Genomic DNA, 65,512 nt, shown 5'->3' on the forward strand with positions numbered 1-65,512 from the left:
CATTTTTCAAATATACACACTTACAATATAATCGTATTAACAACACATAATGGTTAACCACAAAATTAAAATACACAAAGCACACTGTATGCTTTTCAACATTCATTCCTACCAGAAAACTGATAACCCCATGCAAATGCAGGACCAAAATCTAAAAGTACTAATATTCACAAACAAACCCTAAGACGCAAGACTCTGCAAGAAGTACAACCTCAGAGGAAAAGAAATAAATGCATTTCTTCCTGAACAGATAGGACAGACAATTAAATCAGATGTAAAATCACTAAATAAAAAAATAAAAATATTTCCCCTACCGTTGTTGTCTCTCCCTCCATGTGCTTTGCCTTCTGGCCTGCCTCCCCCCCCCCCCTGGTGTTAGCTTCAGGCCTGTCCACGATGCGATCAACACAGGGCCTTCGGGCCGGCTCCCTGAGTGCTGCATTGCACAAAGCTGTGGGAAACAGCTCCTCGCGCACCCCGTGCTTCATCTGGAAGCCTTCCCTCTGATGTTGCGATGTCAGAGAGAAGGCTTCTGGGTCAGGCGCAGGAGCCTTTTCCCATGGCTTTGTGCACTGCATTACTCAGGGAGCCAGCCCGAAGACGCTGCATTGATCATACCAAGGACCAGCAGCTACAGAACAATTTCTTGGGCCCGATGGAAGTACCGGCCCTGCAGATCGACAGAAAATTTCTACAGACCGACACCGGTCCATGGACCGGGGGTTGAAGAACACTGGCCTAGAACAGGGGTGTCAAAGACATAGAAACATAGAAGATGAAGATGATGACGGCAGAAAAGGGCTACAGCCCATCAAGTCTGCCCACGCTGCTTACCTACCCCCTGTCTATGCCCTAATGACCCAATTTTCTTATCTTGACCCTCGTATGGATCCCACATGGGTATCCCATTTATTCTTAAAGTCTGGCACGCTGTCTGCCACCTGCACTGGAAGCTTGTTCCAATGATCAACCACTCTTTCTGTGAAGAAATACTTTCTGGTGTCGCCATGAAATTTTCCACCCCTGAGTTTGAGCGGGTGCCCTCTTGTGGCCGAGGGTCCCTTGAGAAAGAAAATATCATCTTCCACTTCGACACGTCCCGTGAGGTACTTAAATGTTTCGATCATGTCTCCCCTCTCCCTACATTCCTCAAGAGTGTAGAGCTGCAATTTGTTCAGTCTCTCTTCATACGAGAGACCCTTGAGCCCCGAGATCATCCTGGTGGCCGTCCACTGAACCGATTCAATTCTGCGCACATCTTTACTGTAATGTGGCCTCCAGAATTGCACACAGTACTCCAGATGAGGTCTCACCATGGCCCTGTACAACGGCATTATGACTTCAGGCTTTCGGCTGACGAAACTTCTATTGATACAACCCAATATCTGCCTTGCCTTAGATGAAGCCTTCTCCACTTGGTTGGCAGTTTTCATGTCTGCACTGATGATAAGTCCTAGTTAAAATTTCTCCATTCAAGAAGTACGTCCTGCATGGATTTCCGCTTCCGAGGTGCATGACCTTACATTTCTTAGCATTGAAGCCTAGCTGCCAGGTTGAGGACCAACTTTCCAATGTAAGCAGGTCCTGCACCATATAATTCTGTAAACTACATTCACTTACTATATTACATAGTTTGGCGTCATCGGCAAATAGTGTTATTTTACCTTGAAGCCCTTGAGTCAGATCCTCTATGAATATGTTGAAAAGGAGTGGACCCAGGACCGAGCCCTGCGGCACTCCACTATTCACCTCCAATGTTTTAGAGAGGGTACCATTAACCACCACCCTCTGAAGTCTGCCATTCAGCCAATCATTGACCCATGCAGTTAGTGTCTCTCCTAACCCCATCCCTCCTCGAGGGCTGCAATCCAGTCAGGTTTTCAGGATTTCCCCAAGGAATATGCATGAGATCTATTAGCATACAATGAAAGCAGTGCCTGCAAATAGATCTCATGCATATTCATTGGTGAAATCCTGATAACCCGACAGGATTGTGGCCCTCGAGGAGCGACTTTGACACCCCTGGCCTAGAATGAAGAATCTGTGAATGTTTTGGAAGGTGTAACTTGTGAAAAATAACATAACAGCTAAAGGGAATCAAAAATAGAACCAGACTGTAGTTGTTTAGAAGGTATTTTTAAGATGGCTCCTACCTTAAACTCGAAACTAATTACCTACTTTCCTGCTATTTATAAAGTAAAGTAGGTGCCAACTTTTCTTTATAAAATACTAGTGTACGTTTCATATGTCATACCTACCCTGCAGGTATGGATATTTGTACCAACCTTAGAGCTGGGCCTACATTTAAAAAAAAAACAAAAAAAACAGTAAATTATAGGCTTTTATACTGTAAGTATGTAGCTGTGCACTCTGCTCAAAATCCACTCGTGCACCTCCAGGACCCAAACAGATAAAAGTGGGGACAGGGGGCACCCCTGTCTAGTACCTCTCTGAATAGGAAATGGGGCATTCTGAATATCATTAGCACTAATACTATACTATATAAGCTGTAGGGTTGTGAAATAGCATGCTGATAGTCATGAAAAAAAGCATGTGCCATAACTATCCTCTATCATTAGTTAAAATGAGATAGTATCCTCAGGCAGCAGATTTATTTTTTTTTGGTGGGGGGGGGGGCAGCAGCAACTTCAGACTGCTTTCATGCTGGAAAGTTCTGTATTCTAATGAAATGCAGGGCTGAAGAGAGCGATATCCCTCCCTCCCTTTTCTGTTTCTTCTGCTTTTCTTTCTTGTCTCCATCCCACAAATACCTCTTCTTTTCCTTTTCTCTCATTTGCTCGTGCCTTCTCTTGTCCATCATACCCAAATACCATTTTTCTTTTTCTGTCCTATCCCCTTCTCTTCTCATCGTCCTTGTATGCTCGTCTCAATCCTCCTAAGCTCCCTTAGCTGCCTTCTGTGTTCCGGAAGCACCTACAGCAAAACTGGGTGCGATGAAAAGTCCTTCTGATGTTTGCAGCCCAGTGATATAGGGGGGTCACTAAAGGCTGCACCTGCTCCTAGTCCTTCTCCTTGTGACTGACTTCTCCTTAGGGTCTACCCGTAAGCATGGCAGAGACCTAGCAATGGAAGGCGTGAACAGGACTCAAGTCCCGGGTTTGCCCAGCTGAAGCAGAAAAGGTGAAAAAGTGTGGAAATCCTCTGGGTTCTAGGCCTGATGTACTTGAACTGGCACAGATGGCGCCATTATAACTCTGTGTAACTTGAAAGGGGAAGAGCTTTGAAGAATATACCACACAAAACAGATTGGGGTTCAGGTGCGAAAAAGACAAATATCTTAACACCGTATTGTGACCAGAATTTCTCAAGGCTGGTGAGAATGTTTGGAGCAAGAGAGGACACTGTCTTTTAAGTATCTCACTTCTTTACATCGCACCGAGTCTCACGCCAGCCGAAAGGTAGCTCTGGTTCAATGTTAGGTGTTAAATTTTTCTTTTTGGTGGGAAAAACTTTGTTTATACTATCGATATGAAAGGATGATAGCGGAACAATCTGGGAATAATAAGATTTGTAAAGAGATTTGGAGTCCATTCGAATCATTTGTTAAACAACAGATTGATTAATACTTTAATTTCTGAATTACTTTGGTTTTCACACATATCCAGGGAGGGAGGGAGGGAGGGAAAGGTGGGGGGAGGGAATAGGGTAAGTTGTTTCAGTTATTTGCAAGTATGTAAATGCTGTTCTACGATATTTTTGAATGTATAATTGTTGCACTTTTTATATACTTTGAAAATCAATAAAGATTTTTAAAAAAAAAAAAAAAGGATGTTTTTCCATGATGTGCTGTCCAGGTGAGCCCAGGGCCTGGCTGCCCTGAGTAGGCCCATTCTTGCTATCAGAAGCTTAGCAGTGTCAGGCCTGGCTAGTACCTAAATGGGTGACCCTTGGGGAACACCAGGTGCTGTAGGCTGCAGAACCCCATGTTGGGCAGCAGCAACATAATGGAGCCACACACTGCACAGGAGAAGGCAATGGCAAATCACGCCTGTACTCTACCTTGAAACATCACAGGGAGGATTCCTCACAGTGCATGTAGCCTTGGTCAACTCAAAAACATAGACACATACTGTCCAAATAACATGGCTATGCAAACCTACATGACAGTCTACTTGTATGCTGTAAGTATGAGAACAAGCATGTATACTTAGGGCTCCTTTTACGAAGCCGCGCTAGCGGCTTTAGCGTGCGTGACTTTTAATCACGCGCTAACCCCCGCACTAGCCGGAAAGCTACTGCCTGCTCAAGAGGAAGCGGTAGCGGCTAGCGCAGCCGGCGGTTTAGCGCGTGCTATTATGCGTGTTAAACCACTAAAGTGCCTTCGTAAAAGGAGCCCTTAGTCACTAACCCCCCACCCCTTTTTTTTTTTTTTTTTACAAAAGCACAGAAGAGGTTTTTAGTGCCGGCTGGCACCCTGAATACTCTGCGCTGCTCCAACAGTCAAAGAGTTCCTATGAGCGTCAGAGCAGCACAGAGTGTTCAGGGCGCCAGCCGGCACTATAAACCTCTTATGCGCTTTTGTAAAAGGGGGGGGGGGGGTTAAATTGTGCTCAAATGTTTTTGGTGTTTATGAGCTCAGTAATTAGACTTGCCTACAGATTGCTTTTTTTTGTTTGGTTTTTTTTTTAAGGTTGTGAGACCTTTTAACTAAACATGATAATGCACATGGATGGGAGCTATACATTCTCAAAAGTTCCTATATACAATCATCATCCTTGGATTAAAAAATTCCTATTGGTTGGATAATCTTCAAATGCTTCCTATTATGGAGGCACTCCCACCGCTGGCAATCTGAGTTATAGATAGATGCCTTACCAAATCCATTCATCATCTGAGGCAGTTTGTTGTGAGATCTGCTGAGTAAATGGATCTGTAGGCTTAACAGAGAAGTAGTCATTAATAATGTTGTGGGCTTTTTCCTTTCACAGAATACAGTCTCTTCGTGCCCACAGGCAGAAAGCTCCAGTACATTTTGGGGACAACTGGCAGTCCCCTCCATGCAGCTGTGCAGACCAGTGGTGCACTGAAGAACTCATAACATATACAGTAATCATCGTGGTCCTCTTAGTTGCCCTGTGGGGGGCCTGGTCAAGGAAAGACTTTTACACGTAGCTGAGGAAAATTGCGATTTGTTGAGGAACTCAGAGCTGAAGACATCAAGAGTTACAATGGCCCACAGAAGCTGATATTAAACTGTTGAAACTATTCTGTGGGACTGAAGGATTGAGACCTTCATTCCTCTCATCTGTTGAAGAACATGTTGATGTTACATCTTGTATATTGGGAATACTTCATTTGCTTATGAAATAATTTATTAGGAAAACATCAGTATCTGTTTTCCACGCCAAACAACTTTATTAGTGATTTTAAAAAATTTAACATTTTCATTATTGGGAGAGATCAGTGGAAAAATGACCTAGACTCTAGAGGCTTAAATGACACTTATAGCCTATGAGATCCATGCTGTTTCATTTTAACATGGTACATATTCTATTGATTTATTCCCTTGTACTAGTCCAGGCTATTACACATGTATTACACAAGTTAATCTTTGTTTTCGCTTTCTTTTTTTGTGCTTCCAGTTCACTGGCAACCTGCCCCTGCCTAACTTATTGCCATTTTTAACAGGTGAATGTCAAAGGCTCTGACATCAAGCCTACGCTCTGCAACTACTTGTGGGGTTCCCTCATTTTAAAACCCTCTTATCTAGTCCAGTCATGACAGAAGCAATTCTTTCAGAAGCACAGTTTAAAAAAAAAAAAAAAAAAAATTATAAGTGCATCTTTAAACCAACCAATAGAAACTGCTCTTGAGCAATGAGTAGTACTATTCTTAAAGACAATGAACAATTTTACTGTGCCCCCCCCCCTCCCCACACCTCCCATTTTATGAAGCAGCGTTAGGTTTTTTAATCTCCGGCCATGGCGGTGAATGTTCTGATGCTCCTAAGAGCATCGGAGCTAATACCGCTGCAGCCGGAGATAGAAAAGCCTAATGCGGCTTTATAAAAGGAGGGGGGCCTGTATTTTTAAATTAAATACATATGTATCCAGCCTGGTTATCCTAGACAATCTCCTGCTGATCTTTCATTATTCAGAAATCCAGAGGTTACAGTGGATTTTATTTTTTTATATTAACAGGATCATTGGCCACCCTATTCATGAATCCATTTAAGCACTAGAGTGTTCACAACCCAGCCCAAAGCTCTGCAAGACCTTCTGAAACCTCACTTGCTGAATCACAGCAACTAATTCATCTACTCCTATGGCTCTAAGACTAGACAAAAGCATTCAGATTCTGATTATGGCGCAGTGGTTAAAAGCTGCAGCCTCTGTAACCTCTGAGGTTGTGGGTTCAAACCCTTGTGATCCTGAGTAGAGAATGACACGGGGACAAATTTTTCCCCATTCCCGTGGAAACTCAATTTCCCCGTCCCGTCCCCGTGAGTTTTGTCGCTGTCCCTGCCCCATTTCTGTAAGCTCTGTCTTAACCACACAAGCCTCAAACACTTATGATTGTAAAGTGTTTGAGGCTTGTGCAGATGAGGACAGAGCTTGCAGGAATAGGGCAGGGGCAGGAAAAGGACTCGCGGGGATCGGACAGGAAAATGAGTTCCCGCGGGGATGGGGGGAAAATTTGTCTCCGTGTCATTTTCTAATCCTGAGCAAGCCACTTACCCCCTCCCCCTTTTACAAAACAGTAGCACAGTTTTTAGTGCCGGCCACAGCGGTAACAGCTCCAATGCTAATAGGTTAATATGAGTCTAAATGAATCCAGTCAGTGTTCTGCAGATTCTCACTGGACAATATTTTCATATTTGCAGAATGACTATAAGCTGACTGATTGAAGAATGCAAACAGGAAAGAAATTCCTCCAATGCACATAAAGTACTCCCCCGATATTCGGGGGGGTTCCGTTCCAGGAACCCCTGTGAATCTTGGAAAAACCGCGAATATGGTTTATCATGGGGGAGACTGCTTTAACATGCTCCCCGTACTTTTTTTTTAGTCCGTTGGGTCCAGCGCTGTTGGTCGTTTGGCGATCCGCTCTCTGTGCCTGCTCTCCAGCCCCTTTTTCTGCCGCTGTGGCTCTGCTTGCTCTGCTCTCCGGGACAAGCTATGCCCGCTCTGCTCTCCGGGACCGAAGGCCGCAGCCAAAGTGAAGCAGGTACAGAGGCCACTTATTTAAAGCTTCCACCGCTCTCCCCTCCACCTATCCCCGACTAGCCCCTTTCTCTCCAGTCCTGCTCTGGTCCCCCAGAGTTGGTTTTAAAAGTTTTAAAAGTACTGCTCTCTCCTGCTGCCCTCTCCTTGTCGGCGGTTTGCGGTCAGAAAATACCACGAATGACCGGGACCGCGAACCGCCAACCGCAAATGACCAGGGGAACACTGTATTTATTTTCCTCCTTTTATTTGCCACCCCTTGCTTTCCTTCAGCAACACACATGACTCCATGTTGATCAAGAGAGTGTGGTGTAGTAGTTAGATCAGTGTATCGTAAATTGTGTGCTGTGGCACAGTAGTATGCCCCGGAAAAGTCCAGGTGTGCTGTGAGATGCCGGAGAGGCACCGGTGCTGGATGACTGCTTACAGGACTTGCCTCTCACGTCCTGTAGTCAGCTGGCTCCTGCGCCTCTCCTCCTCGCTGGCGTCTCTGCTCCTTTTCCTCACCTCTCCTTCTGCAGCACCCTCCACCGGCAGTAATAGGAGGCTCAGGGCCACAGCTGGAGGACATCCACGCATTGTGTCGACATCCGCGCGTTTCCAGGTGCCCCTGAGCTGCAGATCCAAGATTAGTATGCTACAGTTTAAAAAGTTTGCGAAACACTGGGCTAGAACTACAGCCTCAATACCCTAAGGTTGTGGGCTCAAACTCCACACTGCTCCCTGTGACCCTAGGCAAGTCACTTAATCTTCCACTGCCCAGGTATATTAATTTTAGATTGTAAGCTCTACTGAGCAGAGATTATTTCTAAAATATGTTGTTGTGCAGCGTGCTTGTAGTATTATTACTATTAATTCAATGCAAAAACAGAAAAGTAATTCCTGTGCTGGAACAAAATGTTTAAAAGTATATTGTCAGATATAAATGTAGGCCAAGAGAGAGGATATCATTGGCCCGTTTCAAGCTATTCTAGTATTAATACACACAGCACGAATAAGCGGCTGTTGATGTAATTCATATTGTCATGGAATATTTATCTCTCAAAGCAGGACGCTTTAAGCCAAACTGTGGAAAAAGCTACAGCTTATTAAAAATAGCCATGATTTAGGTTTTGGGTGCCAGGTGCTTTTTTTTATTGGCTATGTATAAATGTATCTGGCCTTCCTGCTATCAAAACAAGATGAATGAATGAACTGCAGTAAGCTCTTCTTGCCAAAACTTGCAAAAATGAACTAACACAGGACTGGCTCTCCTTTTATGCTACTTTTGGTAGGCTCAGATACTGTATGTGCACCCTTCTCCCTCACAAAATACTGCATAAGGCAGGTTTTTAGCATTTACTGTCCTTTCCTACAAAACAAACCTTTAAAAAATGCCTTCCCCAGCAATCTTGAAGGAAAACCATACATTTAGGAATCCCAGCATTCCATCTAAGATTTGCTTATGTAACATTGTGGTATCCTGTCTTCTACCCCTGTCTCTCATATGTTTTACTGTCTCTGTCCTTTTGCTCAATCTTCATCTCTTAGACTCATAAAATAAATAAATAAATAAAATGGCTGTTAATTGAAAAGTGCCATTAAAAAACAATTAAAAACAATTAATTAGCTAGTAGGTGCCTAACTCGGTAGACGCCTACCACTTTGAGGTAGGTATCTACTCCAAGGCGCCTACCAGAAAGTAGGCATAGTTAGAAGTGGATTTGGGGCATGGTTTGACTCAGGCACACTCATTTAGGCCAAGAAAACATAAGAACAGCCTTACTGGATGGTTCATCAAGCCCAGTAGCCCATCCTCATGGTGGCCAATCCAGGTCAACAGTACCTGATCAAAACCCAAGGAGTAGCAACATTCTATGCTACCGATCCAGGACAAAAAGTGGCTTCCCCCATGTCTTTCTCAATAACATACTATGGACTTTTTCTCCAGGAAATTGTCCAAATCTTTCTTAAAAACAAGCTACGCTATCTGCTCTTACCACAACTTCTGGCAATGCGTTCCAGAGCTTAACTATTCTCTGAGTGAAAAAATATTTCCTCCTATTGATTTTAAAAGTATTTCCCTGTAACTTCATCAAGTGTCCTCTAGTCCTTGAAATTTTTGATGGAGTGAAAAATCGATCCAATTGTACCCGTTCTACTCCACTCAGGATTTTGTAGACTTCAGTCATATCTCCCCTCAGCCGTCTCTTTTCCAAGCTGAAGAGCTCTAACCTTTTTAGTCTTTCTTCATACGAGAGGAGTTCCATCCCCTTTATCATTTTGTTCGCTCTTTCTTGAACCTTTTCTAGTGCCACTAGTTCTTTCTTGAGATAAGGAGACCAGAATTGAACGCAATACTCCAGGTGAGGCTGCACCATGGAGTGATACAGAGGCATTATAACATTCTTAGTCTTGTTAACCATCCTTTGTAAAATAATTCCTAACATCTTGTTTGTTTGTTTTTTTGCCGCCACTACACATTGGGCAGAAGGTTTCATCGTATTGTCTACAATGACACCCAGATCTTTTACTTCGGCACTGACCCCCAAGGTGGACCCTAGCATCTGGTAACTGTGATTTGGGTTATTCTTCCCAATATGTATCACTTTGCATTTGTCCACATTAAATTTCATCTGCCATTTGGACGCCCAATCTTCCAATTTCCTAAGGTCTGCCTGCAATTTTTCATAATCTGCATGAATTTTAACTACTTTGAACAGTTTATTGTCATCTTCAAATTTAATCACCTCATTCGTCATTCCAGTTTCCAGATCATTTATAAATAAGTTAAATAGCATCGGTCCCAGTACACACCTCTGTGGCACTCCACTGTTTACTCTCCTCCATTGAGAAAAATGACCATGTAACCCTACCCTCTGTTTTCTATCTGATAACCAATTCCTAATCCACAACTGAACTTTGCCATCTATCCCATGACTCTTTAATTTTCTCAGGAGCCTGCTTAGGTGCCACTAAGTGCGATTCCATACACGGCGCCTAGCAGATGATTGACAATTGTGTACCTAGGCGCCAAGAAGTTAGGTGCTGTTTATAGTGAAGGAGTCTGGGACTGGTTTTCCAAGTACTGAAGGAGTCTGGGACTGGTTTTCCAAGTGTTGAACTGAGTTTTCTCTTTAATAAAATGCTGAATTATGTTTTGCTGCAGACCTAACTTATCTCATGTTCTAGCCTGCCTGTACTGGGTGTTAGCTTGGACATTCTAACTTCTTATGGCTATCTCAGCATAAACGACATGCAACAGAAAGACTGCAGGGCCTAGATAAGTGACTTGCTAGTGACCTGCTAGAGTGTGCTGAGGACCAATGATTGTTAAGAAAAGTAACACGTGAAAAGTTTTTTCTAGAATTCAGTTGTATAGCCAGAAGAATGTATAAATATCTCTGTAATGTCCTGTTTTCGGCACTTCTGAAGCCAGCTTGGAGCTTGGGAGTCGCATACGTATGCTAATAAACTATCTGTGCCTTCTTCAAGTCTCTAGGTTTTTTGGCTGCCCAAAGTGACCTTTCAATAGAACCAGGGTCAAAAAATCTCTTGATTCAACTGCATTACTGTCCAAGCTGTGCTGGGCATAAACGTCTGTATCTGGCTTCTACTGTATAAGTTAGATTATTTCCTCCTGCCGGCAGGCCCTTCTCTTCAAAATGGCGGGCCTTCTCCTTCTTAGTGCATCCTGGGTTGCACTGGGAGGGGTCCTAAGGCTCCGATTGTCCCTTCTATAGGAGTAACACATGCACATATCCGTGTCCATTAAAAAAAAGAAAAAGCTGGCTTTTTAAAAATGCTACATCTCCAGAGATTTTGGAGCATTAAAAACTGCGCTTCTTTTTGTGCATCACATGGGAATCAATCGGAGTGCTCATTTAATATTACTGAGCTCATTGTAATGTATTTTACATGCGATATGCCATTTTGTGGATCAATAGCTGAAATATTTTGTCACTAAATCTGTTAAAATTTGTTTAGTGATGATTGTTAAATGCACAGTGAGTTTTGTGAGCTTTTTTGAACTCAGACACAGGCTTACACATGTAAGTGTAACATACACATGTGTATGTGTAACTTACATGTGTAACTTACATGTGTATGTGTATGTGTAATTTACATATGTAACTTACATGTGTAACTTACATATGTAACTTACATGTGTAAGCCTTACATATGTGTAACTTACATGTGTAACTTACAAGTTACTCAGACACAGGCTTACACATGTAAGTTACACACGTAACTTACACATGTAACTTACACGTGTAAGTTACACATGTAACTTGTAAGTTACACATGTAAGTTACACATATGTAAGTTACACATGTAAGTTACATGTGTAAGTTACGTGTGTAACTTACATATGTAACTTACATGGGTAAGCCTGTGTCTGAGTTCAAAAAAGCATGGGACAGGCACATGGGATCTCTTAGGGAAAGGAGATAGTGGATACTGTGGATGGGCCATTTGGCTTTTTTCTAAGGTAACCAGACATCCAGGGAAACCCGGATATGTCCTCTTTTTTAGAGGACTGTCTGGGTGCCCGCACAGACTTTCCAAACCCCAGTAGTTTGTCCAGGTTTTGGAAAGTCCCAACCTCTCAGCCACATCTGGAGGGCCTCTGAATATGAGCGTATGATATCACACATCCGCGCATGCTTGGAGACCCTCCAAACACGTCCGGAGGTCAGAAAACAAAGGAGGCTTTGCAGAGGCGGGGCTGGAGGCGGAACAGGTCGTGGCTAGGGGCGGAATGGGGCAGTGCCATGTGTCCCAGTTTCTCTGGACAAACATCTGGTAACCCTACTTTTATCTAGGGTTACCAGACGTTTTTCGAGAACATGTCTGGGGATCTAGATGGCTTTTCAAAACCCTGCATTTTGTGAAAGATGCAGAATCCAGGTGTATAGAGCCCTTTTGGGAGATCCTGCTGGATACTGGCAGATCCAGTGCTTTTGATGGGGAAGGAGTGCAGAATATGGATGTTTCCTGCCACTGTCCCCCCTCACCCCTTCACTTCACTTTGTCTACTATTTATTTTGCTTCTTTCTGGAACATATTGATTGTATTTTATGCCTCTTTCAGTCCCTGCAGCAGTTTCCACTATTTTGCCTACCATTTAGGTCTGTTACTTGCGCCAACTGTTTTGACTCATTTTCTGTCATTCTGCAGGAAGTCCCATCATCATTGGTCCTTCTCTGCCAATCCTACCCACACAAGAAAAGTACTGCATCATAGGGGACGAGTGAAAGAACATGGGGATTCCCTATTGAAAGACAGCCTGCTGCTGAGCATTCCATTCTTAAGATGGCCTGCCCTAGATCCTGGAGATCCTGAGAATCCTGGTTTTTACCCAAACGCGGAATGCTTTTCTTCCCCCCCCCCCCCCATTTCCTCCCCTGCCTAAGAGCCCGAACTGTTAGGCTAGCGTCCCTCCAGAAACTACAACTCCCAAGGGGGCAATGCAACGGGGCCGCAGGTCATGCTGCGCGACCCGGTTCAAACGGCCCAATGGGGAGGAGCGCTGACGTGAGTGACGCGATAACAGCGTGCCAAATTTTTAAAAAAGTGAGGAAGTCGCGTGTGAAGAAGGGCGGAGAATGGGTATTTTTTCCTAATTGCTTTCAACCAGGGCCCGGGTAACGGCAAAAAATATTATTATTAATCCCATTCATTCTACTCGGTGCTGATATTGCCGTCTGAACTCTTTTCCGTGGCAGTTTTTCTGGAGTTCGCTGCCTCTGCTTTGTGGGCGTTGGAGAGGTAATAACGAACTCTTCGTGCCCCTTTCCAAGGTGTAACGGGGTTGCTGCCTGCGTGTAGCCCTATTTGTTAATGTGACGAGTGGCTTGCCTGTCGGGTGCTAGCGTGCCAGAGTTTTATCTGGCTTTATGGAAAATCAGATGTTTTGCTTTAGGATGGTTGCCATGCTAGTCCCATTTTCTTCTAGTGGTCTTCTATTTATTTCGTTTAGGTAGTGAGTCACTCTTGAGGAACAACTGGAACATCTTTATTGACGCTTCAATAGGGTATGATGGCCAGGGCTTATTTCTTACACAAAGGAAGTGGAGCTGGAGGTTAGCTGCAACAGGAGACGGGCTGTCTTAAGGAATAGAGTGACTGTCTTGTCTGATCTGCTTCGGGTTCCAGTCCAGCTCTTCTCTTCAAGCTGTCTGGAAGGGAAGAGCTGGAACAGAATACCCCTGCTGCTCTGGAATCCCAAAAGAAGTAGTGAAACTGTGTTTCAGGCTGTTCAAACACCATCCCCACAGAGTGTTTTTTTTTTCTCATCCCTGTACCCTACCTGCATTTAAAAGATCTTGTAAATTCAAACAAAATATAAAATGTCATATAACTTATTTAAAATTTAACAATACAATAGGCACTGCTTTGTTAAATATGCAAGGTTTAAAAAAAAATAAATAAAATAAGCTGAGGTGTTAGTGTTAAAATTTCCAAGTCAGGGTGGGAATGGGGACATAATTTAGATCCCATCCCCTCTTTTTCCATTAACCTTGGATCTATCACCTTCAATTCCTGTGGTATCATGGATTTTTGAGGTTGTCCCCTTCCCCATGCACACCTCTGCTCTGAATTATAGGGGGGTCTTTTACTAAGGCGTGCTAGCTGATTTGGCGCATGCTAAATGCTAACGCGTCCACTAAATCGGCTACTGCGCCTTAGTAAAAGGACCCCATAGTGAGAAGTGCCGAGAACTTGTGACTGGTTGTTCTACAGATAAGCCTGTAGTCAAGAGGCTGATCAGATCAGGTTCAGGAGAACTTCTTGAATCTCATGGTAATAATATTTCTGTTACATCTTCTCAGGATCCCATACATTAGGTGTTCAATCCAAACCCGCAAACCAGGTCGTTCAGCACCTCCCACATTTCCAGTGGCGTATAGTGCCCCCTTCAGTTTATCCTTCTGCAAGTGCACTGTGCAGAGGTGTTTCTGATCTGCTCTGCCTAATTTTTCTTTTCTTTTCATCAAAGGTTCATTTTTTCGGTGGCTGTGGTGCCCTGACATCCTTTACCTAGTGGTTCTCTGCCTGGGAAAGGATGCAGAATAGAGGTCTGCATGGGAATGGGGATCGCAGGACTCCCGCGGGAATCCCCCCTAACCCACGGGACTCCCACGGGAACCCCCCTCTGGCCCACGGGGACCCCCCTCTAGCCAACAGGACTCCCACGGGGATGGAAGGCTTTGGAAGCAGAGTTCGTCCATATAATATAATGGACACGTCAGCCTTAGTAAAAGAGGGGGTTTATAAGTTAATTACCTGAACAGAAAACAAAAAAAGGGTTCCACCAAAGAGATTCCACAAGGAAAACAGCAGCGCAATGATGATGATCCTGTCAGGAGTAATTGCTGCTTTTTATGGGAATGGGCGGGGATGGAGGTAATTCCTTGCGGGGACAGGTGGGGACGGAGAGGATCCTGACGGGGATGGGTGGGGACGGAGAGGATCCTGGTGGGGACGGGCGGGGATGGGTGGTATTTGTCCCCGCGCAACTCTCTAATGCAGAAGCTTAAATGCAGGCTGAAGGCATCCTGAGTAAGAACCCTCAGGGTATCAGAATACTGTTTGCATATTTCCTGCCCCATCGCACTTCAAGGTTCTGCGGGGGTGGAGGTTGAGGTCAATCCGACTGGCAGCCTGAAGATTTCAAGGTTTGGATTTATTTGGAGAAATTTCTGAGGCAGAAAGTCCTTTCCAGTCACTTCAGCTGCAGGGAATTTCTGACGAGCAGGCCTAGATGAACTCATGACCAGTATAGCTGATCACCACCTAAATCACTACTGGACAGCAGGCCTCACCGCTCCCCCCCCCTTGTGGGAGTCAAAGTAATTTGTCATTCTCACCAGTCTCACCAAAATAATTCAAGCTCCTCTGCTCAAAGATCTTTCTAAGGGTACAGACGGCACTATAACAATCCCAGATACAAGCAGACTTCTGGGTCTCACATCAATCCTTCCTCTAAAAAATCCCAAGTATGCCAAACTTGGAGCCGCATCGCCACACATTGGGGGACTGTTGTCGGCGTTCAGAGGAAGTGGGAACAGATTTCCTAAGACCAATAGGTGTTGGATGTCATAAGAGAGAGGCACAAGATAAGAGTTCTTTCATCCCCCTGTGGATTTCTTTCTATATTCTCCAGCTGGGATGCCAGTAAGAGGCCAAGGTCTGAGCCACACTTCAGCAGCTCTTAGACATTCATGCCATAGAACCAGTCCCTGATGATGAATTGGGCTCAGACAGATACTCCTATATTTCATCATGCCCAAGAAAGGCACAGAGGACTGGAGGCTATCCTGCATCATCCGTTTTCATCAGGACAAGGGCCTCAAGTTCCATCATGGTCTTCTCAGTCGGAGACCAGTTTCCAATGGAGAATCCCCAGCGTTTTGGTCTTATGGCATGGTTCTTGAGCGCAAGGTCCTAGTTCAAAGAGGCTATTCAGATGTAGTCATTGCTTCTTTGTGCAGGCTAAAAAACCCTCTACTGTGGCAGTCTTTTCCAAGGCTTGGAAGGCTTTTCAACAGAGGTGTGATAAGCTGCTACGAGCTCCCATTCTGGTGGTACTTGGCCTTTCTGCAAGCCACCTGGTAGTGGCTTCCCATAAGGTACAAGTGGCAGGCTTCTCATGCTTCAGGACACAAAGTGGTTCAGTTTCGCTTACAGCTCATTCAGACATGACTAGATTTTAAAGAGGTGTGCTCTGTTTAAGACCACCCCTGCGTCATTCTTTTCTGATGTGGAACCTTAACACCGTTTTGAAGGGCCTTACTAAAGCCTTTTTAGAGCCACTCGGACACATCCTTTATGGACCTCATGATCAAGGCAGTGTTCCTACTTAGCAATCATCTCAGCAAGACGTATTTCAGAACTGCATACCTCTCTCATGGAGGTAGGACTAACTCCATGCTGTTTCCGATTTCCACGTCAACCAAGAGGTTCATCTGCCTGCTTTTCAACCCACGGGGTCAGAGAAGCAGGATAGGATATCGTAGAAACTAGATGTGTGAAGATTCTTAGTTCATTACTTAGAAAGGACCAATGATTTTCATCTTCCTGAATATCTGTTTGTACTCGCTAGTCGGTCCAAGTGTGGTAAACAGGCATCTGAGGCCTCTGTTGCTAGATGGATTCTCATGGCCATCACGGCGACATACATCGCCTGTGGAAAGCAGCTGCTGGTTTCTTTCAGGATGCATTCAACCAGGAGTGTCACAGCTTCATGGGCTGAATCTCAGTCAGTCCCTTCAGCTTAAATTTGTAGGGCGGCTACTCTGTCTTCTTTTCATACCTTTACGAGGTTTTACAGAGTGGCTCAAGAAGACATTGCTTTTGGGGCTTCGGTGTTGCGGGCAGGTTCTTCTATCCCACCCTAGACGTTGCCACTGCTTTGGTATGTCACCTAACATACAGACTCCTGAGGAGATGTAACAATGGAAGATTAGGTTTTTACCTTTGTTAATCTTCTTTCTGTTAATCTTCTTGGGAGTCCATATAACCCACCCTCTGTTTCCTCAGCTTGGTCTTTTCTGCCTCGGATGTTTCTTACTTCAAGGCCTGGAATTCTTCTCCTGTCAGCCAGTTGGCCACATATAAGATTGTCCTTTATATGTACCATAAGTGCTTTATTCAGCCTCTGGCTCCTTTGATGTTGGTGCTTGTTGCACACTGCAGGTTGGTTGTTATTACTGGTATGTTTTACTGTTTGTTACTAATTGTTCTTTTATAAGCTGCAAAACAGAACCATATAAGATTAGCGGAGTAGTTCCCTGTATCCCTTCTTTGTGATTTATTCCCATGGTGATCAATTGCTTGGGGACAGAACTGAAGGGGAAACTATACTCTTGGCAAAGTGAGAGGTGCTGAAAGCTGTATCGCTCTTCTGCAAGACCTGGTTTGTGGGTTTAGATTGAATATCTAATGTATGGATTCCTGAGAAGATTAACAGAAATAAGATAAACAAAGGTAAGAACCTAATCTTCTATTAGTGGTATGATGGGAATGTTTGTTGCATGTTCTAGCAGTGTTTGCTATTAAGGTCTTTTAGACTTATGGTTCTAACATTTTGATTGGCACTATAACTTTGTTCTCAGTCTTACAGATTAAGAAAATAAACGGAAAATATTGATGTATATAAAAAAAATATTGTGAAGATGGATGTGCAAAGTGCTAGTGGTAAGTGACGTTTTCTTCATACAAGAAAGTTTATTCATGAAATAATTTAAAGCTGTAACTTTTTTGTCTATTGGTTCCCTTGGTACCCTCCTAGAATCAGACTGAAATTTATCAGGCAGGATTTCCTCTGCAGAAAAGGTATTTTTTTACTAGACACATGAATTTGGCCCTAACTAGCAAGTCATCAAGAGAATGTCAAAGATGCCAGTTGAGAATAGTAAGAGATCATTATTTATGTTAAATATAAAAAAAAACCAAAAATAAAAAAACTGTAAGAACGTAAATGGATGAGGTGAGATTTTAAGAGCTCCATAAATGTTAGTGCTGGTTGCACTCGGAGAGGTGGTTTGTTGTTCCACCTGGGTTTATGAGCTGTTTGATATTAACATTGTTCACTATAGCAGAACAGATTTGCCTTGTCTGGGAAGTTCGCTATACCCCTCATTGTTATGTTCCCTATTAGAGTAATTATTGCATGCTTTGGTATAAACTGAGGAGATTGAGGCAGAGTCCACTGAGGAAGGAGGCGGAGCTGAAAGATGTGTGTGACACCCTTCTGCAAGAAACTTGCAGTTTTGGGAATAGAGCCCAATTGTCAAGATTACTGTGCCCTTTTATTGGAAAGAAGATTATCAAGGTAAGAACCTAATCTTCCCTTGTATCCTGCAATCATGAGACCCTATATTTGTCCACTAGGGATCACTGTTGCAGCTTTTCCAACCATTAAGCTCTTAGGAGTGATTTGCTTGCTTCCTTGACTTGATCAGGAGCTTGAGCGCAAGCTGTTGGACATCAGTAGCGTCCTTCGGGGTGCCATTTGTAGTTTCACTTCCCCCCCCACCTTTCATAGTAACATAGTAACATAGTAGATGACGGCAGATAAAGACCCGAATGGTCCATCCAGTCTGCCCAACCTGATTCAATTTAAAAATTTTTTTTTTTTTTTTTTTTTTCTTCTTAGCTATTTCTGGGCGAGAATCCAAAGCTTTACCCGGTACTGTGCTTGGGTTCCAACTGCCGAAATCTCTGTTAAGACTTACTCCAGCCCATCTACACCCTCCCAGCCATTGAAGCCCTCCCCTGCCCATCCTCCTCCAAACGGCCATACACAGACACAGACCGTACAAGTCTGCCCAGTAACTGGCCTAGTTCAATCTTTAATATTATTTTCTGATTCTAAATCTTCTGTGTTCATCCCACGCTTCTTTGAACTCAGTCACAGTTTTACTCTCCACCACCTCTCCCGGGAGCGCATTCCAGGCATCCACCACCCTCTCCGTAAAGTAGAATTTCCTAACATTGCCCCTGAATCTACCACCCCTCAACCTCAAATTATGTCCTCTGGTTTTACCATTTTCCTTTCTCTGGAAAAGATTTTGTTCTACGTTAATACCCTTTAAGTATTTGAACGTCTGAATCATATCTCCCCTGTCTCTCCTTTCCTCTAGGGTATACATATTCAGGGCTTCCAGTCTCTCCTCATATGTCTTCTGGTGCAAGCCTCCTATCATTTTCGTCGCCCTCCTCTGGACCGCCTCAAGTCTTCTTACGTCTTTCGCCAGATACGGTCTCCAAAACTGAACACAATACTCCAAGTGGGGCCTCACCAATGACCTGTACAGGGGCATCAACACCTTCTTTCTTCTACTGACTACGCCTCTCTTTATACAGCCCAGAATCCTTCTGGCAGCAGCCACTGCCTTGTCACACTGTTTTTTCGCCTTTAGATCTTCGGACACTATCACCCCGAGGTCCCTCTCCCCGTCCGTGCATATCAGCTTCTCTCCTCCCAGCATATACGGTTCCTTCCTATTATTAATCCCCAAATGCATTACTCTGCATTTCTTTGCATTGAATTTTAGTTGCCAGGCATTAGACCATTCCTCTAACTTTTGCAGATCCTTTTTCATATTTTCCACTCCCTCTTCGGTGTCTACTCTGTTACAAATCTTGGTATCATCTGCAAAAAGGCACACTTTTCCTTCTAACCCTTCAGCAATGTCACTTACATACATATTGAACAGGATTGGCCCCAGCACCGAACCCTGAGGGACTCCACTAGTCACCTTTCCTTCCTTCGAGCGACTTCCATTAACCACCACCCTCTGGCGTCTGTCCGACAGCCAGTTTCTGACCCAGTTCACCACTTTGGGTCCTAACTTTAGCCCTTCATCACAGCCTGGGGGATGGAGGATGTCCAACTAAGCTCTGGGAGCCCGAAGATTTTCAAGTGGCAGTTGTTTGGTGGCTTGAGGCAGAGAATCCCTCCGGTTCCAGCTACTATTTCAAGGAGCTGAAGCAGGCTGCAGCACCATTTCCCTAGCATATGGTCTGCATGTACAGGTTGTGACAGCATATTGGGGGGGGGGTTGAAAATCTGTGTTCATTGTTTCTGCAGCTAGGGCTTTGTTTCCCATCCTAAAATCCTATTTTTTATTTTTTGCTGCTTTTTGGTAATCACTGAAACATTTCTAAGCTGTTTTTGGTGCCAAAATGCTGCTGTGGTGACCATCTTGAAATTCCCGTTATATATTTTTCTGAGTTCTCAAACATTTAAAACACTTGTTTTGCCTCAACTGATAGAGTCCTTAGGCTCTAATACCCTTATATCAGTGGTCTCAAACTCAAACCCTTTGCGGGGCCACATTTTGGATTTGTAGGTACTTGGAGGGCCGCAGAAAAAATAGTTAATGTCTTATTAAAGAAATGACAATTTTGCATGAGGTAAAACTCTTTATAGTTTATAAAACTTTCCTTTAACAGTTAAAAGGAAAGATATATAAACTATATACCTCATGCAAAATTGTCATTTCTTTAATAAGACATTAACTATTTTTTCTGTGGCCCTCCAAGTACTCTATTTTTTCTGCAACCCTCACATTTAAAGTTTAATATATTTTTCTTTCTCAAAACTGGCACATTTCAATCACTATATTGAAAATAAAATCATTTTCCCTACCTTTGTTGTCTGGTGACTTTATTTTTCTGTGCTTTCAACTATGTTTCCAGGGCCTTCTTGTCCTTTGACTGTTTTTCTCTCCGTCTTCACTTTCTGCCTTGCATCCATCTTTGGCATTAACTTAATGTTCAATTTTTCTGCTTTCTTTTCAAAATCTACGTTTCCATGTCTTATCTTCCCTTCCTATCTCTCTCTTCTTCCGTCCTATTTTCATGGTCTGGCATCTCTTTCCTTCCTTTCTCTCCCTCCCTCCTTCCTTCCTTTCCCCTGGTCTGGCATCTGTCTCCTTCCCTTCCCCCATGCCCTGGCATCTCTCCCTCCCTCTCCATGGTCTGATATCTCCTTTCCTTCCCTCCCTCCCTCCCATGAACTTGGCTTCTTCTTTTGTTCCTCTCCTCTCCCTTCTCCTTCCTTCCCTCTCTTTCCCCAATTGGGTGCAGCAGCAACAGAAGCAGCATTTCCCTTCCCCCTTTCCTGTGCAGGAGAGGCATTTCTCTTCCCCTTTCCCTCCCTCTCCCTTTCCCTGTACAGCAGCAGCAGCATTTCCCTAGGGCCCCCTTTCCTATGTAGCAAAAGCATTTCTCTTTCCCCTCCATTATTCCCCTTCCGTTCTCTTCCTTGTGGAGCAGCAGCGTGTCTGGCCAGCTCATTCCGTTCAAAGCCGCGGGAGGCGGCTCCTTGCGAGATCCGCACCTGCGTCTTAAGCCTCTCTGATGTGACGTCAGAGAGGCTTCCGATGCCGGAGTGGATAGCGCGAGGAGCCGCCAACCCGCGGCTTTGAACGGAACGAGCCAGCCAGACACGCTGCTGCTCCAAAAGGAAGGGAAAGGGGAAGAGAAATGCTGTTGATCGCGTCCAGATTGCGGGCTGCAAATAAAACCTGGAGAGCCACATGCGGGCCACGTGTTTGAGACCGCTGCCTTATATCATGCCTTATATGTGGTAAAAGGCAGCTGCAGTACGCACTTGACGCTACGTTCCATGCCGCACTGGATGGAGGGGTGGCCTCTAGGGCTGGAGAAAGATGGTTCCATCAAAGAAAATGAAACACCTGGAATATTGGGACAGGTGGTGGCGGCAGCTCATCTCTGCAGAGCAGGTTGGCAGGTGCACTCATACTTGGACGACTGACTCATCAGTGCATCCCCGACCAGAAGGAAAAAAAAGGTGGTAGTGGCAGTTGTTCAGGTGCTGTAGAATCTGGGATGAATTGGGAATTTCTGAAAGAGCCACCTGATTCCAACACAGTCCCTGGAATATGTAGGAGTCTTATTCAGCACAGCAGAAAGCCAAGTCTTCCATCCAGAATAATGTAAACAGAAGCTTTGTGTCAGATTACAGATTTGTTGACCAAGCATATGCCTATTGCATGGCATTACCTTCAAGTCCTTGGGTCAATGGTGGATAGAGGTGGTACCCTAGGCAAAGGCTCATATGCACCCTCTCCAGGATGTATTGCTGTCTCACTGGTCAGTTATACATCTAAGATTTTCCTGTTAGTCACACTGTGGGATTATGAAGAGTCTGTTATGTAACAGAAAGGGAGGTATGGTTGAGCTCCATAAATGTTCAGGCTGTCATGTTCTTGTTAGTTTGTATTTTCTTCAGGCGGGGTTCCCTGAATGGAAAACTCTTAATAATCAATATAGTTTGGAATTCTTATGCTTTCAGATAGATTTCATGGGGCACCAGGCTGCACAGTGGTATAAATTAATATCTGGATTTGTGAATAAAAAACCAAAAACTGGTCTTCGGGACATTTGGAGCATTGAGATTAAGCATCAAATTAATGTGTCTCAATGGCCACGAATTTGGTCTTGGAGGATGAGATGTACAGTGTCTGCATCTATGAGACAAACTTGGTTCTTTCTTTTGCATAGAGCTTTTTGGACCCCTGTTCGTTTACAAAAACTAGATAGCTCTAAGTCTAATAGATGTTGGCACTGTCATCTTGAGGCTGGGACATTAGATCACCTTTTATTCTATTGTCCATTTATATTAGTATTTTGGAAATCAATTTGGCCTCAAATCAATAGGATGTTAGAGAATCCGGTAGCCTTGACATATGATACTATTTTATTTGGCATGTCAATGAGAGCGAAGAGTCAGATTTTGTCAAATAATAACAAAACTTATTTATATTGACTGGAGTTGCCATTCAACAGATTACATTCAATTGGAAAAATCATAGCAGATTAAATTACAGTTTCTGGTGGAATTCTGTGTATCATATATAAAATGGAGCACACAATAGCAACACAAAAAGGATATTTTGGTAAATTTCAGAAGATTTGGGGACCATTAACAGATTTTTGTAATGAGTAATAACGTTTTCCCAAAGTAAGATATTTGACATGGAGGGGTGTGGGTGGGTAATAAATATTAAATCCTATAATGTATAAGAGTATTTAATTGTTTTTGATGTATTGGGGATGGAACTTTTGTAAGGGGAGGGAGGGGTTGGGAGGGTTTTCTAACTTGATATTAATTGTTTAGAAACTAGGAATAGTTCATAATATTCAAAATATTATAGAATATAAGTATTGGCTGAAAAGTCATATTTTTAATGATATGTGAAAGTTAATCAAGTGTATATTTATAAGTTCGAATGATTTTTCTTATACACTTGTTGTAATATGTAAAAATGAATAAAGAATTTCAATTAGTTTGTATTTTCTTAGAGGCTTAGTTTGTTTCTCTTAGAGGCTTGTTAATGTTTTTCATATTACTGTTCATTCAATGATTGCTTTAAAATTCATCTGAGCAGATTAGACCCTTGGTGTCGGTGAACTCCCCTTAGCACTACAGAAGTCAGGAGAAGGAGGGATGTCACCAGCTTTGGTACGAACTAAAGGGGGGACAGCAGAGACCGGAGAAGGAGGAGCTGAAAATCTGTGATTGACATCTTCTGCAGAATGTTCACAAGCAGGCGTGGACAACCCTGCAGTTCAGCATAGCATCCCAATCTACTGCTCTATATTAAACATGGAGGTGGTAGAAATGAAGACTGTATCTGAATTCAAGATAGTATTGGATAGGCATGTGGGATCTCTTAGGGAGAAGAGATAGCGGATATTGTGAATGGGTAGACTGGATGGGCCAATTCGATCTTTATCTGCCGTTATGTTTCTATGTAAAAGATAATCTCTTCCCTATAGAGCTTACAATCTTATCAAAACAGACAAAAGGGACAAATAGGGGTTAGGGAATTTCTCACAGAGGGACTGATAAAACAAATATTGGTAAGAGTTAGGAGTTAAAATCTGCCTCTGGAAAAGTGAGCTTGACGTACTGACTTAGGCAGTCTGTTCCAGGCATATGGTGCAGCAAGATAGATGGGATTAGCAATAGAGGAGAAGGGTACAGATAAGAGCCGCCTAATAAATGGGAGAAATACTGAGGAGCTGCAGAGTGAATGCATTTAAAAGTCAATGAGGCATTTGAACTGTATGCAGAAATGGATGAGGAGCTGATGAGGTGGTGTGATGTGAATAAAGCAACACTGGCAGAATATACGTCATGCAACAGAATTTTGAATGGATTGAAGGGGAGAAAGATGGTTTAGTGGAAGACCTGTGAGAAGCAAGTTGCAGTAATCTAGGCAAGAGGTGATAAGAGTGTGAGTAAGGGTTTTGGTAGTGTGCTCAGAAAAGAAAGGTCTGATTTGGTGATATAGAGGAAGAAACAACAGACTTCAATGGTTTGTTTTTGTGCAGAGAAAGAGAGAGGAGGTGCGTGCTGATGATCAGGGGTGTTTACGGCATCTAGATTGCACCTGCAGGCTGCCTTAAAAATTAGTGTTATATTCCTTCTTAAAAACAGAAAAGTAGTCAGTGGTTAACTTGAATAATAAGTTACAAATACAGTGGTACCTCGGTTTACGAATGCATCGGTTTGCGAGTGTTTTGCAAGACGAGCAAAACATTTGCAAAATTGGTGCCTCGGAAACCGAGCATGGCTCGATTTACGAGCACACCCCCCCCCCCCCCCCCGCGATCCGGCACCTCCTCTGCCTCGAACCGGCACCCCCCCGCCACGATCTGACCCCCCCCAACAAGATTGGACACCCCCCCTCCGCCACGATCCGACCCCCCCCCCGCCACGATTGGGCAACCCCCCCTGACATGATCCGACCCCCCCCCCCTCTGACACAATTGGGCACCCCCTGCCGCTTCTTACCCTCATCTGGGCACTCTTGAAAATCGGCCTTCTCCTCTGCTGGGCCTTGAGCATGCTCAGATGCTCAAGGCCCAGCAGAGGAGGAAGCCGATTTTCAAGAGTGCCCAGATGAGGGTAAGAAGCGGCGGGGGGGGGGGGGTGCCCAATTGTGTCGGGGGGAATGTCGGATCGTGTCGGGGGGGGGTGCCCAATCGTGGCGGGGGGGTCGGATCATGGCGGGGTGGTGCCCAATTGTGTTGGAGGGGGCCGGTTCGAGGCAGGGGGGGTGCCGGATCGCAGGGGGGGTGCCTGATCGCGGGGGGGGGGCTTCAAGGGGAGCAATGCTGGTTCTCGGGGGGGGGAAACACATCAAAGCGAGTTTCCATTATTTCATATGGGGAAACTCGCTTTGATAAACGAGCATTTTGGATTACGAGCATGCTCCTGGAACGGATTATGCTCGTAATACAAGGTACCACTGTAGTTCTAACAGCTTAATGAATGTGTGCTACTCAAATATACAGATCTTTTTCTTTTAAAACTGATGTTTCTCTACTAATCCTTTAGTTGCATTTATTGAAGAATGCCTATCTTCTATAATTCTGATTAGAAAAATCATTCCTTCTGAGAACTTGAATTGGTGCAGCCCGTTGGAACTAATGACTGTAATTAAATAAAACATTTTGGCATTTGTGCAGTGTTTTACATCTCTGGTTAAAACATATGAAAGGTGGTTACATGTGTTTCCTCATTAACTTATAATAGATACTGTTTGCAAGGGAGATGTTCAGTTCAGCAAGATATCGATAAAAGGTTAAAGACCTGGAAGCTTAACTTTTTTGTTGTTGTTTAAACTAGGCTTTTCCCTACTGATGGATGAGAAATTTGACTTTGATCTATCGCTGTCACCTAAAAGGTAAAGCAACTGAAGCTTTTTTAGATCTGATGATGCAGATTATAGTGTAAATGTAAAATACATTGCTGTAGGTTTTTTAAAAATTCTCTTCCTTTTGAAAACTAGTGAAAAAGAGGAAGATGATGAAGTGTTCATTGGACCTGTTGGGCATAAAGAGAGATGTGTCGCTGTTGGTATTGACATCCAGATTCCTGATGCTGAAGAAACACACTCTTTAAAGCCAAGTGCCCAAGGAGCATGGAGCCCTCTGAGTGGGGACAAGTTTGTAGAAATCTTCAAAGAAGCTCATTTACTGGCATTACAGTTAAGTAGCAACAGGAGCAATGAACAAAGCAAAACTGACAAGTCTTGCATGCAAAACTCATCTGTGGAAGAATTTGTGCAAGAATCCAAAGCAAAGCTAAAACTTTTTCAGCTTTATAAAGAGAACATGGACTGGTGCACTCCTAGTAAAAGAGAAACCTATTGCGTGCCTAATGAACCCACCCCCAATAAAAGGGAAACCTACTGTGTGGCTGATAGCCCATTTAGCCTGCTACCACCATCTGTTCAACAGAGCTTGAAAATAGATGCACCTCGCAGCACACGGAGCCCAGCTCAAGTCCAGAGGACTCCTAAAAATGCTTCACCTTTGGTACAGAAACAAAAGACCAGTAACTCTCAATCCAAGAGCATCTCTGAAAAGAGGAGAGTTAGCAAGTTGCAGCATACAAAAGCTGCTCCCATACAAGGAAATAGTCAACGGCTAGTAAAGGTAAAAAAAAAAAAATCACATAATTCTCTTCCTCCCCCCAGGCTTGTCTGAAGCAGGGATTTGGTGATTTTTAGTCAGCTTTCAAAGCAGTAGAATAAATATTTCAGGATGGGCATTGGTATAGTGTAGTGGTCCTCGAGGACCACAAATATGGCAGATTTTCTGGATGTTCCTAATGAATATGCATGAGACTTGCATACAGTGATGGTGCTATTCATGTAAATATTCATAATAAGGACATCCTGAAAACCTGCCACTTAAGTGGCCTTCAGATTGGGAGTGATTACCACTGGAATAGGTTTATCAGGTGCATAACTAGGTAGCAAGATTGATAACAGGGAGCAAGCTTTCTGAGGCACAGCACCTCAATTAGTCTGCTTGCAAAATGTATACTAGCCATTAGTCACTGTCCTCCCTTGAAAGAGCAATATTTTTTTTTTGCTTTAAAAAGCAGTATAGATGAGCACTTCTCAGATATGACCTGTGAGTCTGAAAGCCCATACTGAAAATTTGTAATGAGGTTAAACATTTACAGTGCAATTAACAGCTGATCTGTAATCTAAGAAAGCTAATCTGGATTCTTTGATCTCTTTAGAACAGGCTTTGACTAATTACAAATTCTACATGTATTATAGACTGTATTAAACCTTCTTTGTGAAATGAGTGCTGCTAACTTTCTGAAAAGCATTTGGTTGAGGAACTTTAATGCTAGGTAGTGTCTTATTGTTAAACGGGCTGTGCAGTTTGGATGGTGAAAACATTTTTAAATATCTAAATATAGACTGTTTAGCCTTGTTCATACTTGCATATATAATGGAAACCATTCCTGGGGAAACCGCTGCTCTTAATATTAAAAAAAAAATGAACGTGGATGGGATTTGATATACCACCTTTCTGTGGTTACAATTAAAACAATTTACATATTTATATACAGTCACCTATCATGTACTTGATGCACTGTGTAATTTTGGTCATTGCAATAGGTGCAGGGTTCAGTAATTGTTTGAAACAACTGGTTTCATGTCAAAATTTACTATCTTTAGCTGTTAAGAATTGAACTGCTTTCACGTGTTCAATTAACAATTTTAGCCAAATCCAGAAATAAAGATCTCTGCACAAAGGCAGCGACACCTGAGTGGTATGGGATCATATGAAGATCTGTGTTCTGAGAAATCGGGCATCGTATCTGATATGAGTGATTCATCCTTTAATAGTAAGAGAGCTCTTCCAGCTCCTCACAAGGTAATTGAATTTTCTCTCCAGATATTTCACATTACACAGATGATGTGTAAAACATGGGTGGCTCTTTATTAATGGTTACACACTGCCTATTAAAGCATGCTTGCCACAGGGTCCATTTTTATTCAAATGCACATTAATGATGTTAAAATTTTATTTATTTAGTTTTATATCCTGTCTTCCCGGAGCCAAGAATGTTTTATAAGAATACAAATACAGTAGATTACACACACAGTGGTATAAGACAGTGGTTCCCAACCCTTCCCTGAAGGACCACCAAGCCGGTCAGGTTTTCAGGATAGCTCTAATGAATATGCATGAGAGAGATCTGCATATAATGGAGGTGCCAGGCATGCAAATCTGCTCCATGCATATTCATTAGTGCTATCCTGAAAACCCAACTGGCCTGGTGGTCTTCCAGAACAGGGTTGGGAACCACTGGTATAAGGAACATCTTACACTAGGCAAGCACTAAACTGAGTCAGTAGGCGACTAGTGCCCTAATGTCACCAGTGGCCTTGATGAGTTCTCACAAGACGGCCCCAGGAAATTGTTCAGTCATTTCTGATTGTGGCTCTGCACGGGGCAGGAACGAAGCAAAATCATTCCTGATCCGCTTCACTGCTAGACCACCAGGGTTCAAAAGGTATGTTGTAGAAGGGTCTGGGAGGTGGGAGGGAAGTTGGCCAGGACAGGACGCGGGAAGGATCGCATCTGTCCTGGCTCACCACTGGACCACCAGGGCTTAAGGGAGGCCTGCAGTGGGCGTCAGAGGCTGGGTACAGAGCTAGGCAGGAAGGGAAGGAGGGCTGAGTGCAAGGCAGGGCAATTGAATATAACCTTCCTGGTTTATATTTGAGTGAACCTTTCTCCCCCTTTTTTTTTGGGGGGGGTTATATTCAAGTATATACAGTATCTGATCCTTTAGCTTCACTTATCTCTTACAGCTTTCATTTTTGTATCCTTTCCAAAGTAATACCGTATTTTTCGCTGTATAAGACGCACCGGCCCATAAGAGGAGGAAAACCCAGGGAAAAAAAATTCCCACCGCCCTGCCCTGTACCCCCTCTGGCGGTCTAGTGGTAGGCCAGGACAGGGTCTTATAGAGCAAAAAATGTGTAGGCACCCCCCTCCCTGTAGACAGCACAGGCCCCCCCCCATAGGCAGCACAGGCACCCCCCACCCCTTCGTAGACAGCAGAGGCACTGAGATGCGAGAACTGACTGCAGTCAATTGGGGAGCAGCGCCGGACCAGGCAGGAAAGCGAACAGCACGTGCCTGCCTTCTGCGCTACTCTGCCCGGCCCCAAACTGAAGAAGAGCCTTCCAGCAAGGGAGACAGGCAGGAGCGCAGAAAGGGGACTTTAAAAAAAAAAAGGTACCCCGGTAGGTGCCTGGGCTGCCTACAGTTGTGGGAAGGGGAGGGGAGGTATTCGCTCCATAGGACGCACCCTTATTTCCATCAAATGCCTCTTATTCTGTACCCTATATTTTATTAAATCAAGTATTTTTTGTTCTTTTGAGTCTAACCAGACCAGTTTAAAGACTATTATTGGCTTAACTTTGACTGTGGTGTGACCACAGGTGGGAAGGGCAATAGCACATTCTTGTAGCTGGTGGAGATCCCATGCCTCAGCAACTGAAGATTGTGCCCAGAAATCCTTCTAGGTTTGACAGTTGCAGTGTTCTGAGCTGCTAGCATTGACATGCTGTGCACTTGACTCACATGTGAGGTACCAGTATTGGCTGCTCAGGGATGCTGCCATGGACTACCAAGCTTGGCAGTGGGGAGTTCTGGGTACCTACAGAGCAGGTCTTCAGGTGGTGGGTCTTGGGCGATCCCTATCAGCTAAGATATTTATAATTTTAAGATGGGTTGGGGGGATTGTAGAATTTTCATACCTACCCAGGTTTTGCTGTCTGACTACACCCACTGTCTCGTGAGGAACATCACTTGAGTGGAGTGGATGTAATTCTGGTTAAGGCTTCTGGATTTCCAGAGATGGGAGGGGATCTTTTTGTTGGTCAATGTGTTTATTATAGGGGATCTGGTGCTGCACTGTACTTCTTAATGGGGTAACTCTCATATCATCTATCTCAGCTCTTGCTGAGGGGCATAACCTATAAGTTTTGGCTTAGTTTGGTTGGACTTGGAGGAAAGAAAACTTGTAGGTAAGACCAATTTATTCCTTTCTTGCTGTTGCCATCACTGTTCTAACCTTGTGGGGTAGGTGATTTCTGGTGTGCAACAGTCTGAGTACTTTATTTTTTTTTTTTTTAATAATTCTTTATTCATTTTCATATTTTACATGAAGTGTACAAAATATTGAGTTACAACATGAATACACAATATCACTTTTATATCTATTACATAATATTCTGAACAAATTTTTTTATCCCCTCTCCCACCCCCCACCCTTCAAGTACTTTCCAATCACCTTATACATATTGTATACCATATTATAACATGTTATGTAAAATTATTTTCTCTACCCCCCCTCCATGTGTGCCATAAAGAAGACAAGAAAAAGAAGAAAAGAAGAAGATAAATCCTACTATTCATTCAGTACAATACTTTGTCAATGGCCCCCATATTTTTATAAATTTAGGATATGTCCCTCTTTGTATTGCTATTACTCTTTCCATTTTGAATATATGACAAATTGTATTCCACCAAAATGCATAATTAAGGTTACTATGATTCTTCCAGTTATTGGTTATATGCTGAATGGCAACCCCTGTCATGACTAGTAAAAGCTTGTTATTTTCTGGTGAAATTTGACTTTTTTTTTCTCATCATCATTCCAAATAACACTGTATCATATGATATTGCTACATGATTTTCCATCAATTTATTAATTTGTGGCCAAATTGCATTCCAAAAACTTTTAATGTAGGGACAATGATATAGTAAATGATCCAACGTCCCAGGTTCCAGATTACAGTGCCAGCATTTATTGGACTTAGAACTATCTAATTTTTGCAAACGTGTAGGGGTCCAAAAAGCTCTATGTAATAAAAAGAACCAAGTTTGTCTCATAGATGCTGACACTGTACATCTCATTCTCCAAGACCAAATTAGTGGCCATTGAGATGCAGTAATTTGATGCTTAATCTCAATGCTCCAAATGTCTCTTAGACCATTTTTTGTTTTTTTATTCAAATATCCAGATATTAATTTATACCACAATGCGGCTTGATGCCCTAGGAAGTCTGCTTGGAAGCATAAGAACTCTAAACTATATTGATTATTCAATGTTTTCCATTCAGGGAACCCAACCTGAATGGCCTGCTTCAATTGCAACCATTTAAAACTTTGTTTTTTACTAAGACCAAATCTATGTTGCAATTGTGAAAATTCCAGCAGTTTACCTTCCGAAATAACATCATTCAGAGATCTAATGCCTGCAATAATCCAGTCCTTCCAAAGGATTTGAGCGCCGCCAATTTTAATCTTGGAGTTTATCCATAAAGACTGATTAGTTGACTTGTTTATTGGGACAGGTGTTAATTTACTAATAAACCTCAACGTTTTCCAAGTATCCATTAATAAGGCGCCATTCCAAATATAACCAATCCGGTGCATTATCTATCAGTTCTGGGAGGATCCAATACATACCCTGACGTAAAATATAGGCTTGATGGTACCTATAAAAATTTGGAAAATTTACCCCTCCCTCCTTAATTGATTTTTGCAAAGATACCAAAGCTATTCTATGCGTTTTACCAAGCCAAAGAAATTTCGTTAAAATGCTATTAAGCTTTTTATAAAAGGACCCCTGAAAATAAATAGGTATCATACTCATTTGGTAGCAAACTACAGGCAAGATCATCATTTTAATAGTTTGAACTCTCCCCCACCAAGAAAGATGTAACGGATTCCATTGCTCACATAACTCTGTAACTCTTTTCAATACAAATTTTTCATTTTCCTTTTACTGTATCTTCAATTGTATTTTTAACTTGAAATGCCAAGATATTTAAATCCTTCTTCTTTCCATATGAACGGAAAAGCGTCAAATAATCCTTTTACACAATGAACATTTAAAGGTATAAGTTCAGACTTACTCCAATTTATTTTATAACCTGAAAATTTGCCAAACATATCAATTAATTCCAATAGACAAGATAAGGTAGACTCTGGATTTCTCAAATAAAGTAAAATATCATCCGCATAAGCCAAAATTTTATATTCCATATCAGAATATGGAATACCCTGTATCCCCCTTGCTTGCTGTATTGCTAACAATAAGGGTTCTAATACAACATCAAATAACAAAGGAGATAAAGGACAACCCCGCACTGCTCCTTGTGACCCTGGACAAGTCACTTAATCCTCCATATCCCCAGGTACGTTAGATAGATTGTGAGCCCACCGGGACAGAGAGGGAAAATGCTTGAGTACCTGATTGTAAAAACCGCTTAGATAACCTTGATAGGCGGTATATAAAATCCTAATAAACTTGAAACTTGAACAACCTTGTCTAACTCCCCTCTGCAATTGAAAACCATCAGATATCATATTATTAATATTTAATCTTGCAATCGGGAAGCTATACAATGTTTTTACCATTTGTATAAATCCAGAACCTATACCAAACCATTCTAAAGCCTGAAACATAAAATTCCATTCTACCCTATCAAACGCTTTTTCTGCATCCAAGGAAACCGTAAAAGCCGGTTCATCCATTTTTTTTAAATAAATTTAACATATGAAACAATAATCTAGAGTTATTAGAGGAATGTCTTTTAGCAACGAAACCCGTCTGATGCGTGTCTATAATATGTGGGAGAGCTTTGGCTAATCTCAAAGCCAAAATTTTCGCCAAAAGTTTATTATCCACATTTATTAAAGATATAGGCCTGTAGTTTGAAACCAAAGTAGGATCTTTATTTGGCTTAGGCAAAACAATTACTATTGATTCAGCCATAGTACCTTTAATATCACCTTTATATAAGTTGTGTCTGATATAAATTTAGTAAATATGGGGAAAGGACATTTTGAAATGTTTTATAAAATTCTACTGTATAACCATCACCACCTGGAGCGGATCCAACTCTAAGAGATCTCAACGCTGTTTCTAATTCTTTTAATGATATAGGTTCATCTAAACTCCGTTTTATATGATCAGGAACCTTAGGTCCAATAATTAAATCTAAAAAATTTTTACCATCTTTTTGCCTCTCCAAATAAGGCTCGGAAGAATACAGGTCCTTATAAAATTTTAGAAATTGCTTTAAAATTATATCCGTTTGATTGGTTATTATACCATTATCATCTTTTATCCCATTAAGGTTAGTTCTTCTTTTTTTTGCTTTAAGATAATTTGCCAATAATCTTCCCGCCTTATTAGAATTTCCATAATACATTGTCTGTTTGGAAAACAAGTCTCTTCTTATCATTTTTGAAGCTAATTCGTTATATTTACCTTTTGCTTTCAAAAGAGCTTGTAATACATCATTTTCCCATTTGCTTACCAATTTAGTTTCTAGTATTTTAATTTCTTTTTCTAACTCTATATACTGTTTTTTAATCTGTTTCCTAACAAAAGCCGAATATGATATAATATGACCTCTCATAGTCGCTTTAAAAGCGTCCCATACATTTTCAATAGATGTATCTTCCACTAAATTAATTTGAAAGAAATCACTAATTTGTGTTTTAAAATTTTCCAAAAATTTTTCATCCACAAGCAATGCATTATCAAATCTCCAAAGAGGTCTTCTATTTTCTAATTGATCTAATTGTAAATCTATCCATACTCCCGCATGATCCGAAATGATAATGGGATCAATGGAAGCCTTAATCACTTGCTGCACCTTATGTGATGAAATAAAAATATAATCTATTCTTGAAAATGATTTATGAACCTGTGAACAAAATGAAAATTCCTGATCATTAAAATGAAGAATATGCCATATATCCTTCAAATCACATGATTGAACCAAATTATCTAAACCTAAAGATTTTATACTTTTACCTGGTTTTTTATCCATTAATGGATCCATTACAGCATTAAAATCTCCAGCCACCACTAAATTAGAAGCAGCCAGTGGTAACAACATACTCTGCAATTTTTTAAAGAATTCTGATTGATTCGAATTAGGGGCATATATATTGAACAACGTCAGGGCATTATTTCCCATACTTATATCAACATGTAGCCATCTTCCATGTGGGTCCGAATTTACATTACATTACATTACATTAGTGATTTATATTCCGCTTGTGCCTTGCGGTTCTATCTTAAAATTGGCCATACACTTTTTATTTATAAGAACTGCTACTCCTGCTTTTTTACCCTCTGCTGGAGCAAAAAAACATTCTTTCACCCACCCACCCGTTAGTTTCTGTGATTCCTTTATATTAAGATGGGTCTCCTGCAGACAATAAACATCCGCGTTTTGCTTCTTTAAAAATGATAATACCTTTTTCCTTTTGATTACATGATTCAGGCCATTGACATTAATAGAAAATATCTTAAAAGACATAATATATTTTATACTCCTTATCATAATCTTCCTCTTCCCTTCTTCCATAACTAAGATCTAAAAAACTTCTCCCCATGGCACACATTCTTACCTCCAAATTACCCAATCCCTTATTAATCTTTTCCTTAATCATCCTAGTAATATCTTTAATACCCACCTTCTTCCCACCCCTCCCCCCAATATAATGACTGCTTAAGGACACACATTGGACAGTAATCCCAACTTCCCCCCTCCCCCCAGGCAACCAATATTTATTAATAACCCCTTTATCCTTTATTGAGACAAACTCACTACCTCTCCACAATATATCTAATTATATCTCTCTTCTAATCATAAAACCTTTTTTCTTTTTTTTCCATTTTAAAGTAATTAATTTCTCTATCTATTATTTAACCTTTAGTCACATAATCATATTTATTTCCTAACATTCCATTAATGCATTTTTATCATTTCACCAATCTCTAATTCATTCCCCCAACATTTTATTTCATTCAAGAAAATTCTATCATAATCATATATTTAATAAAAAGTATCGTTTTCCTATATCTTATATTATCTAATCCATCTTCTCCTATCCTCCTTTAAATATCCAACAACAAATATCCATCTCTTCATATATTTCTGTTAAAAAAAATTTCAATTTTATAAGTTTTTATCCTCTATTTGTATTTAAACATTTGTATTTCATTTTCAAAATAATTTTTTTTCCCCTTTTTATATTTCCTCTTCTCCAAATTAAATCCAATCTTTTTAAAACTATATTATCACAACATCAATCTTTACATTCCTTCAGCTACCAATAAATTCTTATGTATCTTTCTTTTATATTATTCATTTTCCTTTCCTTTACTTGCATTTAAATATCATATAACTTGTCCTTTCTATCATTAGTCCATTCTGCAATCCTTTCATTCTTTACTTTCTCCTTTTCTGACTTATTAAATAAACTGAACTTTCATATTTATTTCTTATCTCCATCCATCCACTCTTAAAGACTTTTGACTGCCAATTGTCATTCATTTTTTTTTATAATATCCTTTTAGTCTATCAGTCCTGCTTTCTTCTTCTTCACATCTACAGTGGTGCCTCGCACAGCGAACGCTGCACACAACGAACTTCATGTCTTGATTCATACAACGAACTTCGTTTCACACAACGAAGTCGCCCGAGCTGCCGATGTATTGCATCCTTCCGCGCAGGCACTGCAGGCAGTCGTTAGTCACTGCGCTTAACTGCCCTCTCTCACAGCCCTTCGCCTGGCTCCCTGTGCAGTGGCGGACCGTTGGCTCGCCTCCTTTTATGGAGGGGCCCGGCGCCTACTGCTGATGTGTTGGGGGGGGGGCGGAGCTACTCTCGCCGCTTCCCCGATGCTAGAAAAAGAAAAGTTAAGTCCCAGTTTTTGCCGCTGAGACTCTGCCCTCTCTCACTGTATACAGTCGTCCTTTTAAGATAAACTCAATATTTTTTATATATCATGGCTTCTAAAAAAAGCAGGAAGGTGATTTCTGTTGAAATGAAACGGGAAATAATTAGAAGGAGTGAATGTGGGGTAAAACAGTGTGACCTCGTCAAAGAGTTTGGCCTCAGCAAGACCACCATTTTGACAAATTTATCTTTTTTTATGTCATCTTAGCATATTTTATGCTGCAGAACGAATAATTTTTTTTAACATGTATTGTTATGGGAAAACGCGTTTCACATAACGAACTTTTCGCATAACAAACTTGCTCCTGGAACGAATTAAGTTCGTTGTGTGAGGCACCACTGTATTTATTTTTCTATTCAGTCTTCACTTTTCCTTTTGTGTTAATTTGTCCAGTCCTTTAATCCTTCTTGTTCATTCTTTACTCCAACCATCCATCTTTCAGTCTCCTAAAAGTTCAGTCTAATAACTTCACTTTAATGTCTTTCCAGTCTGTCCTTCTTTCTACTTTCTTCTTTACATTCTTTTATTTTCTTTTTCACTTGTTCATTTTTATTTCCTGTTCTTTCTTGCATATTCTTCTTTTTCCAACAAACAAAAGTCCCATAGTTCTTTATATTTAATTTTTTGTTCAATATCCACCAATCCAGTCTTAGTATTTATCCCTTCATTTCAACACCCATTGTGCTAAAATGACATAGGTTCTGATTTTGAAAGAAAGGTCTTTAGTTTTTCCAGATCAACAAAATACAAAGATTTATCCCCACAAGATACCCTCATTTTTGCTGGGTAATATAACCCATACTTATATCCTTTTTCCTTTAATTGAGATCTCAGATCAAGGAATTTCTTCCTAATATTTGCTGTATTTTTAGCAAAGTCTGGTAAAAACCATATTTTGGATCCTTTATAGTTTAAGTTTTTATCTTTTTTGGCAGCATTTAAAATTTCTATTGCTTGCTGGTATCTTAACATCTTGAATATTAATGGTCTTGGTCTCCCTTGATTTTCCAGACTCTTTATTGGAATCCTGTGTGCCCGTTCTATTTCCAAAGGCTGTTTGAAATCCAACTGCAATAATCTAGGAATTAAATTTTCTAAAAACTGTATTGCATTTTTCCCTTCCAAATTTTCCTGTATTCCAAAAAGTTTTATATTCTTTCTTCTTCCACGGTTTTCGTAATCTTCCAGCTGACTTTTCAATTGAATTATTTCCAAACTGTCATTTTTGCATCTTTTTCCTTCACATTCTAAGCTCTCCATTTTAACTTCTAACTCTGTTGTTCTTTTATTAGCTACTTCCATTTGTCTGTGTATATTCAGGATTTCTTCCTTCAGTTCTGCCATATTACTCACAGTCTCTGTCAGCATTTGTTTGATTTGCCTCAGTTCCCCCATAACTTCAGCTTTGCTTAACTCCTCTGATACATCAGCAGGAAGCGGAACCTTACTCGGGGTAATTTGATCCTGCTTCTGCCTTTTCACAGCCCCTCCGGTTTCACTCTTACTCTGTCGGGTGCTCGCCATGCTCCCTCTGTCCTCTCCGATGTTTTCAGCCGAAAACAGTTTAAAAGGAAATCTTTATTTATTCAACGGTTGCCCAGGTAAGAGGAGCGCTGCGATCACACGACCATTTTGTGTGCGCGCTAAGCCACGCCCCTATTCCTATTCAGTCTGAGTACTTTAAAGAAGTTAAAAGACTTTTTTTTTTTTCTTCCTTGTTAACATTTTGATATTCTTCTGTAGCTGGGGTTAAATACACAGCTGAAGCCACCATCTGCTAATGGCCCAACAAGGAAGAACACCACATCATCTTCATCTTCCTCATCCTCTTTCTCTAGCATAAACTCCAGTATGAATTCCAGTCTGTCTGTTTCTCCAGTAGAAGGAAATGGTGAGTATATAAGGCTTATGATCTGGATGTTATCTGAATAAAAACTGGAATAATCCCATTTGCCTTTACCCTGGCTTGTCGGTTTACACTCAGTTTTTGTGCCTTTTTCTGGATTAAGTTCATATAACTTTTCCAGAAAAAGAACCAAGCAGTGGTACTTGTGGCATGATTTTTTTTTTTTTTGGTAACCTCAAAAGAACCCCTAATTTAGCTGGAAAAGAAACACCTAACAATGGGAGATATATAGGGAATTCTTGTGCAACAGGACTGGTAGTCTTGACTATCGGGTTAAACCTCCATTAGTTATGAGAGTTGTAGTTAGCCCACTGTTCATTTTCATACTCCACCTTCCATCACTGAGATGAGCTCCACCCTCAGGCTTATGCTCTACAAGTGAGGAGTAGGGAGCCTGTCCTGCTCAAGTTTAATTTTTTAAAAAAATTATTTTAGTGTTTTTTTATTGTCCGGTCAGAGACTTTTACTTTTTTTTTTTTTTTTTTTTTTTTTAAATAGTCCTGGGAGCCCAGAATTCTTTGCACAATATTTTTTAAATTTCTGTATACCCCATTTTCTATTCAGAGACAAACTTCACACTCAGGCACGCAACTTAATATTTGCAGGTTTTCCCAGGAGCACAGTAATAGTGAGCCATACCTTGTCTTATGGCTTTCAGTAAGGGAGGGAGGGGGTGTTTGCTAAAATTTAATTAAATAGATCAAGTCTGAGCTGCAAACAATGTTGACTTATTGCAGCAACACAGTATTTCATTTTTATTCTAATTATCAGCGGTTTAAAAAATTACTACTTGTGCTTTGCCAAAAGAAAAACCATGAAATCCAAGAGCACTTGGCAAAAGATTACAAGATCACTCCCCTGCATATAGTTTTTTTGCCTACTTCAGTTCTTCACTTTAGGGGCTGTTATGTGCCACTAATCTGCTGTATTTTGCCAAAAGGGGTAGAAAATTAACTTGGTGTGGACAGTTCTTTAAATTATTTACAGTTTAGCATTTTGACTGCTTTTTAAACCTGACTGATCAAAGTGTGTTTTTTTCAGTTTGTCTGCAGGAGATATTAGTAAATTGATTCACGTATGACTTATTGGAAATAAAGAATTGAATAGTGATCTGTCATTTTGCTTTCTTTCACAGCTAAACCAAGCAGTACTTTAAATGCTTCATTCATCAGCTGCAAACTGCCATCAAACACAAGCAGACTTGGCATGGTTAGACACAATGTCAGATCATCATCTCTGCAGTCAGATTACTCCAAGTCCAATCAATTGGGAAAACCACCTAAAACCCATTTGTCAAATGCTGTAAAAGCCATCAAATCTGCTTCAACTTCCTTATTACAAACAGAGACACCAGTTGACAAACTTCAAAGACAGAGTTCAGTAACTGGCCTACAAAGATTGTCTATCCACAGTAAACCTGAAAGTGCTTGGAAAGAAAATGCATGTTCAAAGCCTAGAGCCTCAGTTGTACCTGCACGTAATGACTTGCTGAAGGCTCCCAAGCAAGCTGGAGGTGAGCAGTGTTGGGCATTCTGTACATGCTGTAAGTGAAGGAGGTTTCCTGTATGCGAGTGCAGGGTAGTGACACTAAGTTTTCTTAAATGATTCACAGAGCCAGCAAACTATTTTCCAATACATCCTGGCTTGCTTATAATGCTTGGAATATACTAGTTACCTAATCTTCTTGTAAGCCCAGTGCAGCCATCCTTGATCCTGACAGCAAATTACCCCCCGTTTGATTTCTATCTGGTCTAGTGTACAATCATGCTCATGAAAACAAATCTGATCCATAGCAATGAGGGATATGCTTTCAGCTAGGGCAGGCTGACTAAATTGCCCCTGACAAACAATCCTCATGTAGTGTCATTAAGTAACTAGGTCCTGCATGTGTGCCTGGCCTAATTGTAGGTCAGTGATGCCCAAAGTTTTTACTATGGAGAACCCTGAAAAATTTTTCATAAACCTTTTTCATAATTTCTTGAGGAACCCAGTTTAGGAGAATTGCTGCTATAGTTATATGGAAATGGCCCATAAACATGTAAGTGCCACTTCTTCATGGAGGTTACCCTCTTCCTTGCCCCTACTCACTAATTCTTAGCTGCAGCATCCAGTGCTTGGTTCCCATTCTGCTATTTAAGGGAACCTCCGTACAATAAAGTAGGTCTCGTATAGTATACTGCTATGATAAGTAAACTGCAAGGTGATGGGACTAAATTGTGTGAGACAACGGTGCGCCGACAACTGAGCGCAAGGATGACGGCGCGCCGAAGAAAAGCACTATTTTAAAGGGCTCCGACGGGGGGTGTGGGGGGGAACCCCCCACTTTACTTAACAGACATTGTACTGGCGTTGTGGGGGGCTTGGGGGGTTGTAACCCCCCACATTATACTTAAAACTGAACTTTTTCCCTAAAAAACAGGCAAAAAGTTTGGTTTCAAGTATAATGAGGGGGGTTACAACCCCCCAAACCCCCCACAACGCCAGCGCGATGTCTGTTAAGTAAAATAGGGGGGTTCCCCACCAACACCCCCCCGTCGGAACCCTTTAAAATAGTGCTTTTCTTCGGCGCGCCGTCAACCTTGCGCTCAGTTGTCGGCGCCCCGTTGTCTCGCGCGATTTTGTCTATGAACCAAACTACAAGAGGGAGGAAAAATTCCTCAAGACTAAAGAAACATTCTGCTGCTTGCTTTCACTTGCACTAGATCATAAAGCCATCTTCCAAAATCTTTCTCATGAAGTTTGTCTGTACAGTAAGATAAAAGCTTGACTTAAAGGACGACTGGATGGCTTTTCTTTTATTTCTTATTCATAAACATGGCTAGTAATACTAATTATCTGAGTAGGTTGTGTGGCTTGTTTTGCTTTACAAAAGCTAGGAATTTTAAAACCTAAATAGAACTACTAGATCACAAGAGCTTCCTCTAACCCTCCCCAGTTTAATATTTTAAGATGGAGATCCATATTGGCCTCCTTCCCCCATCCCCTTTCCTTGACCATTCTAATCTGGGATATATTGCATGCCAAATAAAAGAATTGAACTAGGTACAAACTAAAGTGTAGCACTTCTCTGTTCACCTTAGCCAGGATCTTTTTTGTTGGCTTGAGTGGAGACTTACAAATTTCTTTTTAAATAATGCAAAGCACTTAGTCGTTTTCAGAATTGTCATAAAATAGCTCATTGATCTCCACCTGTGTACTTATTTAAAAACACAGTGCTGATTCTTTAGTATACAATTCTATTATTTTTATAAAGATGTACATTCTGGTGTGTTGTTTAGTGTATATATAGGGTAAACCAGGGCAGGGATGGATATGCAAACATGTGGAAAACTGTTTTTGAGAGGTCAGAATGCTATAATTGTGACTGGGAAGGCTCATTTAACTAGTCTTTATAGTCTCACAACTCCATTTCAACCAGTTTCTTGGACTACAGTGCCATGACCTTTTTTTTTTTTTTTACTGGGATTGTTTTTCCCTGTTTGCCAATTTCCTCCCAACTCTGTCAATTGTAGCAAATATTAGCTAATGTATCCTGTAATTCTTCCCACTGAGTAGTGCCTGGAACTCCTCCTTCCTCTCCCTCTCTTTCCCCCAGATGGCTAATTTTGTCTTCACAAAACCTTTAGCTCTGGATGATCCAAAAGTGCAGAAGCCAGATCTGAAAAATCGAATTACTGGTTAATCTGGTGTTTGTACTAAAATTAGGAATTTGAAAGAGCAATGTAAGAATTGTAATAATGGCTATAACAAGTTTCCTCTCTTCATTCAGCTCCTTCACCTGAAAATGCTTTGCCAAAGGTAATGCAGCCAGACAAGAGCTTCTCTTGCAGTTCACCTGTCAGGTAATATTACCATACAGTAGAAAAAGCTTTTTTTTGTTTTCAGTCTGCTAAAGATATAATTCTGTCTATTCAATGTCTTTGAGTTAAGTCTGCCCAACAAATTAAGCATTGCCTAAGCACAGATGTGTTCAAAATTCATAGTGCAATATTTTAGAATTAGAATTGAAATGAGCTCTAAAATGTAAACTATTGGGATGCCTGTGCCAATTATGAATTGAATTTGAGTTAACTAGTGATAGTATAAATTTCCTTCTTGGTGATTAGCTATCATTTTTTATCCTTCAAAGCAACAATTTATAGCATTTGAGCATGATAATTAAATGATAGGCTAGGTTCCAACCCACATATTGGATCTATCTTTTAGTACTGTAGATGTTAACAGATTTTACATGAATGCATGTTTGGGATCCAAAACAGATCATTCTATTAGTGTGTTTAGTCCTGAATGCTAGGGTTGTGCATCTGAACTTGTAAGTTGCTTGCAGAATATCACTCATCTTTCAACTCTGCCACCTTCTAAATAGGCTTGCACCTGCCCCCCCCCCTCTCCCCTGAGTAGGGTCCACCTCCTCAAAACCTGTTTCCCTGTAGTTTTTGAACTTCAGGGGCGCCCCCACCAAGGGCCGTTTTTTGGTGCGAATTTGCTGTTGGTGGCCATCTTAGATTTCTAAAGCCTTTCTCTGCCTCAAAACCCTTCAGTTTCGCTTAAAATCAATAGGGATGGACCCCCTCGGGCCTTTCTAAGCTTGTATCATGTCAGGTTTGTGCTGGATAGTCAGCCAAGAAGCGTCCATGTGCCGCAGGGGATGGGCGAGCGCCTTGGGCTCAGTCGCCTCCGAGTCCTCCAGGATTGGGGATCTATTGGAGATTCAATCCCAGGGGAAGAGGCCCTTGCCAGAGCCCTCTGAAGGAGATTTGGTAAAGTGCAGATGCGTGAACTCATGGAGTCCCTGTCAGGGTCATCGAGACCCCCCTGTGCAAAGCTTCACCCCGAATTTTGTGAGCCTGATGTGGAATGCTTATCTAAACTGCCAGGATCCCACCAGCATCTGTTGAAGGCATGCCAGTGGTGGAGGCACTGGGGATTTGTCCTCAACCCATGCCACATGCAGACGACCCAGAGCTGGACCAGGGGGTCTAGTCTGACATTGACTGGGAGGTTGGAAGGACAGATTCCATGCCCTTATTGTTCCAGGACGCAGTTTCTCTGGCAGAGTCCAGTTCTCTGCATGAGACCATCAGACAAGAATCAGGGTTGGCCCTGGACCAGGGGGAAGACCCCCACAGTATGGCGGCTGTTCATGGCATTGGTGATCCCAGGCATAATAGCTAATTTGTTGTGTGAATTGCAGCTGGATTTTCAGCCAGCCTCTGCATCAGTGCTCAATTATAGTAACTCTTGACACGTTCTTTCCCTCGCATCCTGACTTCACAAAGCTAGTCACTGACCACTGGGAGTCTCCAAGATGAATCCCTGCAAGTGGCCAGAACTATAGTCAAGCTTTATTCCATGGCTCTGGATTTTCAACTGCTGTTTGTTCAGCTGACGGTGGATTTGCTGGTAGAATAGGGCACCAAGTGGGCTTCTTGCCCAGTGAAGGAGGTGTGATGTTAAATGATACTCAGGACCTCAAAATAGACATGGTTCTCAAGAGGCAATTGAAGCATTAGCCTTGGGAATTAAATCGGCAGTTGCAGCTTCCTTTGTGACATGTGCTTAACCACACTCGGCTAGCTCATGTCCCGGTTTCTGAGGAACATGAGGACCCTTAGATGATCCTTTGGTTGACTGAGCTGGCTGGTGGATCGGGCTAGCTGGTGGTTTGAAACTGCTTTTCTGCTTGGCTAGTCAAAGATGGACTCTAAAGGAGATCCTATTAGTAGCTAACTTAAGTCAAGGATTCTCAGTCTCCACCTGCTAGTCTGCCGGTCTGGAGGGACTAAAAATTAGCAGGTAAGTCTAATTTCACCTTTGCCAACACATAGGCCTTGTTGGGTCCTTTGATAAAAGTACTTTAGCCAGGGTTCATATGATCTCATTAAGATTGCTTCCTGTATGATTTAGCCACAAAGGTATTCCAGAACAGATGAGCTGCAGTAGTGTAAATAACTGCCGCCAGTAGCTCTGCTTGTATCATAAAAGTTCACATTGCTAAAACACAGGCTGTGTTTGGTCCTTTAAAAACTTTGCTACCTTCAACCTAAGGCTTTGCTTCTGTTCAATCCATGACCCACTACATTTCTGAGGTAAGCAAGACCATACAATTTTCCAGAAAATCTGTTTAGTGACACTTGTGTAAAGACTTTGAGCTGTTATCAATGTACTTATTGGGTTTTTGGTGTTTTAAAAAAAAATCTGGCTCCCCATCTTAAGTGATGTGGTGGGTGGCATTTTGAGTTCTATCTTTGAATCCTAATGACAGCCAACAAATTTGCCTTTTTTATGGCAAGAAAATCATTCCCTAGTAAGATAATGTACCTCAAATATCCAGTTTGATGAAACTGTGGCTTTGATCTTAAGAGCAATCAAAATTAGGGGTGAGCAGGAGAAAAAGAGGGTTTTCACTAGCTTTTTTATTGATCAGGTGCTCTTACAGTTCTACCACAGTAACATTTTGAATATTTATATTGAAAATGCTGTGGATGGTAATATCAAATTTATAAACTGAGATGTGTATAAGGTAGTAATCTATAGAAAGCTTCCTGGATATGCTGTCATAGACTGACTTTATCTTTTAGTGGTAATGTTGCCAGTACTCCTGTCAGACCATCTACACACCGAGAAACCCAGACACCGAGTCTAAGTGCTAAGTCCATATTGAAGTTGAGTGCCAGGCGAGCATCTGCCTTGCCTACACCTGTAAGTCGGCGAGTATCTGGAATTCCAGCAACTACTCCAAAGTGTCTACCAATAGCATGGTCATCGCCACAACTTGCATTGCCTTGCCAAGCTTCTAGCATGTCCACCCAAAAACTGGTGGCTAGGTAAGATGTATTTATACAACATGGATTAGTTCTGATTAATATTTCTTACAAATACTTATGGCACCTCATTATATCTTTTGACAAAGTTTAACAAGCTGGTATTGAAAGTATTTAATATCTGTTCATGTTTTTGAAGTAGTAGAAAATAACAGTATATTAAGAGTCACAATAGACTTTACTGATCTCATATCCTAAAAACTTCTCGGAATTCTTTGGGGCCTAATTATGATGATTATAATCCAAAAAAGGTTATTAATATCTATTGCAGTTCTAAGTTAATTTTAATCTGTTTTGTGAAAGTTTGATTTTTGATTTTTTTTATTTTTTTTCTTGGGAAATTATTCTCAACATCTACTGTGTATAGTTTTTCTCTGTTTAGATCGTATTTACTTTTAGGTTTTCTGAAAGATTCAACTTGACAACAGTATGTATTTAACCATTGCCCAGATCATGGCTTACCGTATTTTCTCGCATATAACGCGCGTGTTATACGTGGTTTTTACAAACCGCGCATACCCTTGCGCGTTATACGCGTGAGCGCGTTGTACAAAAATTTTTTTACATAGTTCCCCCCCCCCCCCCGATTCATCACCCGGAAGGAGCGCTCGCACTCCCACCCCGAAGGACCGCTCGCACCACCACAGCCTCCCCCCCTCCCCCATGGAGAAGCTGTCTACCTTGTTTCCGGATGCCAGCCCAGCTGCTTCCTCTGCCGGTGGTCCTGCCCCTTCTCAGAGCCCTGTGCTGCGCTGCTTCCTCTTCTGGCGGTCCCGCCCTTTCTCTGACGTCAGAGAAAGGGGCGGGACCGCCGGAAGAGGAAGCAGCGCAGCAGGGCTCAGAGAAGGGGCGGGACCGCCGGCAGAGGAAACAGCTGGGCTCGCTGGCATCCGGAAACAAGGTAGACAGCTTCTCCAGGGGGGAGGCTGTGGGGGTGCGAGCGCTCCTTCGGGGTGGGGGTGCGAGCGCTCCTTCGGGGTGCGGGTGCGTGCGAGCGGTCCTTCGGGATGGGGGTGCGAGCGGTCCTGCGGGGGGTTGAATCGGACGTCGGGGGGGGGGGGGGCATCAGGCTTTCAGGGTAGGGACAGGACTTCAAGGGGGAAAGGAGAGTCGGGGCGGGCGAAAAGAGACTCGGGGTCTCCAGAGGAGAGTCGGGGCGGGCGAAAGGAGAGTCGGGCAGCATGCGCGGTATATGTGTGTGCGCGGTATCTACGTGAAAATACGGTAATTCTCATCTTTCTGAACCATTGTCTTTGTTTTCGCTTTTTAGTTCTGCACAGACGCAAGAAACCAAGTCACAGGTTGCTTCTAGTCAAGCATTGTCTTCTGATGGAGAAGTTTCACCCCCACTTCTAGAACCTTTTACTCTAGATTTCTCTCCAGAAACAAAAGTCAAGAGTGAAATCCAAGAAGCAGTAAAAGCAAGTCAATCAGATGAGGTTGGGCACCATTCTTTCTCTCCCTTTATTTGGAGGGGGGGGGGAGCATACAGCACTGGTTATTTTTTAAAATTTTCTGTGTTGAAGCATTCTAGTTGTGTTTAAAACTGAATATGTAATATGCAGTTGTAATTTAAATTCTATAAAAGTTAGAATGTAGGCTCTCTTAAGGAGATAACTGAAAATCTAGCTGTCTGATTGCAAGTTGTTCCATTGACATTCTCAATTCTAGTATGGTGTCTATATAGGCTTTTGCTGTTTTTTCAGAAATAGGTCACCTGATTCAACAACTGCAGCTCTTTCATGGTTCACATCCTTCTTTAACGAACGTTACAGTATAGTTCATGCAAACAATGTCACCTCCTCTGCTACGACACAATCTTATGGTGTCCCTCAAGATTCGATCCTATCCCCATTACTATTTAATATCTTTCTTTCTCCTCTTCTTACATTAGCCCAATCTATCGGATTTACAATCTTCGCATACGCAGACGACATACAACTTCTTCACCCAGTCAATACATCAAACATATCTGACATAAAAGACATAAATAACAAACTGGACATTATAAATGATTGGCTGTTTACAAATAAACTTTCCCTCAACTTAGATAAATCCCGAGGCCTCCTACTTCCAATCAAAACTTCAGAATCCTTATTGGATAATATTTCAATCAAATCTACTCCAATTCAAATGGACACAAAAATAAAACTATTAGGCGTTATCATTGATAGGGATCTTACTTTCCACGATCATATAAGTTCAGTCGCAAAAATCTGTTTTTTCAAACTACGTATCATCCGGTCCTTAATTTCTGTCCTAGAGACCGATTCAATCACTATTCTGATACACTCTTTAGTTATCTCCCATTTAGATTATTGCAACTCACTTCTCAATGGTCTCCCTCAAAAAGAAATTCGACGCCTACAACTAATACAAAGCACTGCAATAAAACTTATTTATAAAATAGGCAAATACGACCATGTCACTCCTCTTCTAAAAAAAGCACATTGGCTCCCCATCACTCACCGTATTACCTATAAAATCATTTTACTTTCCTTTAAAATAAAACTCTCTCACCAGCCCTCTTTTCTTGATAAACTTCTCATACCCCAATGCTCCCCACGCACCCTAAGGTCTACTGATCAAAAACTTCTTTTTATTCCCTCCGTAAAAGATTTTTATTATACTCGAAAAGTAAATTTTGCAGTAACTGCTCCAACCTTATGGAACCTCCTACCACAACAACTTCGCGATGAACAACGTTTAGATAAATTTAAGACAGGCCTAAAAACCTTCTTATTCTGTGACGCATTTCCTAGTGCTTAGACTCATCATCTTTCCTTTTCATTCCAGCAACCAACCGCTTTAATAAAGTGACCCCACCCAGTATGTTTTATCCCAACCCCACTATCTCCTTTTTCTTCTTACATATGTAACTTTTCCCCTCCTCTCCCATCTATCCTCACTCTCAAGTTTGTCTTGTTAATATTATTTATGTTCACACTATATATTTAATATACCAATTTATTTTATCTTTAATTTTTTAGTCTTCCTATCTTTTAAATTTTATTGTTAACCGGACAGATATTTGTTTGATGGTCGGTATATTAAAATTAATAAACTTGAAACTTGCAATAGATGGGAGAATCTCTCCATTAAAATAGACAGCTTCATTGACTTGTCGACCAGTACTCCCAAGTCTCTTTCCTGGGGGGGGGTCTCTCCGAGTACCACACCAGACATCCTGTATTCATGTATAAGATTTTTGTTACCGACATGCATCACCTTACACTTATCCACATTAAACCTCATTTGCCATGTCGCGGCCCATTTCTCGAACGTGTTTGTCATGTTGCAGGTTTTCGCAATCTTTCTGCATCTTCACTACTCTGATTAACTTTGTATCGTCTGTAAATTTAATCAATTCGCTCGTCGTACCAATTTCCAGGGCGTTTATATAAATATGTTGAAGAGTACGGGTCCAAAACATAGTGGAGTTAAATGGCTTTTGGACCAGTGTATATAATTCATATAATTTTTATACATATTTTTTGGGGTGCTCTGTGGGGCATCTGCCCAAACTAGTTCAATTTATTTTCCTTGAAACAAATTTTTCAGATAAAGAACAGCAAAGATGAGCTCAGTGTTTTCATGAGAATAATCAAAATCCCTCTAACTTGTAACACATAAATATTTGAGAATTTAGAACTATTTAAGTGTCCTGAAAAGGCAAACTGTTTAATGCAAATGGAACACTACTCTTGAAAGTTGGGTAGTCTCGTGGCATAATATAAGCTACTTGCATCCATTTATAGATTATCCTTATTGAACTGTCATTTAGGATTTTCACTCTGGCATGTAATATGCTATCCTAAGAATGCCATCCAAAGGTGTTCTAGACTAAACCCCACACTAGACTGAGAACTTGGATGTAAGCTAACTAGATTCAGCAAAGCTGGCTACGGTTCCTCAAAGGAGACTTGTGAATAAAATGAGCAGCCTGAAATTAGAACCCAGCCAGGTTTTTTTTTTTTTTTAATAATCTTTATTAATTTTAAAATAATTTCAATAAGTGAAGAACAGTAGATAAAACATTTACACTATAGACATCACTTAAAATATTACAAGATTCTTACAAATCAATAACCCCCATTCAAATTATTCTTTATCATTCATGTATCTATAAATTTAACATAATTCCGTAATTCACTACATATTTTAAACATAAAATTACACATTTACCCACTTAGACATATTTTAAACTTTATATAACCACCCTTCCCCCATCCATATTAATAATTGATTATAACCTTTATATTCCTTTCACCCTCCACCCTCCCTCCCTGGATGTGCAATTCTTCTAACAACAAGAATGTATAATTATATTAAATCTACAAAAGACCTCAAAGGACCCCATATTAGATTAAAGTTTTTAAAGTTCCCTGACTGATCAGCTTTCATTTTTTCATATTTATATATTTGACATAAACTAGCCCACCAGAATGCAAAATTTAGACAATCACAGTTACATGTAATCAGTTGTATAGCTGTACTTGTCATAATTAAAAAGAGACTTCTTTTATATTTATCTAGAGGATCTTTGATACACAAAATGGTACCACAGATTACTACTTCATAGGTTAAAGGAATTTCAGCCAGGTTAACTGATGGATGAATATTAAATACTGTAGAATTCACTCAAAAGAAAGCTGAGTAGAGTACTTCTGATCCTAGGACTGATTGTTAATATCTCTGAGCAACACTGCAGAAAGGTTGGAAGAAAAGGCTGCTGTTTTTGCAGATTAAACTTGTAACAGAGCAGACATGAGAAATCTTCTACAAATATTAGAAAAAATGATCTAATTGGCAGTTATGATTTAATGTGAAAGTATAGGGTGATGCACTTGTAATATAAAATATCAATTAACAAGCAATTATATAAAGTGCTGAAATAAAACGCAAACATAAGGGGCAAGAGGCAATTGTGCATGGTCCAGGAAAAAGACTTTGGTGGTGGTAACTGACAAGGCAGTGGCCAAAGCCCAAAGGATTCTAGGCTACATAGAGTGGCATAACCAGCAGGAAAGAGTTGATTTATATCTATATATAGGTCATTGGTGATCTCACTTAAAATATTGTATTAGTTTTGGAGTCTATATCTTGCCAAGGAGTGACTTGAAGCTGCTCAGATGAGTGACCAAAATGGTACTGTATAAGGTAATGTGTCAAGACACATGAGCAGAAACTTGAAATATCAGGTTGATCTTTTAAAGTAGTTAACTTTTTTTATTCCTAAAAGGAAACTATAGTACCATTAGAGGACAAAAGCTAAAAGGCGGAAAATTAGAAGCAGCACTGAGACTTTCACAGAAAGGATGGTGGATACTTGAATGTCGTCCTGGTGGAGGTAGAAGGAACAGTGATGGGATAAACGCAAGATCCCCATTTATCAAGAAGATGAAAATCAAATATAGAGCATTTCTGCTCACGGTGGGCTATAATGACTTTCACACTTAAAAAAAAAAAAAAAGGGAAGTAGCCTGCACAGAGTGACTTATGATTCCTAAGCCATCTTACTAGACTAAATGGCCCATGCTGGGCTTTCTGCCTGCATTACCAGATTGGTGGACTTGTAAGAGATGGTGTTTGTTTTGTTTTTTTAATTTTTTTGTAGGTGCCATTGGGCCAGAATAGTCAAATTTGCATATTGGCAAATGTTTAGCCTCAAATACCTTCCTTCAGTTAAATGAGTGACAGTTAGATCCAACCAGATTGAAGGAAGTTTATAGAGCGCCAAAGGGTTTAGCTTGGGTTGATGGTGATTGTTTAGACCCAGATAAATCTTGTGCCAGTTTAGACTTATTGCAGTACTATCACATTGGTTGATAACATCCCATGTCTGCTTCTTTTTTCTCGTCTAATCTGGTGATGACATACTACCATCCCCTTTTATAACTTGGGCTAATGCCTTAATCATATAACTCTAGGTCCTGTGTGTGGTACCTTTGTAGGCTTGCCTTCATGCTGATCTTCACGACCTCTATGTGTGTCTCTCAGTCCCTTATAATCTGTCATTTTGACTCCATAAGTAACAGGTTAATGTTTACAGTGGATTGAAGTAGAACAGCCTGCACTGACCACACTGATATATATTTTCAGATATTACTCATTGACTTTGTAGCTGATGAAAAGCCTGCTCTCACTGTGGAAACAGAAAACAAGCCTCTCATTGACTTCACTAACACTCCTGAAGTGCATTTAAATGCCCCATGGAAGCCCATCATAGGGCAGGTAAGAGAGCAGACTGCTAATGATTTAAAGAATAGCAACAATCTTTATGTATGGAACTTCATACAGTATAATGCAGAAGATCTGCAACTTCATCTAGTCTATCCTACCTTCTAGTAACTTCAGCAGTGAATGCTTGCCTAGTTTGAGGTTCTTGCCTATCAAACTGATAGTTTTAGAATGATAAACAGCGGGACAAGTAATGGTCTTGCCACTGGTGTACAGCAAACTCTGGTTCAGTTTTTTGCCATCTAGTATGGGCTGAGTCCTTCACTGCACAAGCCTCAAACACTTATGATATTAAAGTGTTCAAAGCTTGTTCAGATGATGATAGCTTACAGGGATGGGGAAAATTTGTCCCTGTGTCATTCTCTGTGCAACCTCTAAGGGGAAGAGTTTCAGCTATTGTATAACCATGCTATCTGTTGTCCAGGCTTGGGATACATAAATGCTGGTTATGGATGATGCTAGGGTCTGTCTTTGGCCAAAAGATTTCATGTCAGTAACTGGGCTAGATTGTGAGGTTGGGGGTGGGGGGATGAGGTAATCAGTAAAGGCTGTGCCAAACCCATTAAGGTCTGGTAACAATTTTTATCCCAGGACAAGCAGGCAGCATATTCTCACATGTGGGTGACGTCATCCACGGAGCCCCGATGCGGACAGCTTTTCAAGCAAACTTGATTGAAGATTTCAAGTTTGCTAGTGCTGCACCACGCATGTGTGTGCCTTCCTGATCCACTAGAGGGTGCATCCCCTCCTCATGGTCTTCAGTTCTTAGTTTTCCGCGGAGCCAGAAAGCCCTGTCTCTCTTCTCTGCGTTCTTATAAGTGCCTTTCTAGCACCGTGGCTTCTTTATTTTGTTAGGGAGTCGCTGTGCGTTTGTTGATTGATCGTGTATTTCTTTGTTTAAAAAAAAAAGGACTTTTTATTGTGTTTCTGCTGGTTCCACCGGCAGGCCCTTCTTGGGCCTCAGCCATGCGGCTAGGCCTCATTTGGCTGCAGCTGTATTTTCTTCTTCCCTGGCCTCTCTCTGGGCTCACCTCGTGTGAGCAGGATGGCCACGACCATTTTTCCTTCGTTGGAATCGGACTGAGTAGCTTCGATCCCCAGTAAGTCTTCTTTCTTTCTTTCTGTTCTTCTAGCTGCGTTACCTCGGTAATGCCACCGGCTGAGTCTCAGGCATTCCAGGCATCGAGTGCAGTCGTGCCCGCCTCTACGAGACCTTCGAAGCGTGCCTCTTTTCATGGGAATACTCATCTCGAGGTTGCCCTTTATGGAGCGCACTGCTGCACCTTTATTACCAGTTTCATTGGTACGGTGCCGACTTCTGAACCTCGATGTACCTCGACGTCGACTGGAGCTTCGTGCTCGACGTCGACTGGGGCTTCGTGCCTCGACGTCGACTGGGGCTTCGTGCCTCGACGTCGACTGGGGCTTCGTGCCTCGACGTCGACTGGGGCTTCGTGCCTCGACGTCGACTGGGGCTTCGTGCCTCGACGTCGACTGGGGCTTCGTGCCTCGACGTCGACTGGGGCTTCGTGCCTCGACGTCGACTGGGGCTTTCTGCCTCGACGTCGACTGGGGCTTTCTGCCTCGATGTCGACTGGGGCTTGGTGTCTCGATGTCGACTGAGGCTGGGTGTCTCGACGTCGACGGATGCTTTGTACCTTCGACGTCGGCTGCGGCCGTGTGCTCCGCGTCACTTGACGCTTGTGCTTCGACGGCGCCTGAGGCTTGTGCCTCGATGTCGACTGAGGCTGGGGGCCTCATTGTCGGCTGGAGATCTGTGCCTCGTCGTTGCCGAGGCTTCGTGTCTCGCCGTCGACTGGAGCTTTGTGACTTGACGTCGCTTGGGGCTTTGCCCTTTGGTTGGCGGTGGCCTTGTGTCTCGATGTCGACTGTGGCTTGGTGCTGCAACGTCGCTGGGGGCTTTATATCTCGGCAGCGGCTGAGACTTTGGGCCTCGGCGTCGACTGCGGGTTTGCGCCCCGTTATCGACGGGGGCTTAGTGTCTCGACGTCGTCTGGGGCTCTGTGCCTCGGCGTCTCCGGCTCCTGTTCGAAAGGGTTCCCCGTTTTCTCTTCGGTTCATTCCGGGCAGCCGTGACGGAATCTTGTAGTATGGAGTTTGGTTGCCTGGAGGAGACTCTCTCCCTGCTCCGGCTCTATTGCTCCTGCCATGCGTTATCTCGCTTGGCGCAGAGTGTGGCTGAGGATCCGAACCTCCAGGATCGTCTCGCCACTTTTACTTGCGTGAGTTCTGCGCTTCTTGAGGCCTCTCTTGCGGTGGCCACTAACCGCCTCTCAGAACGCGACCGGTCCTTCGCCTGTCGGGACGCCTTCAGCTGAATCCCGTCTGCCTTGGTGGTTTGGACTCCTTCTCCGGAGGGGCCCTCCGGATACCTTTCTTGTGTTCTCGGCCTCCTTCGCAGCAGCTGCAATAGCTGCAGCAGCGCCGGGTTATGGTCCAGTCGCCGGCTTCGGCGACTCCTGGCCGTCTTTTTGACTATTCTCGCATAGCCTCCGGGCTGCTCTCCTTCTGGGATTCCTCCCCTTCCTTCGGGAGGGGTGTCTCCGTGTCTACGCACCGGGAGTATAGCCTCGCTTCTGTCGGTTGGGCATTCCCATCCTCCTATCTGCGTCTGGTCCAGGCCCTTCGTGACCTGCACTAGTTCTAGTCCGGGAGTGGTTCAGACTCTGCCCGCCCCAGTCTCGGGAGTCCGTCGGGGCGGACCTGGACCCAGTTTGTCTGCGCTCCTTCTTGTCTCGGCCTCAGGGGGTGGCCCTTGTTTGTTTATGCCGGAAGGTGGCCCCTCTGTCCTCGGTCCGCCTCCGGTCTTTTCTGCCTCGGCAGGCCGCCTGTCTGCGCTTGAGTCAGCTGGTGTCTCCGCAGTCTTCGGCCTCGGCCGAGCTGATGTTGATCCTTTTGGGATCATGGGTCTCCATGGTCCATGGTGTTCGCCTGGTTTCATCTTCGTGTTCCCCGCTGGACCCGAGCATCTCAGTGGTGGCAGGATCGGGATCCCGCTTCCAAGCACATTGTGGTGCCTCCCTCCTTGACACGCTTGTTTCGTTGGTGTGCCACCTCTTCGTATCCCCGCATCAGAAGGTTCTGCCGATGGACTCCTCGGCATAGGCTTAAGGGTGCACCTCGACGGCCTTCGGACTCAGGGTCTTTGGTCGGGTGCGGGCCGTCGCAGCCGCATCAATCTGCTGGAGCTCCGGGCCATTTATAATGCTGGGGTGGATTTTCGTTATTGGTTGCCAGATTGCGGGGTCCTGGTGCGTCCCGACATCCCGGTGGCGATGTATTCTGTGACCAAGCCAGGGTGTACAGGTTCCCTGTTACTTTGCAGGGGAGCCCTTCGTCATTGGCAGGGGCGTTACACCACTACTTATTTCTTTGGGCGGTGTATTTCCGGGGCGAGCAGCATTGTCTGGTGGACACGTCGAGTTGCCCTTCTCGGCCGCATGAATGGTCGCTCCATTCTCAGACTCTGCGGCATGTTGTTGTTCGGTGGGGAACCCCACAGGTAGTTCTGTTTGCTTCACCCCTCACTCACTGGTTGCCTCGATATTGCTCGAGGATGTTCTTCCGGGTTCGCATCGAGGTGGATGCTTTCCTTCTCGATTGGATGGGCAGGTTCCTCTATGCATTCCCTCCCTTTACTCTGATTCTCAGATCTTTGATGCACCTCCTGTCGGGCTGCGCCACCATGATCTTGCTGGCTTCTCTGTGGCCCTGACAGCTGTGGTTCTCCCTGCTCCTTCAGCGTGTCAGGGAGCCTCTGCTTCTACCTATGTTCCCTTCTCAGCTGTCTCAGTGTTGAGGTTTCTGTTGCCTCCCAATCTGCAGTCTCTACACTTATCAGCTTGGTTCCTCGCAACATGCCTCCCTCCTTCTGTTTCTCTCAGTCGGTGGGGATATTCTTGAGGCTTCTCGTATGGGCTCCACTCGGCAATGCTTTTCCCAGAAATGCTCCTGATTTGCTGCGTGGTGTGCTGAGCACTGCATGGATCCACTCTCTGCCTCCTTCCCTTCAGTGCTGGATTTTCTGTTCCACTTGTCTCGGTCTGGTCTCAAATCGACATCTATCCGAGTCCACCTCTGTGCGATTGCTGCCTTTCCTTGGCCGCTGGATGGGAAGCTGCTCTCCGTCCATCCGACGGTTTCCTGCTTTCTGAAGGGTCTCTTCAATGTTCATCCTCCGCTCAAGCCCCCTCCGGTGGTTTGGGATCTTAGGGTGGTCCTGGCTCAATTGGTGAAACCTCCGTTTGAACCCATTATTAACGCTCTTTTGATCTGTTTCACCTGGCGGGTGGTATTCCTGGTTGGTCTCACGTCTGTTCGTAGAGTCCATGAGCTGCAATCTCTGGTTGCGGACCCGTCTTCTGCTGTATTTTTTCAGGACGCAGTGGTCCTGCGTACTCATTACAAATTCTTGCCCAAAAAGGTTTTGGACTTTCATCTCAATCGTTCCATTGTTCTTCCGATCTTTTTTCCGAAGCCCCACTCTCATCCTGGCATGGTGGCGCTTCATACGATTGACTGTAAGAGGGCGTTGGCTTTTTATCTTCAACGCACTCAGTCTCATTGGACGGTTCCTCAATTGTTTTTGTCCTTCGACTCTACTCGGGTGGGACGCCCTGTTTCCCAGTGCACCTCGTCCAACTGGTTGGCTGTTGGTTTGCTACGCTCAGGCTGGTCTCGCGCTGCATGGTCGAGTCCCGGGACATAGAGTCCGAGCGATGGCGGCTTCTGTAGCTTTCCTCAGGTCAATGCCTATTGAGGAGATTTGCAAGGCTGCCACTTGGTCTTCGGTTCATTCTTTCACCTCCCACTACTGTCTGGATACTCTGTCCAGGAGCGACGGCCGGTTTGGCCAGTCGGTTTTGCGTAATCTGTTTTCTTGAATTGCCAACTTCCCTCCGTCCCTTTTTGGTTAGCTTGGAGGTCACCCACATGTAAGAATATGCTGCCTGTTTGTCCTGGGATAAAGCACAGTTACTTACCGTAACAGGTGTTATCCAGGGACAGCAGGCAGATATTCTCACAACCCGCCCGCCTCCCCAAGGTTGGCTTCTTTGCTAGCTATCTAAACTGAAGACCATGAGGAGGGGATGCGCCCTCTAGTGGATCAGGAAGGCACACACATGCGTGGTGCAGCACTAGCAAACTTGAAATCTTCAATCAAGTTTGCTTGAAAAGCTGTCCGCATCGGGGCTCCGTGGATGACGTCACCCACATGTGAGAATATCTGCCTGCTGTCCCTGGATAACACCTGTTACGGTAAGTAACTGTGCTTTCTGCAGAACTGTATGCATTAATAACATTATCATATTCCCTTTTTATAGGGCTCCCCCCCTTCTTGGGTATGCTTTTGTGAACTCTATATTGAGAGAGAGCTCTCTCACTGCAGTTTGTAGCGTACTTGATCATTTAGCAACCAAAATCTTTAAATTTGATTTCTGATGATGTATTGTGAAGTTTTAACACTATCTCCTTAGTTGTCGTTTATTGCAAATTCTGTTGCATATACACAGGAGTCCATACATTAGGTGATTAATCCAATCCATGCTCAGGAACCATTTCCAAAAGGGAGTCAATAACATCTTTCAGCTCCTCCTCCAACAGTAGAGTATAGCTTTCTCTCCAGTTTTTCCTTCTGCAAATTAACCTGATCTGCTCTGTTCAGGTTTTATTATTTTTGGGTGTTTGGTGCCAGAGGACTCCCATATTTGGGGCGATTCTGCCTGGGAGAGAACGCAGACTCTGTGAGGGCAGACTGCAGCTGACAGGGCAACCCCCATGTGTACCTGATAAGCTAGCCTGCTTTGTGTTACTTCAAGGCTCAGGGTCTGTTTCCCCCAAGAACCTGCTTGCCTTTTGATTTATTAGAGGCTTGAGTGCAGGCTGTGGGGCCCCTGTGTTAATCACTTTGGGTTTCAGGGAGCCAGCTACATTTTATTCTCCCCTGCCCCCTTCCCCCCCCCCCCCGGTATGCCACAAGGATTTGTGGGGTTTGAGGCTTTGTTGGTTCCAGCTCAGTTGACAGCCCGAAGATTTCCTGGTCTGGACTGTCCACAATGATTTGAGGCACAAAGTTCTCCATCTCAGTCAGGTTGATGCAAAGCTGACAGGCAGGCACCAGCAGCAGCACTTTGAGTACAACCCATTAAGGGTGGAAAGTGTTTGAAAAGATTGAATTTAAGGGTTTCTGTGGCCAGAGATATGCCCCTCCACTCCAAAACCCCTTTTCATTTTTTTTTTTTTTTTTTCAAACTTTCAGGGGAGTTCTCACGGGACATTTCTGGCATGATTTTTCTGGTGGTGGCCATCTTGGATTTTAAACAGTCTCTCTTCTAAAGCTTCCATCTGCCTCAAAACTCCTCAATGTGACTCAAATCGACTGGGATAAACTCCTCAAGCTGTTCTACCCCTATATCATGCCAGCTTTACGCTGGATGATCGGCCGAGTAGCGTCTGTGTATGGCATGCTGCAGCACACACGAGGGAAGGGCAGGAGCCTTGGGCTTAGCCTCCTTTGAGTCCTCTGGGGAACTGCAGGTGGGCCGAGTGATAGGGAGAAAATCCCTCCCAGTGTCCTCAAATGGTGAAGGTGTGAAATACAAGTGTGAGGACACTGCAGAACCCAAGAGAAGTCAGTCTGAGGTCCTGCAAGGGTCCTTGGGGTCTCCTGTCCAAGGATTTACTCCAGAATTTGTGAATCTTCTGTGGAAAGTTTATTTGATGGGCTCGGGATACGCTACACTGCCTGGGGCCGCACCGGTATCAGACCGGGGAGAGATGCCTCTCCAGGAGGTTTCTCTGCTGTGCAGGAGGCTGGTTTCTAGCCTTTGTGACCAAGCAGAGCAGGACTGGGAGGATTGGAGATCCAGCTCCATGCCTTTATTATCCCAGGGCTCAGCTTCCTTCCTAGGGGATTTTGGTTCCTTGTCGGGGAGTCAGAGGCGATCATTGCTCTCAACCAGGGAGACATCAGTTTGTGTGGCAACTGTTCAAGTCAGCTACCATCCCACAAGTCATTACAGATACACCCATGGAGTTGAAGTTGGAGCCTCAGCAGCCATCTACCTCACTGTGCATGGTCATAAATGGCATAAATACTCAGCACTTTTTTTTCCCCTCGTATCACTTTGCTGGTCATTGAACAATGGAAGACTCCAGAATGCTCCCTAGAGGTGGCTAAAAATATGTCCAAACGTTACTCTATGATTGCAAGGGGGATATGGTTGTTGAGAGGCAATTTGAAGTGCTAGTTTGGGGATCAAAGTAGTAGCCTCATTTGTGGCATGTGCTTACACCAGGTTACGGCAAAGTCCAACCGAGCAGGATAATGTCTGTCTCCAGCTGGTGCTGGAGGGGGTGGATTATGTGGCTGATGCTCTATATTACATCATTAGTCGTGAGCCAAGGTGTCAGCATATGCAATTTCTATCTGCCACATGCTGTGGATTAGACAATGGGTGGGTGATTCAGCCTTCAAAGCCACCTTAAGCAGACTGCCTTTCAAAGGTTAGATGCTTTGGTAAGGGGCTCAATGTCTTTATGACCAGCATGGCAGATCGCCGGCCCCCCTCCCCCAAATCTCTGCCCAATAACAGACTTTGCCAAGCCACTGGAGAAGGCAGAGGCAATTTTTGCTCCTTGCAGTGTTCCCACCAATTCTGTGCAGGTTCCTCCACTCTGATCTTATTAGGGGTCCAGACAGTGATATGGCAACTTTAGTTGCCAACAATAGTCAAGTCAGTCTCGCAACAGCACAACCTCCAAGAAATTGCAATGATGCCAGGTCAGCTACTGTACGCTCGCATGTTAGCGGGAGATGGTTGACATTCTGGAGGGAGTGGGAATGAATTTCCTTGGACTGTTGGGCTCTAGATCTTATTCGAGAGGGTCACAAGATCGAGTTTTATCATCCTCCTTCAGATCTGTTTATCAACTCTCTAGCTGAATGACCAGAAAAGGAAGCCAGGGTTTGAGCAATGGTACAAAAGCTATTGGACGTTCAAGCTATAGAACTAGTTCCCAAAGAAGAATCCGGCTGTAGCACATACTCCATATAATTCATAATACCCAAGAAAGGCACCGACGATTTGGAGACTGATCCTGGACCTGAAGTTTGTAAATGCGGTGCTGAGAGTACTGCGCTTCCATATGGAAATGGTTCAGTCTGTCATTGTGGCGATGGCTCTGGAGAAATTCCTAGCCTCCCTAGATCTGACGGAGGCGTACCTTCATATTCCCATCTTCCCAGACCACAGGAAATACTCGAAGGAAGGGCGGAGAAATGGAAGTAGGGAAAAAAATTCAAAGGAAGGGTGGGGAAATGGGTTAAACCAGACTAGGTGGAAGAGAGGGGGACTTGGGAAGGGAGGGCAGGCCATAATAATATGGGGAATGCAGAGTGCAAGAGGAAAGAAATAGAGAAGGGAGAAGCTGGATACAGAAGTAGACATGTTTGAAGGTGAGGAAGCAGAGGGATAGGAATACAGAGGAGTGATGCTGGGTGGAAGAGAACAGAGGAGGAGAAGATGGTGTACATAGATGGAGAGGAAGGAAAGATATACAAATTGGACTTGAGGCAGAAAAATGGAAGAAATGTGCTGTGGTTATAAGGCAGAAAGTAAAGGAGAAGCAGAAATAGCAAATGGACAGAGGTCCTGGAAACAGAGTTAAGAGCACAGACAGAAGGAATCGCAAGCAGACAGGTAACAAAATTAGAAAAATCACCAAACAAGGGTAGAAAAATTGATTTAATTTTTTCCAGTGTAGTGAAAATCTGTTTTACAAATTCATATTTGCTGTCTTCATTTTGTACTGTTCAGGAAAAAAATGCATTTTTTCTATAGTTCTGGTGTTATACTGCATGCAATGTCTAGCATTTTAGGACAGGGCCATAACTAGCTTTGGGTGGCTGCTGCAGATAGGTGGTGCCAAAATTGCATAGCATTAGCCTCCCTTGTTCAGCTGTAACAGTGAGCAGGATGAAAGTGCTTGGAGACATGCTGCACAGGGCATTTCTGTCTTAGGGTTTTGTTTGTATCTGGTACTTGGCCCCTCTTCAAATATATAATTTCTATGTTCTATATATGTGTGTGTTGTTTGTTTAAAGCTTCTATACCACTACTAATGACTGGGGAGTCAATTCAGAGCAGTTTACCTGAGCTGCTTTAATGGTGGTACAATGCATGGGCTTCTGTAGTTACAATACAAAGCTTGAGTGTTTCGAAGTTTCCATGTATAAGTTCAGTTACGGTGTTACAATACAGGATTAAAAGGTGTTTTGAAGAGGTTGAATGTCTTATATCCTTTGGACAGTGTCATATTCTCATGGAGGAAGATATTTGGCTCTCCTTTAGCTCTTCTGGACCCAAAACAGCCCTGGCTTACAAATTAGCAATGATCAGTGCTTTAGGGGCTTGTTCATATTTGGAGAAGATTTGCTGATTGGATTTACCTGAATTTCCACAGTTCACTGTGGTAAACCCTACTCGCCTGCCTGTGAAGCAGCAGCATTATCCAGGTTGGATTCTGCAGGGTTATAAAATGCAAACTTGAAACTTTGTGCTAGTTGTGGTTGAGAATATTCTTTATTTATGAATGTGTGTATATCTAAAGATGTTTTATCCAGAGGTGCTTTTGTTGGTCTTCATTATATCTTGAGGATAGTTGATTTATACCTAACGTTTAACACAGTGTTTAGTGCATGTGATGTAGTCATTTCAAACCAACAAAAGTTAAAGCAAGAAACTTTTTTTTTTTTTAATTACCAGATGCCCTGATCATACAGCTAATTATTGTTCCCTTGAGTGCATCTAATGCAGGATTTTTTTTTTCTCATTTCAGCTAATAGATCTGAGTTCTCCGCTCATTAACCTGAGTCCCGACAAAGAAAATATAAAAATGGATTCGCCTCTGCTGAAATTCTGAAATATAAAGTACTGGCTAAACAGAAAGGATGTGATCTGTCACGTCTAAAACAGATTAAATGCAAATTTATTGTTGTATAAACTTAAAATCTATGTCCCAAGAAATGCAGAATATCTGTTTTTTGGACTGCCTAGTCTCTAAGCACTCCCAGGTATGGTGCACAACTTGTAGCATTGTGTAAAGATACAAACTAGACACATGAGCAAACTAGACAAATTGGTGTATTGGGAAAATGAAAAAAATTTTTAGAGTTCATATAATTTCTCTAGAACCTCATTTCTTGTTTGAAAACATCACTTGGTATAAAATGTACAGAAATGAGAATTTCTCTTAAAACAATGTTAAGGATAACTTAAAATTAAAAGTTTTACAATTTTGAAAATATTCATGGTCTTCACGCTTGTTTTTGCTATAAAAGGATAGTTAACACTTGTGTGGTTTTTGGTGTTCTTTTTTTAATTATCTGAGTGTTGAGAGCAGCGTAGAGTATTAAGCATGCTAGCCTGTGCTTTAAAACACTATCACAGTTTTGTAAAAGGGTGGTATAGTGACAAACTTTTCTGCCTTTGTGTAAGCATGCATGTTCAGTCCCTGTTGTAGAAGACTGCTGCTATTATATAGCTCAACAAAATTCAGTCAGAGGCTGTAACTGACTGAAACTGCTTCCCTCGCCCTAGATTCAGCTGAAACCAAAACTGCCAAAATAAGTTTCGGCCAAAAATATCATCTGGTTTCAGCTGAAACTGCAAACTAAAGTTTGGTTGTGTGAATGTGAACTAATGAGGCCTACTGGCAATTAGCAGCCCTTTGCTAAACCCACAGGAAATTACTCTAGTCCTAGGAACAGCAAGCACAGATGGAAGAGCTATTTTAACAAGAACATCTCAGCAAGTCTGGCATGTTTAGGTTCTCAGGTCAATGCATATGTAGTTAAATATCCTCTGAGACATGAGCTGTGTAAGAACATGTAAAAAAAAATTACCAGCTTCATATGCTTACCTAAACTGTAACGAATAACAAACATTCAGGAAAGAACTTAAAACTTTTCTATTCGAGAAATTTGTCAAATGATCTAACTAAACCTGATCGACCCTCCACAGATCCCGACGCATACTACATCTATTAACCATGTATTCTCCCTGGAAATGCCCAGGCCAACTCTTGTTGTAAACCACCTAGAACTGAAAGGTATTTGCGGGATAGAATACACCAATGTAATGTAATGTATTTAGTTATGAAACTGATTAAGGACAAGTGTGATAGAAATTTTTACTAAATTAGAGTAGAGGAGTCCAGACATGGATCTACATGGTGGATGTTATACCAGCATGATGCATAAGCCAGAATTTATTTTTTTAAAATTCTTTATTCAGTTTTAACTCTTGCAACAAGTGTACAAAATTCAATCAAATAATTTGTACAAATCACTTGACATTCTAACAATTATTGTCAAATGCATATAAAAAAGACACCTCCCTCACCCATCCCATTCATCAGGAATAAACCCACAAGCCAGAATTTAAAAAAAGCACATTTGTTACTGAATGCAAGGACTATGTGCTCTGAAAATTACCATAAAGAGCAGTGCATTTCTACTATGTATATTTCATTGTAATATTTTCCTAACACTATAAGCTGACCATATTTGTGTTTGAAAACAAATTGCTGCAGGGTATAGCTTGCAATTGAGTCTGCCAGTACATTTGAATGTTCTGGAATGTATACTGGTTGTGGAGCTGCTCAGAGATAGGGCAAAGCACCAAAGGTGGTGGCTTTCTCTGCAGACACAGGGAACCAGAATACTCTTGCTTGTTGATGTAGAACATTGTTAACATGGTTGTCTGTCTGTATGAGAACCTGCTTGCACTAAATCCATGGCTGGAAGGTTTACAAGCCATAAAAGTATGCTCGGGGTGATTGATGTGAAGACAAGAGTTCTTTCAGGGACTAATGTCCCAGTGTTTTGAGGTTGCCCAAGTGAGCTCCCCAGCCCATGTTTGAAGTGTCTATCGTGAGTGTAAGGTGAGATGGCAGAGGTTGAAACTGACAACCTTCCTAAAGAGGAGAATGGATCCACCACAGTACCGAAGTCTTGATGGAGTTTAACAGAATGTGTTGGGAGAGTGGCTGGAATCTTTGATTTCAGTGCAGCTTCAGGTGACAGTGAACAGGGTGCATGTGTAGTCTAAGAGGAGGCGCCTCACGGAGAGTTGAAAAGATTACCTTTATCCAGGTAAAATTAGTGCACACAGACTATATGCAACAGCCTCTTCAGTAGCAAATTTTTAGGTCATTCCAATCCAGGATATCTGCAAGACTGCTAGTTACACTGTTTTCTGGTCTAAACAGCAAATGTAAACTGAGGTTCAAGACATTCAGTTTGGTCAGTTTGTTTTCCACAACCTATTTGCACTTTGATCCTTGCCACCACCCTAATACTGCTCATAGCTAGGGACTTGCTAGCAAGTATGCCTCTCTCTCTCCCCTACTTGTCTGCAGAGAAAGTGAAGTTGCTTACCTGTATTGGAGGTTCCCTATAGAGAGCAGGGGTATGCAGCCATACTTACCTCCTGCTATCCCCACTAACCACTATCATCTAGTGAGAGACAAAACGGACAGGATGAGGGGAGGGCTCTGAAGGAAGGAATCCCTGCACATGCCTCGTAAGCACAAAGGCTTACCATAGCTAAGGGAGAGCACCAACACACAGGATCAGGCAGAAAACTTCAACAAGTGTGGCTGCCTGCCTCTGCTATGTACAGAGAACCCCCGTTACAGGTAAGCAACTTCACTTTCTCTAATATATAAACCAAACGAGATACAAAATTTGTAATTCATTCTATCCAACTTTTTTGGCAACTAAAAATATATCATAAAAATAAAACAAAACGTCTATAAAAGCAATACTAAAAATCAATAAAACAAATGACAAAAGCACATAAATGACTACAATTAACATAACTAAACAAAAAATGTTTAGAGCTTTAATACCCCACAGCATAACATACTAGTATAAAGCAAACACTGTTAGGCTATTTATGATAGAGGCTTGTTGAAAAGGAATACAGTCAAACCTCAGTTTGCGAGTAACGCGGTTTGCAAGTGTTTTGCAAGATGAGCAAAACATTCTCACAAATTGTGACTGAAACAGAGTGTTGACTTGATTTACGGGCATCGCTCCCCCCCCCCCCGCTCGCGAACACCCCCCCTGCCCGCACAGAAGCCTTATCCCATCTGAGAATCTTAGAGAGAGCGAGAGCCAGAAGGCCTTGAGCATGTGCAGATCCTCAAGGCCCAAACAACAGGAAGGATCTTCGTTCACCGGCATGTTCTGTGGGCTGCGTGCCAGTGCCAGATGGGGTAAGGCTTCTGTTTGGGCAGGCGGAGGTGCCAGTTTGCATGGGGGGGGGCATTCGCAAGCAGGTAGGGGAGTAATGTCGGTTCTCAGGGGAGGGGGTGGAGCAGTGCCGGTGGCCTCGGGGGGGTGGGGACCAATTAAGCAAGTTTCCCTTACTTCCTATGGGGAAACTCGCTTTGATATACGAGCAATTTGGTTTACAAGCATGCTTCTGTAATGAATTATGCTCATAAATCAAGGTTCCACTGTATTTTGATGAATTTTGCAAAAGAAAGTAGTTAAGATAACAATACTAAAGTATATCAGAAAATCAAAGCAGACACCCTCAGTGGCATAGCGAGGAAGATTGGTGCCTGGGGTGGTGGCACCTGGCATTTTGCCACACTCTGATGACTTCCCTGCATACAGCTTGAGATGTTTGCTGGTTGGAGCAGCATTTTCTTCCTGCTGCTGCTCATTCTATCCAATTCCTGCTTGTTTAACTGACTGATATATATTTAGATCTTAAATATTTAAGCAAGAAAAATGGGGTACTCAGAACATGCTAGAAAAATAAAATATCCAGACAACAAAGGCAGTTAAGTAGAAAAGGAAAATCATTTCTGTATCTATTTTTCCAGTATTTCAACACATGGTAAGTTTAACTTCTTGAGGTTAAATGCCATCGATTCCTATTTTGAGTCCTAGTATATTGAACATCATCAAGTTTTTGTGGCTGAATATAGAAGTAGATAGCTGGGCCTTTCTTCTGCACAGTATAAATTTGATGTGGTTACATCAAATGTAATCCTCTACCTCCAACACTGCTGTTGCCTAGATCGGTGGTACAGCATTAGTCTGACATCTCCACTTAAACTTATCTGCCTTTAGAGGCCCTGCTGATAGTGAAGCTACTGACAGCATAGCTTTCAGCTTCAGATGCATGCAAGCCCAAGTTTCTTGCAAGCCCATGTACCATGACTGGAGTTTACCAGTTCATTTTAACTTGTTTCTATCTTTGCTGAGGGTCTGTCAGTGTGATGATAATGGTAGGTGGGGGAAATTGGAGGGGAGGTAGAGAGGATTAGGGCAGGGGACCCAACTTTATTTTCTGCCCTAGTATATCTAACACTAATCCTGACCCTTGCTGTATAGTTGGTGGGGATCTCCAGCTGAAGACCTCTGCCCACTCAAATTGGCTGTCTGGCTACACCACTGGCTGATTCAGTGATGTCACATCTGGATCCCACTTTTACAGCAATGCTTTGGATGTCTGCGAAGAGATGATCTTTGTTCTGAATTTTAAAAAAAGGTGAATAAAAGAAACAGAGGTGTGGGCAAAGGCTGGGGCCCACTCAGGCACATAGTAAGGGGGAGCAGTTTGCCCTGGGTGCTAGAGGTGCTAACTGTACCTCTATCTCTTCACTGGTATTAAGCAGCAACTTCAACCTGCTGCTCACGCCACCATTGGCTCCCCTATCTGATGTCACTTGTGGGTCCCACACCTAGGAAGTGATAGCAGAGGGAGAGTCTACACCAACAAGTTCATGATGCTGCTAACACTGGGAAAGTTAGAGATATGCGGGGAGGGGAGCCACTGGATCGTTTACTTTTGTGTCTAGGGCCCTTGGAAGGATTAATCTGCCCTAGGGAGATATGAATTAAACACCTATGTGGCATACAAATACATTAGTCTCTTTCAATTGTAAGGAACTCTGGAACAGGGGCCATAGGATGAAAGTGAAAGGCAGGAGAAAGATTCAGAAGTAACCTCTGCAAATACTTTTTCACGGAAAGGGTGGTGAATGATTACAACGGCCTCCCAGTGGAGTTGCTGGAGATAAAAAATACAGGTATATCTGAATTCAAGAAAGCTTGGGAGTAGTTGGATGAGTAAAGGAGAGGAGGGGATAGAAAATGGCATGGTTAGGTGGACTAAATATCCTGTAAC

General features: G+C 42.6%; 1 protein-coding gene across 3 annotated transcripts; it reads left to right on the plus strand.

Moving 5' to 3' along the window:
• The first annotated feature begins 12,699 nt into the window (after nucleotides 1-12,699).
• Nucleotides 12,700-60,610, plus strand: GTSE1 (G2 and S-phase expressed 1). 3 transcript variants are annotated; one of them, XM_033959452.1, is made up of 13 exons: nucleotides 12,700-12,935; nucleotides 13,147-13,201; nucleotides 17,285-17,366; nucleotides 25,342-25,399; nucleotides 25,505-26,153; nucleotides 27,243-27,395; nucleotides 37,053-37,200; nucleotides 38,351-38,728; nucleotides 40,985-41,057; nucleotides 43,797-44,042; nucleotides 45,310-45,478; nucleotides 50,142-50,273; nucleotides 60,141-60,610. In XM_033959452.1, the coding sequence occupies exons 3-13, from the start codon at nucleotides 17,345-17,347 to the stop codon at nucleotides 60,222-60,224; spliced, it is 2,112 nt and encodes a 703-aa protein (XP_033815343.1). In that variant the 5' UTR covers nucleotides 12,700-12,935; nucleotides 13,147-13,201; nucleotides 17,285-17,344; the 3' UTR covers nucleotides 60,225-60,610. The 3 variants fall into 3 exon arrangements, with proteins under 3 accessions (XP_033815343.1, XP_033815342.1, XP_033815344.1); XM_033959451.1 differs by lacking the exon at nucleotides 13,147-13,201; XM_033959453.1 differs by lacking the exon at nucleotides 13,147-13,201 and having other exon boundaries at nucleotides 12,727-12,776.
• Nucleotides 60,611-65,512: the final 4,902 nt, after the last annotated feature.

Source organism: Geotrypetes seraphini, chromosome 9 (genome assembly GCF_902459505.1).
Source record: "Geotrypetes seraphini chromosome 9, aGeoSer1.1, whole genome shotgun sequence".
NCBI classification, from domain to species: domain Eukaryota; kingdom Metazoa; phylum Chordata; class Amphibia; order Gymnophiona; family Dermophiidae; genus Geotrypetes; species Geotrypetes seraphini.

Bases quoted from the DNA above. Each gene is read 5' to 3' on its own strand.
- GTSE1 (XM_033959452.1), top strand. From the start codon at position 17,345: ATGGATGTGCAAAGTGCTAGTG. The intron at 27,396-37,052 runs GTAATTGAATTT...ATTCTTCTGTAG, and splicing joins CTCTTCCAGCTCCTCACAAG to CTGGGGTTAAATACACAGCT. The intron at 45,479-50,141 runs GTTGGGCACCAT...ATATATTTTCAG, and splicing joins AAGCAAGTCAATCAGATGAG to ATATTACTCATTGACTTTGT.